Genomic DNA, 72,089 nt, shown 5'->3' with positions numbered 1-72,089 from the left:
ATTTACTTATGCATTTTATTTTCCTAAATCTAACTACAAACTCATGCACACACCCACATTTACACACACTCACACATGTTAGATATACACATAACTCTTGGCCTTCTATTTCATTTTATTTTTGAAGAGAAAATTAGGGTTCTTAGAACAAGAGTGCAGCCGCCCCTCCCTCTTCAGTTTTTGAGCATATTTTTGTTGAGTTTTTTTCAAGAAAATCGTTCCACGATCGTCCCGTATCAACCCTCACACCGTTCCCGCTTTGGTATTGTCGGTTTGGTAATTTTAAATATCAAAAAGCATGTATAATCTTTCATTCTTGCATCGATCTTGTCATATTATTTGTTTTGTCATTTATTATGCGTGAAAATTCATTTATGTTGTGCAAAGTTTGAGCAGAAATGTGTTGGATCGATTTTGAAATGTTTTTGGATCTCAAAACTCGAAATTTGCTGTCATTTTTATTACTGCGATTTTTCGGTCAATCTTCTGGAAATACTTTCAACATATAAAACGTATAATTTTTTATACCTTCGATTTGACAGTAAATTCGAAATATTTGGATAAGAACTGAGTGAGTTATTATCGTTTTCGTGGGACTGCCCAAACTACGTTTTTCTGAAAATGCGTTCTTGATGTGTTCTTGAAGTTTTTGAGTTGCAGGCTTCGTTGGGCACCGCCTAGCTTATGCTACAGCAGTTAGATATGTTATGGGATGTATTTAGGTGTTATTTGGTGGTTCGTTTGGGTCGGGATTGGCTTGGGATGTAATAGAAGTCGTAGGAAGCGGAATGATGTCGAATTACGGGTTATTGTTGTATTGAAGTTTCCTGTCGATGCTAGGGGACGTTTGGGGTGTTTGTACGGGTTTGAATCAATGTAATAGCATCCTAGGATGAGTCTAGAGGTGTTAATTCATGGTCCCCAGGCTTGGATTGGAAGAATGAATCAATAAGTTAGTGAATTTTCGCGAGTTTGCAAGTTCAGAGGCTACCCGGACCCCTTCTCGGACCCGGACACGGAGACCGTGCCCTTTTTCCTTCAAAATTCGAAATTCCAGCATCTACCCGGACCCTTACACAGGGTCCGTGTACCCTTTTTAAAAAAAATTAATTTTTTTTATGGATTGTTTTGGGGTTTTGATGTCATGATTTAGTACGATGATTAAACGAGGTCGGGTCCCGAGAGATTTAGAATGTCATAAGGAAATTTGTCATTTTTGGGTGTGATCATGACTATACGTCTAAGTTATGCAAGGTAGGTATTCGAACTCATGTTAGTATGTGCAGCAGTGGCCCCAAGCGAGATCCAACGAATCCCTCAACGCCAAGTAAGTATGTTCGATGTGCAAAAGAAAATATGTTTATGTTTTTGAGGTATGCTAAATGTCTTGTAACCAAATTATGAACGGGTTTGGAAGTCGGTGAACGTGGTCGAGGACCTCTCCACCCTGATAAAGCATGACTGGGTTTAGATCAGGATTGAGAAGCGGTAAAGCATGACCAGGGACCAATCCACCTGGTAAAGCATGACCGGGGATCTCATGTATGTGGTAGTGGAATTTCCCTGCCAGCCTAGTACTATGGTTTAGTCTGATCAGGCACATTTTTGTATGGGTCACTTTCTTTGAAACATATATCTACGCAAAATGATGTTATGTATGCTCAAGATTGTATGATGCAAGTATGTTTCAGAAAAATCTTATGATGATTGCATGTCTACATTTATACTACTACGTTCAAGTTTCAAGTATGTAAACTCTACTTTAAAGATGCATGTGTTTTTATTATGTAGTACTTATTATCTCCATTTTATACATGTTGAGTCTTTAGACTCACTAGACTTGATCGATGCAGGTGATGATGTTTTTGAGGAGACGAGTGGTGGGGATCAATGAGCCGGCTTGGACTGAGCAAGGGGCTAAACCCGATGACCGCCCATGTTTTTAAGAAATTATGCAATGTTTCAAATATTTTGATTTCATGTTATTGTTTACGATATTTAAACAAGTGTTTTTAGCAAACTTTATTTGTGACCTTTTCGTTGCAAATATTTTGAATGATCAGTTTATTGTTATCACAATTTGAAGGTTTCTATTTAATTCAGAAAATTTTTATTTTTCCACAAATTTTAAAGTACTTTAAAAGTACGGTACGTTACAATCTTGTTTTCTTTTGGTTATTGTTGTTGTTATCGTGTCTACTTGGACATAGTTGTTTGAAATATCTTTTTATTCTTATGTTACAGAGGTCGTTTTGTATTCACCCATTCTAATCAAACATTTATTCTTGTAAACATTGCAAGCACATTTGCTAAATAAACAAGAAATCCATCTTTATCAAGCATAAAAATGAAACCAATGTTTTTACTAAGTATGGAACAAACAAAATGATAGGATCGATTAACTGGTGAAAGAGTGTTTAGAAGGGGGAGGGGGGCTGAATAAACACTCACGATTTTCACAATCTTTTCGAATGTTGAGTCAATTTAGTGACAAACTGAAACTCGGAATCTTGTCAGTCGATATCAATCAGTTAAAAATAAAGTGCGGAAATAAACTGACTTATAGATAGAATAAATTCTGAAATAAGAACACACGAGATTTTATGGATGTTCGGAGATTTCAATCACTCCTACGTCACTCATTCTATCACAAGGATAGGATATCCACTAAAAGACTTTGATCGATAAAAAAATTGTACAGACCCACTTCAGTTTGGACTTAACAATGCCAAAACTAAAACTCTTAGTTTACAATATGTTTCACAGTACTCAACCGGACTTACACAACTGATCTCTTTTAAGATCGAATTTTAAACAAAATAATTTGTGCTATTAAGTTCGAAAAATAGCCTAAAATGCTACGAATATATCTGATAAGTGTGAGCTTCTAATTTTTTAAATATGAGTGAGAATTTCAGCAGAGTAACAGAAAGATTGATTGAATAGTGAATCGTTGTTTTTCAACCGCTTTTCTCTTCTATTTATAGGCTTCTCTTCAACGATAATAATCAATGTAATTTGAATCTTTATATCCGTTGTTTGCTACTTCAATATTTTTCTGACATTCGTACAGTGCAGCTTTTCTGAAAGGCGGCGTTTCCACTATTAGTTGCAGTCTACTTTGTACTGTTGTCGGTTGAAGGTCATTTTCGTTAACTGATGACGTGTACAGCTGAAGGATCGGCTGATAAGCTTACAACTGAATGTAGCAAATGACGAGTTTCCAACTGATCAGTCAGTTGTCTGCGTAAGTTCAGTTCAGCTGGTTCAATTGCCTTTTTTAATCTGCGCATTAATCTTCAGTTATAGGAAATTGTCAGTTTGAGTATTTGTTCAGTTACTTTCAAACTTCTTGATCAGTTATTCCAATTGATTTAAGCACTTAGTTTGTCAAACAACCGAAATTTAGTTTCCAACAATTTCCCCCTTTTTGGTGTTTGACAAAACTTGGAATATATGAACTAATCAACTGCAACTAAAAATAATAGTCTTTGAACTCTTTGTAAATAAAATAATTCTTCCAATGTACAGATTCTTACAAAGAATTAAAGAATGAAATAATCTTCATGAATATTCAAAAATCTGTCATAATCTTCAACCTCTAGCTGAAATCAGTTGATTACTTCTGTTGATCTTCATGTTTTCCTTTTTCCTTTATCTTCTCCTTTTTGATCTTTTTCTTCACCTTTTTCCCCTTTTTTATCAAATGCATTAACGTTTCTGGATAATATAAGAACATCCGAGGCGATGTCTGACACAACATTCATCACAATATCTTGTAGCAAATCTATCCTTTTAGTGACAGTCTTTTCCAGAAAATCAAAGCGTCTTCTGACTAAAGCTTGAGTTTGGAAGTGAGTTTCAGTTGACACTCTGTCCTTTTTAATTTCTTCCATCTGGAGAAATAGTGAAGTCACATTCTCTTGGATGTGTTGTAGTCTTCCCATAGTAAACTCATTTGAAAAGTTGAGCTTCCAGGTATACGCAAGCTAGGTTGAGTGGATGTTTGAAATGATATTCATCATACTGACGAGGTTGTTCTGAATAGATTGGATTTATACGAACAAGGATTCAATATCCATTGATATACCAGGAGACATGGCTCCAGAGGTTTCTTGTATATGCTCCCTTTCTTCTTGATTAAAGATTTCAAATATATTTTTGTTGTATTAGTTTCAAGCATCATCATTTCTGAAAAATCTTCATGTAAGACTTCATGTTGTAGTTGTGGAGGAGGAGAAGGATTCAGATCAACAGAGGTACTTGACGGCTCTTCAGTTTGTTGATCAGTTGAAACACTATATGGTTGTTCAGTTTGTTGCGAAACTGATTCACAAACTGGTTCTTCAGTTGGTTGAACGGCTGAAGCTTCGACTAGCTCTTCAGCTGGCACTTCTTCAGTTTCAACTGAGTGCAGTTGAGCCTTTTCAGTTTCTTCAAGAATTGCCTGTTCAGTCATGGTAACTGACTAAATTGGCTCTTCAGTTTCTTCAAAAAATGCATGTTCAGTCATGACAACTGACTGGATTGGCTCTTCAGTTTCTTCAAAAATAGCCTGTTTGGCTAGTTCTTCAGTCTGAAGGACTGGTTCTTATTTGCAAAAATTTCTTCAACTACTCTAGTTGTATCCAGCTGAATATCAGTGGTTACTGATTTGATAACCTCATCAAGATTTGCCAGTGATAGCTCATCATCAGAATAACGTTTAAGTTCAACAGTTGAGGATGGAGGTGTAGACGATAATGGTTGTGCATCAGTTGTAGAAGGAGCAGTTGCTTGCTGAGAAGATTCAACAACTGGGTCCTTGTTTGGCTCTTGAACTGATTGTTCAGCTTGCTCTTCTGATGCAGGATCTTGGGAATCTGCCGAAATAATCAGTTCTTGATCCAATTCCTAGTGTTTAATCTTTTTCTATAGCCCGATAAGACCATTTCCAGTTGGTTAAGGACATATTTGTCATTGTAGGCAGTTGGACTGGTAATTCAAGCGTAACTGAGCAACCATTTTTTATAACTGCTTGGCTCGTATTTGATAGAAGTAATACTTCTCATGCTGCAAAGTCTGTACAACCGAAGCTGCTTTGGCCACCCTCAGAACAGCTTTTTCCAGGTCAACAAATTTCTTCAGAACTGATTTCTTCTGAAGTTTCTTGGCAAAAACTTCAGTTCTGAATATGACCCATTCTTTGTAAACTTGATCTTGTCCGTGGAAAATTCATTGATCTCTTTCCAAATAAGATCAATGTGAGTTTGTACCTTCTTGCAACTTCCCCTTGCCTTTAGGATTAGTCAGGACATGAGGGAGACTCAGTCCTGATGTGGTTGCATCAATTCTTTTTACAATCACTACCCCTTTGGGTCTTGCAAAAAGTAGAGTGGCGAAGCCATAAATAGTAATTAATGGAGCCTTGACTCCAGTCGATTTCTACTTTTCACAGATTCGGTGATCATCTTATTCTTATTCGACTGATCATTAGAAAGAGTTAACTGAACCTCAGTTGATGGTTTAGTTGGTACAGCTCTCAGAGGTGTAGCCTGAATAGGCTGTTGAGCTCCTGACTGAAGCAACCTTTCAGTTGGGATGGTTCCAACTGCAACAGCTGGTTTGGTCTTTCAGATTCCTGGGTCTCTTGGTGATTTTGGGTGAAGGGGTCTTCTCAGAATCAGACTCGCTAACAATCAGTTTTTGCTTGATTGTCTTCTTTTGAATTGGCTTCTTGGTTTTCTGAGTAGATTTGGGGTCTCCTGCTTCCTAATTTCCTTCTTCAACTTCAAAAATTGCTCAGGAGACATGTACAGATTGAGCTTTGGCAGCTGGAAATTCTTGGCATTGAAGATTTTGAGATTGGATGTTCTTTTATAATCATCACCCACCAACCCTTGACTTTCAGCAAATTTCTGAGCTGCATTGCATATCCCTCTGATTGCTTGGACGACTGAAACATGCTCTTCAAAATGTTGAATATGATATTCTTCCAGTTCAGTCTCCTGTCAGCCATGATAGCAGTCATAGCTTGAAATTTCTCCAGCGTGAGAGCAGCAAAGGATCATGCCTTCGCTAATAGCCCCTTGGCTACAATATCAGCCAGCAACTGAACTTCTGGCTTTAATTCCTTCTTTGGATCAGAAACTTTGATTTTCCGTCCATCAGCAGAAAGTTCGGATTGCATCTCCTCAACATCAGCAGTTTTGATTTCAGAAATGTTAGCTAGCCCATCAGTGGGCAGCTGAAATAGATTGCTGAAGAAGTCCTCATCAATGATCAGCACCTGACCATTGACAGTAGTTGCGATAATGCCAGTAGTAGTGACGTAGCCATTTGCGTAAAGATCTTGAATCCCTTTAGGGTAGATTTCCTGGGAAGATAAAATGGTTTGAGTCCGGCTGTCCAGTTTGTTAAAGATGTTCTTCACACCTTCATCAGGAACAGACATAACTGAGGCAAAATTGATTGTCATATCATACAGAAAGTGAGCTGGGACTTGATTTGCCATTTGATGAAATGATTTTCTGCGAGAAAGAATGCTTTGAGTTTGGATTTGCTCTGTAAATCAAAATAAGCGTAAAGAAAAACTGAATAGGAGCGGGGTATAGTACATATGTATGTGACAATTCAAATTTTGGATACATGTCAGTCCAAGAGAATTTGAATAAAAGCGTGTGTACGTGTGATGAAAACATGTGTAGGACATAAATGAACACGTGGGTCCACGTTTCAAAATTCTATTCATTGAAAGACAACAATTAAATGCATAATCAATCAGTCACATTATTTAATATAGAATATTATTCGATTAATCAATTAACTTATTGAGAAGATCAGTTAAGTCAACAACTGATTGACCAGTTATGAGCTGAATCATTTCAGTTAAGGACCAACCGACTATTGTCTTCCAGTTAACCATTTATATTCGATATTCCCCCTCAAAAAATTCATAAAAATTAAAAGAAGTGTAAGAGAAACTTAGTCTAGATCAGTTAAGTCTATTTTGGTGACTGATGACTCTTCGTCTTCCTCCTGTCTCTTTAACAGCTGTCTATAAATAAGATCATTGTTATTTGATAATAACATCTAACCACTGATGATTGTACAAGCAGTTCCAACGTCCCTCATCCTTCATGGACACCTCTGTTAGAGTAGGTGCCCGTCGAGCCAAGTGTTGGCCGAGTGTTCACGATGAAACTCTATGTATAAACAATCTTTATTTTAATAATATTTGAATTTATTATATTGGCGCATCTTTATCTGTATACCCATGCTAGTTGCATAGATAAAGTCCTTGAATATACAAATAGTAGAAAGAATATGAGATGCTCATATGATGAGTATCATGAAACTCATATTTGGAATACTGTATATTCTAAACGGTTCCTAGTCGATTCAGCCGCCACTAAGAAGGATATAGGCCGCTCGAGTTAGAGACTAATATCTGCGATGTGAGTACCATGTTTCATTGGTAGGGGACATTGTGATGTCCGAACATGCAGATAGGTGCTCCTTGTAGAGTGCACTGAACAACCCTCCATAAAAGGACTTTCCAAGTGGTTCTCACTTATCGAGTGGAATAGTCCTAGTTTATGGTTGTACACCATTAGTCCTTATGACCCGGGACAACATTGAGACTCTATGTGCTAGAATTACACTTTGGCTTGTTTACCGACTCTCATGGGGTCATCAGGTGGCAAGGTTGGGTGTTCTGTCGAAACATATAGGAGTCGATGCATTGTAGTCGGGGATTCACCGCTTACCTTCGGGTATGGATATCCTATGTGTTCTCATGTGTATGTAGATTGAAATCTCTGATCAGAGTATGGTGGTAATTATGAAAGGGGTTTCATAGATTACACCATCGATGCAACTACAACATGACACATAGTATCGATTCATTGACAACTCTCGATAAACCAATGGTTGTCGAATCGGTCGGGATATATGAGTTGAAGGGACCGTACTGTACACTAACCATAATTGAATGGTTCTTGCAGGCACTATCATTTGATACCTAGGGAATCATGTAAGCGATGTTGCTAGGCGTTTAACATGATTCGTTGGGTGCTATCAGACTTGAGTTCTGACGTTCTTGTTATCAAAGAGTTGATAAGTAAGAATGGAGCAATTGGGGTATGCTCATATAAGGACATGTTTAGTCCGAATCACATGGAGATGTGAACCCACGGCTAGTTGTATCAATGAACCATTGAGGGCCACACAAGTGCTAGCTTTCTAGATCCCGTTGAGAAGTAAAATTAGTTCAATGTGTTGAACGACTTATAAATGAGTTTATAAGTGTGTGGAAAAATAGAAGTATGACTTCTATGAGAGAAATGTAAATTTTAATTTATGGAAGTGTTCCTAAATTAAAATTTGGCCAATTGAATAATGTATTTGAAAATTGTGATTTTCATAAACGTTATTATGGACTAAATTAAATTAATTCAAGTGTTGAATTAATTAAACACTAGTGGACCTAGTAGAGTCCAAATAATTAAATTAATTCAAGTGTTGAATTAATTAAATATATTGAGTCTTGTAGAGCTCAATTTAAATTAATTATTTAACTAGTGGGACTTGGGTAAATTCAAGTAATGTTTAATTAGTCTCAAATATGTTTGAGATAATTAAATTTAGTCCATGGTTTTTATTTTGATAATAAACCATATAATATGCATGCATGGGAGGTGAAGGGTTGGAGACAACTTTTGCAACTATCAAGGCTTGGCATGCTACTTTTGTCTCTACTTTTTGCAAGACCAAGACAAGTCTCCCTTCTCCCCATTGATACATACAATGGCCGAAATATTGATGCATAATTCTCTCAAGTTTTCTCTCAACTTTTCTCTTCAAGTGTTGAGGAAGAAAAATACTTCTCCTTGAAAAATCCTTTTATTTTTCTAGTGCAAAATAAAAGGGGTTCTAGTTTGCTAGTGGTGGGCCTAATTTTGAAGGAAAGATTCAAGAACAAGGTGAAGCTTGTAGATTGTCTTGCCATCAAGAGCTTAGTTGTATATCAACTAAGTTGGAGCCATCATCAATCTTTTAAGATTGATAGGTACATTTCTAAACACACTATGAATGTCATTTTTGTGTTTTATTGTATTTCCTACACAAATCTTGAGGTGGCCGAAATTTATATGCTAAAATCGAAAAATTTTGTGCTTCCGTTGCGTTTCCGGCCACCGTAACCGATCCCCTTTCAACCTCATCATTTTGAAAGACTGAAGAATGCTCTTGAGGAGTACGTCTTTTCAAAAGTTATGTCTGTTTGGACCACAACTAATGATCTCCAATCAATTCACAGTGGTGGATTTCCTGCTACTGATAAGCAGAGATCAACTGCAAGGTAGTATGAGAGACTTGCTGAAGTCATCATATTTCCGAGCTTTTTAAAGATGATGTGCTGATTCATCTGATGCTCAAGAAGGAGTGGTACTTGCTTGAATGTATTTCTACTACAGAAGCCTTCAAGAGTATCAACAGTCATGATTTGACTAACTGGTTGACTGTTTGGCAAGATGCCGCTGAAGAACAAATGGATCGTGTAACTTGGTTTCGATTTTATCAGCAATAAAATTGTTATCACGATTCATTGTTGTTGTTTCTTTTCTTATTTGCAAAACTAACTGGAATCAGTTGACAAACAGAGAGCTAACGGAATAAGGTAACTGATAAGGGATTAACTGGCATCATTTGACAAACAGGGAGCTAACTGAATAAGGTAACTGATAAATGACTAACTGAATGAAAAACAACTGACATATCAACAAAAAACTGATATAATTAAGACAAGTCAATTAAACCAAGAATATTGTGAAAGTAAGAAAACTTAGTCTCTGGTAAAGGTTTGGTGAAGATGTCAGCAGATTTTTGTTCAGTTGGCACGTATTCCAGTTTGATTGCTTTCTTCAGAACATGATCTCTGATGAAATGATGCCTGACATCAATGTGTTTGTCCTAGAGTGAAGAACTGGATTGTATGTGATCACAATTGTGCTTGTATTGTCACAAAATATTGGAGATTCTTTTGCATCGACTCCATAATCTTTCAGTTGTTGCTGAATCCAGAGCAGTTGGGCACACTAGCTTCCAGCAGCAAGATATTCTGCTTTAGTTGTGGAAGTAGCTATGGATGTTTGCTTCTTGTTGAACCATGAGATCAGTCTGTCTCCTAGAAACTGAAAAGATCCACTGGTACTTTTACGATCTAGCTTACATCCTACATAATCTGCATCTGAGTATCCAACTAAATTGAAAGAAGAGTTTTCAACATATCATAATCCCACATTTTGCGTGCCTTTAAGATATTTTAAAATATGTTTGGCAGCTGAAAAATTCGATTTCTTAGGATTTGCCTAAAATCTAGTACACATACAAACAACAAATACAATATCAAGACAACTAACAGTTAGGTACAATAATGAACCTATTAAACATCTGTAAAGTTTCGTCTCAACTGTTATTCCCCCTTGATCATTGTCTAGTTTGACTGATGACCTCATGGTATTCTTGTAGCTGAACATGTTTTCATGCCAAATTTCTTTAGCAATTCCTTTGTATATTTGGTCTGACTGATAAAAATACCAGTTTCCAGTTGCTTCACTTGCAGACCGAGGAAAAATGTCAGTTCACCCACCATACTCATCCCAAATAGTTACTAAATCAATCGCTATAATTACTAAGTTTCATATAACTCTAATACTCTATCTGATAGTCAGTATAATCAACTGAAATTGTATGTTATATATAGAGTATAGTTACTAAATGCCATACAACCCCAATTAGGTATAACAAATCAATCACATATATAGTTACTAAATGTCATATAAGTCTAATGATCTATGAGAGAGTCAGATGATTTATGAGTTTGAAATGACATTCTCATCGATTGCTCGTTACAAATCAATCATATATAGAGTATAGTTACTATATGTCATATTTTAGTCGGTTAATGAAACTTTAGTTGCTTAATGTGTTTAATAAGTCGGTCAAAGCATATGTTTCAGTCGGTTATTAAAAGATTTCAGTTGGTTCAATGTGGTTAATTAATCATTTAATGAATATATTTTAGTCGGTTAAAGAATATATTTGGACATTTGGATTCTTGAACTCATCTAATTGCTTGAACATACTTAATACTCCGTCTTCGATCACCATCAAAGCTGTACGATCGAGTATAGTTACTAAATCAATCACATATAGGGTATAGTTATTAAATATCAGATAACTCTAATGGTCTATCAGAGAGTCGGATGATTTATAATGTTGAAATGACATTCTCATCGATTGATCATAACAAATCAATCATATATAGAGTATAGTTACTAAATGTGTTTAATCAGTAGGTCAAAATATATGTTTCAGTCGGTTATTAAAAGATTTCAGTTGGTTCAATGTGTTTAATTAGTCAGTTAATGAATATATTTTAGTCGGTTAAAGAATATATTTGGACATTTGGATTCTTGAACTCATCTAATTGCTTGAACATACTTAATACTCCGTCTTCGATCACCATCAAAGCTGTACGATCGAGTATAGTTACTAAATCAATCACATATAGAGTATAGTTATTAAATATCAGATAACTCTAATGGTCTATCAGAGAGTCGGATGATTTATAAAGTTGAAATGACATTCTCATCAATGTGTTTAATTAGTCAGTTAATGAATATATTTTAGTCGGTTAAAGAATATATTTGGACATTTGGATTCTTGAACTCATCTAATTGCTTGAACATACTTAATACTCCTTCTTCGATCACCATCAATGTTGTACGATCGAGTATAGTTATTAAATCAATCACATATAGAGTACAGTTATTAAATATCAGATAACTCTAATGGTCTATCAGAGAGTCGGATGATTTATAAAGTTGAAATGACATTCTCATCGAGTATAATTACTAAATGTGTTTAATGAGTCGGTCAAAGCATATGTTTCAGTCGGTTATTAAAAGATTTCAGTTGGTTCAATGTGTTTTATCAGTCGGTTACTGAATATATTTCAGTTGAAATTTCGAGGACGAAATTTTTATAAGGAGGGGAGATTGTAACACCTCGAATATTGCTAATGGCTTGTATGTGTGTTATGTTAATGATGTTTAAAAGCATTATTATGGTTATGAGAACTTGTAGTGAAAGTTTGTTGAAGTATTTGTATGTTTGGTTGGTTCGAATTGTGGCAGTAGTTATGAGTTTTAGCATAAATATTTGGATATTGATTCAAATGATATGAGGTTTCTTCCATTAGATAGCTAAGATATAATACTACAACTTTCCTTAATCGGGGTCCGTGTATTTAATTTTGGCAGCCGTAATGGCACGGACCCTTACCTAGGGTCCGTGTATGTGCAATTTTCCCAAAAAAAAAAAAGACATTTCAGTAACTTCAATGGGTTTAATCGGTGGGTTTTTGCATATGTTTCAGTCGGTTATAAAAATATTTCAGTTTGTTCTGTAGGTTTTATCAGTCGGTTAATTCATATGTTTCAGTCGATTAAGAAAATTTCAGTTGGTTCCGTGGATTTTATCAGTCGGTTATGTAAAGGCCCGTATTTCGTATTCATAATTTTGCGGAATTATTAAAAATTTTCTAAATAAATATTTATCTTGTCTTATTTAATTAAAATAAACATGTAAATAAATTTAACTTAAAAATAACGGAATAAGCGAATAATGTTTTCAACCAACGATTTAAAAATAATCCAACGTAAACATTAACTTAAAATAATCCAACGTATTAAAACTGAGTTTGAATAATAAAAAGTGCGTAAATTAAATCGTAAGGTCCTCGGGTTTACTACTGCTGTCCCAAGATCGCTCACTGGTCTCCGCCCGTGGTCTCGACCTCGTCAATACCTACAACAATCAAGTCTAGTGAGTCTAAAGACTAACATGTATATATCGTGAATAACAAGTAATATATATCAAAAAATCGCTTGCAACGTAAAAATAAATTTCATAAAGCGTACGATGAAAATCATATCATGAATAATTATACCTACGTGCATAACTGAAAATCATACGTAAAAGATTTGCTCCATAGAGCTCTGTCATAACATATCATAATTTCCTGTAGAGATAATGTTTCTAAGCTGGTGGCCCATAACATAGCGTAAGCGCCTGATCAGACTAAACCACAGTATACTGGGCGGTAGAGATCAATCACAACCCTTGGACTGGATGTCCGTACCCATACATAATCATAAACCGGTCGTAAGTCACCGGGCGGAGAGGTCCTCGGTTGCGCCTACCGACTTCCAAACCCATAAGCATAAAGTTGGCCACAAGACATATAACATATATCTCAAAAATAAACATTTTATATTTTTATGCACGTAATATAATTATAACCTTATTTTACCGGATGAGTTGGATCGCTCCCAAGCTTGCTGCGACTTACTAATAATATGTGACACATGCAATAAATCTTAACTTGACAAAATTTTAACAATAGAACCAAAAACGAGACAAATAGAACCAATAACTTGATTTTTAACCATGGCTTCGTACCAACCCGACCCAACATTAAACCGACGTTTAACCATGATTAAAATACCACAAACATACTGAAAAATATGCATAATAACTGTAAAACACGAAAATAGGTGAAAGGAATCCAAAAACATAAAACACTCTTTCGAGAGTCATTTTGGCACCTTTCACCGTAAATTCTCGTACGACCTCTAAACTCGACCAAATCACGAACGGCCAAAAACATGACCTTCCTAACTCATTGAGGTACTGTCCAGTCCAAGTCCATGGGCTAAAAGCCAACCAAGAACTCAAACCACACCAAAAACCGAAGATGAAAGTTGCTGTCAAAAAAATCCAGCAGTGGCAACTTGTGTGTTTGTGGTGTAAACTCTGAAATTTATTGACCAATGGCTTGAACCATCACCCAAAGACTCTTACCAACATGCTAAGGTATGGCTTGGACCATGGCTAAGGGCTAGAAGCCAACCACAATCCAACCAACCCACCAAAACCGAAACTACACTCACACAAAATCAGATTTTGAAAAACCGAGGAGCACTTGCTATGTTTCTGTAAAAATCTGAGGGACCTATGAATCAAGCTCTGAAAAGATGATTTGGGCACGTCCTAGACATGATAAGGAAGGGTTTTAACCATGGCTACAACCCCTAGGACAGCCAGGATTTCGAACACCCCTTAAACAACTTAATGACAGAAAAATCGAACCAAATCTGTAGCTTGTGAAAATAGTTGATGTCATGCTGTTGTTTGAAATGTTTGGACTCAAACCAATGAACCAATAACACCCTAACATACTATAAATCATTCCTAGAAGTAGCCATGAATGCCTGGAAAACGAGCCAACCTCCTGAACCACAAAGAAAGCCAACCAAAACCGTGAGACACAAAGTGGAAACATAAAAATTCTGTACAGAAATTCTTGGGTAGTTGCTGCTATATTTCGTTTTTCCTCCCAAACCTTGATCACATATTGATTTAAAATATCTATTATAACTTGATTGAAGAGCAAAGAACTAATATATACATGCCTGGAATTTGTTTTGACAAAAACAAATCAAAACGACAATACGACGCGACGGAACGGAGTTGAATTCTATCCTCTTGTTTCTGCTGTTCTTACACGATTCTAAGCTGCTGTATTTCTGCTATATTTTGAATGTGAGAGTGTGGTTTTGCTAGAAAATGGAGAGGAGTGTTTTAGGAGGTGTTAAATGGGTATTGAAGTTCATTTAGTTGAGAGTTACAATTGAAAGAGTTGAAGGAATTTGAAATGCTTTCTAACTTCCCTTGCTGCCGATTTCAGTAGCTTAATCCTTCTGGTATTTTCGAGCAATTTGTTGTAGGATATGTAGGTAAGTAAGATGAATGTTATAAGTGGTGTTAAAGGTGCCATAATATACATTAAAATAGGAGTTACAAGTGAAGGATTTTAGATGCCTTTTCAAATGTTTTTTTTTCCATTCTTTGCTAGCCGATTCTTGTTCCCTTTTCAAATGCACGATCAGCTCATTATCTAGGCTCATAGGTCGAGGAGAAATGAAGTGTATTATTGCATTTGAATTTACTGCTACTTAGATAATTAAAAATGAGAAATGAATACACCATGAAATGAAATTAAAGATGGTTTGAATGGAGAGGTATCAAACTTTTGAAATATTTTAAATGTTGGACCCAAAATTATTATTACTAATTTGCATGGTATTTTATTGTTTAAATCTTGTATTTTAATTGCTTAAAGTTTAGCACCCTCATTATATATTTTAGTGAATTTACACATTAAATTTAGGATAGATTATTGCATGGCACTCATGACCTCAAATTTAAATATTCAAATGCCATGATTAATTCCTTGAATATATTATACCTAGATTAATTCATCCCCACTTATTTACATATTATAATTTAAGCTTTAATTAAATATTGAACCTAATAGGATTTATTTACTAACTTGACTCCAATTAATTTAATAAATCCTAAAACATTATTTTTCTTTAAATTAAATTATTCCTTGACTTAGATTAAATTTAGGAATATTTTTCTTATTATTAATCTTATTTCTAATTTCCAAACTCCGGTCCGACCTCGCGTATTTATCCTGAAAATATAAAACTAAACATCTATTTTTTTTTTAAAATAAATAATCATGACTCAATAAATTTAAAAGAATGAATTTAAACTCTCATGCATAAAAATCATTTTAATTTAAATAACAGTAATTATGCATGGCTTATACGTAGTCTGATTTTCGGGTCGTTACAGGTTAATTCATATGTTTCAGTCAATTAATGAATATGTTTCGTCGGTTAATGAATGTGTTTCGTCGGTTAATGAATGTGTTTCGTCGGTTAATGAATGTGTTTCGTCGGTTAATAAATTATTTCAGTTGGTGCAACATGCATTCAGTCGGTCCAACACACCCACAAAATCATTCATTAAAAAACATCATTCAACCATACATCACTTCGACAAACCCATTTAAAATCTATTACATTTGAGAGACCATTACATCAACATAAATCCGAGAGACACATCATACAAAATCATTGCAACTTCATAGAATCCATTCACCATACCATACAGATGCTGCTAAATATTTTCTATGTGAATTCACAATCTGATCATTCAATGAATATGGAGACTGCTGAGACAACTCCACCTCAAATGTTTTGATCATCCATGCACCGCAATCAGAACTGTAAAATAAATTATTTTAAACTCATAAAATTATATCGAGATCAAATTATATAGTAGATCGTGTATTTTTTTTAAAAAAATACAAAAATTCAAAAACATACCTGCTGGCATTTTGCGGAAAATCTTTGGTCCGTGCTACTGTCCAAATGTCTGGAATCTTGACCTTGCAATAATGTAGAAGTTTTTGAACTACATCTTCTATCGGCTCAATATAAACATTCATTTCAGCATCTGTGTAGCAACTATGATTGCAATCATACATAGTAATGATTCCATCTTTCACGTTCACAACAACTGCTACCCAATGTATAGGCAAATTTAATGGAATCAATATGAAAGATGCATTTGCCCATGGTACTTAACTCCAACGACGACAATATCCATCAACATAGCGAAATAAATTCTCCCACTTGCTATTTTCAAAATCATTAAGAGCATTACGATATGCGAAGACTATATCTTGAGAAAAATATGGATCCATTATGGCAACATCCTGTTTTACCAAATGTGGGTATGTCTTCTGCAATACATATAAACCGTACATGCTCTCTTGTATGTGCTGCACATGTTGGAAGCATGTTATATATATAATATTATGATTAGAACATAAATAGAACACAAAATCTGAAACGTCTGCTTATTCGTTTCCTTAAAACGTGCTAGAATTTTTTTTTAAAACACTCAATTTTCGGCCATACACATACACCTCATGAAAATATTTTTATAAAATATTTTACCCTTTAAAATAAAACATCATCCAACTAGCATTTTACAAATCAAGTGAAATAGTCATAAAAATGAAATCGTCACATGTTTTACCAAACCTAAAAAGCAATAAATGTTGAAAAGTGTAGCCCATACTAAACCTCTCAAAATCTCTCAAAAATAGAGGTGGGCGTCGGTCGGTTCGGTCCGGTTTTTCTCTACAATGGTTCGGTTTTTCGGTTTTCGGTTTTGAATATATCTAGTCCAAAACCAAACCATTTTATTATGGTTTGGTTCGGTTTTTTTGTAATACGGTTCGGTTTATACAGTCGGTTATATACGGTTAGCAAAAATTTTGTTATGCAATAAAATTCTACGTCAATTTATGCCTCTAAAATTTAAATCATATATAGTACTTTTCAAACATTTAATTTGTGTTGTGTATAAACATGTCATGCGAATATAATAACAACATATAACAAATTAAGATACGTAATCCGACCACGATAACTGGGGCCAAATCGAGAGAAAACTAATGTCCGAAAGCATTGACAATTGACATGCTAAAAAACCATAATCTAGGGAAACAAGAGGGAAGATACAGTTAAAAAACGACTACGCCTACATCCAAAGAGGTAGAAGTTCGTTCAAATCTATCGGCAACCCAAGCCTAACAATCCCAAAACACTTTGCAAGTCCATCTCCTTCAAAATATTTGAACTTCCAATTCTCAAACTCCAAAATCCTGTTTAGCAAAAAAAAAAGACATCAAATTCATTACAATTATAAAGCGATTACGAATCACAATTTTGAAGTAATAACTTAAACTTATTGAAACTAATTGCAAAGATCTTTAACAAAGTCAAATAAAAAATCCTATTTTTATGGAAAAATAACAAATTCATTACAACTAGTAACAATAAGTGAAAATGCTTAAACTTAACTAGTGAACTTACAATATTTCATTGAAATGATTATATATTGGTTATGCAAGAATCTCTTCCAATAGAAGAATCCCTTCCAATATTGATCAAATCAAAAAAAATAAGAAAATTATTACCAACATTAAATAACAAAATAATTCTAAAATAAAACAGAAAAAAAAACACAAATTTCTTACCAGATTCAATTTCTTCAAGGCGATCCAAGTCTTCTTCTACTTTAATAGGAGAAGATTCTTTTCGGAACCAATCTTGAAGTCAAATGAGTGCTTGCACTAATCGAGGTGTTAATGAACTTCTAAATGAATCTAGAACACGTCCCCCGGTGCTAAAAGCACTTTCCGATGCCACAGCAGAAATAGGAATCACTAACACGTCACGAGTCATCTCAGCCAGAGTAGGAAATTTTGAAGAGTTAACTTTCCACCAAAGCAAAATATCAAAATGTTCATTTGCAACCTCAACATCTTCATCGAGATACCTATCTAACTCAGTCTTAGCATCAATATTTCCACTTTCAGCCTTATATCTCAAGTATTCTTGTTGTATTACTGTTCTTTTATGAATATTTCCTGTGTTTATACCTGATAGCTCAACTTTACTAGTAGATGATCCTTGAGACATTTTTGAAGTGACATTCCTATATTCTTCAAACAAAGAAGTCATATACAACTTTATTTCAACTCTTAATTGCTCCCCTTTCTCTTGCCCATACATCTTCAAAAGCACAAAAGCCACATAATCAAATTTGAAACGAGGATCAAGCACACATGCAATAAAAATCATCTTATTCATTTTTTCTGGAGCACCCCAATATTTGTCAAATTTAGATTTCATCCTTTTTGCCATCATAGCCAAAACAATGTCATCACTCTCTGCTAACAACTTTAAAACACAAGAAAGCTCGGCAATTTCATGAAAGTGGATATTTGAAGTGACATATAATGTACCTGAAACTCTCAAGGTAAGATTATAAAAAACTTCAAGAAACTTCTCCATTTTTCTCACATTTTCCCAGTCACCACTTGTCAATGCACGTACATCCTTTCCATCTTCACAAACATGGGTAAGAAGATGCTCCAACAACCCAGGATCATGAATACCATAACTTACAAAAGCATTTTCAAATTCCAAAGCAGTTTTCAACATCAAATAAGTAGAATTCCACCTAGTAACAACATCCAAACACAAGGACTTCTTACTTGTTATCTTTTCAATTTCACAACAATCTTTGAATTTTTTAATCCTTGCAGGAGATTGTCTAATATATCTTATAGCTTGTCTAACTCGTCTCACAGAATCTCCAACTTCTTTCAAGCCATCTTGAATAATGAGATTGATTATATGAGCCACACACCTCACATGAAGGTGTTCACCATTCATCAAATTACTTCCCCATTTACTGAATTGGTTTGACATCTCTTTCACTGTAGTATCATTCGAACTAGCATTATCGACTGTGACAGTGAAGACCTTATCCAAACCCCAATCAAGCAAACATTTAGTGATGACGATTGCCATATCAGCACCTTTATGACTAGATATTGGAGAAAAATTTAATATTCTTTTTTGCAAATTCCAGTTTTTGTCAATAAAATGAGCAGTAAGACACATATAATTAATTCTCTGTATTGAAGTCCATGTGTCTGTTGTGAGGCAAACTCTTAGATGTGTATCCTTGAAAAAAAGCTTAAGTTTTTTCCTTTCTTCCAAAAAAAGTTCAAAGCAATCCCTTGTAATAGTCCTACGAGATGGAATTCTGAATAATGGTTGTATCACATTTATAAAGTGCCTAAATCCTTCCATTTCCACAAAACTAAAAGGTAATTCATCGACAAGTATCATTTTGGCCAAAGCTTTCCTACAATCTGCTTGATCAAATCTCCAAGCATTGATTGTTATTTGATCTTTTGAAATGTTTTGAAAGGCTATTTTTGCTTGCTTAGTTTCCACATTACCAGGATATTTTTTACACTTTTTCAAATGAGCACCCAAAGATGAAGTACCATTTAAAATTGAATCGGCAGCATAACTTGAACCACAATAATTACATTTTGCTCTAGGTGCCCCATTAGAATCCTCATATTTCTCAAAATGTTCCCAAACAAGAGATCTAGGTCTTACAGATTTCCGCTTTTTCCCAACATCAACCGAATCTGCAGATGACGAATTAGGTGCGTTATTATTTGAACTCTTGCTTTCATCGATCACACCCTCCTTTTCTGACATCTATAAAAAAATGAAACAAATTAACCTGTCAAGAAACAATAATGATAAATATAAAACAAGCCACATGCTATGGAAGAATTTATTTCATACAAACAGGCAACAACTCTAATCCAACACTATGTGAAAAATGACATTTTACTTCGCCAGGCATTACTTCGGCAAAAATAAATTACGAAGTAATATATTACCAATAACTTCATTAATAACACAAGCGAAGTAAAATAATATATTTTACTTCGGATGTTTAAAAACACGGGCTTCACTGTATTTTTTTTATATATTTTACTTCGGCATATCAATTTTGATGAAGTAAAAAATAATAAAAATACGGCTTAATGAAGTAAAAAGATTAAAACATGCGACGGGTATTTTAAACCGTCGCCAAATTTTAAATCGGCGACGGTTTAATTTAACCCGTCGCTGCTTTTAGCGACGGTCAAATAAAAACCGTCGCATATTTAAAACTCGCGACTGTTTTTTAGAAACTGTCGCTATATTTAGCGACGGTTGTTATTTGACCGTCGCTAAAAGTAGCGACAGGTAAAAGTCAACCGTCGCCGATTTAAAATTTGGCGACGGTTAAAAGAACACCGTCGCCATTTTCAAAAAAATTCCACCCCGCATATATTTCCCTCCATTTTAACCGTCGCCGATTTAAAATGTTGCGACGGATTTTACTAAAACCGTTGCTAGGTTCAAAAAATTCAATCCCGCCTATTTTTCCCTCTATTTTCTTCCACCACTCTCTATAAATACATACAAATTCTCTCCAATTTCTTCCACTTCACTTCACAACAATTAAATTTTTTTCTCTTTACACAATTTTACAACTTCACAACACTTAAAATTTTTATCACTTACACGATTTTACAATTTCACAACACTTAAAATTTTTATTTCTTACACGATTTTACCACTTTACAATACTAAAAATTTTTATCTCTTACACGATTGTACCAATTCATAACACAGATTTATTAAATTTTTTATATTTTACCGCACCAATTCATAACACAGATTTATTAAATTTTTTTTTATTTTACCTAACATATTAGCGACGGAACTCATTTGAGCCCCGTCGCTAAGTAGCAACGGTTTTTGATATAAATTCCGTCGCACACTAGCGACGGTATTTAACATGACTTCCGTCGCAATATAGCGACGGTGTTTAACATGAATTCCGTCGCCAAATAGCGACGGTTTTTAACATGAATTCCGTCGCTAAATAATAATTAAGAGGAAGTTATATAATATACTACTTCATTATTCATTATAATCGATGAAGTAAAACACATTTATTACTTCGACACCGGTCCAATTCTGGACCGGTTTTCCTCCCAAAACCGGCCAAAAGACTTCGGTATTTTCAATACTACAACTTCGGGTATTATGTGAAGTAAAAGGTACATCTATTACTTCACGTCCATATACTTCGGCACTTAAGTACCCTATTACTTCAGATATTATCTGAAGTAAAAAGTGATTTTTGGCATAGTGCAACCCCACGACCACACTAATATTTAATTTCTCTCTACAAATTTCTATATCTCTTATTTAACACAAATAAAAATTTAAATGATGATGGAATGTAAATTGTTGTTCAATATGTCATGAACCATAGAAACACAGTAACAACTACAACCAAATGATGATGGAATGTAAATCAGCGGCATGGTCTTACAGCCATATGAAAATATAGAGAACTACAACCAAAAAATCATTGCCAACATGCCCAACAACTATCCTTGCCCAACAAGCAACAACTATCCTTCAAGAAATACAACAAAATATGGCAACAAAATACAACTATCCTTCAAGAAATCACATCACAGTGTCCCAATAACAGAGCAAAGAACCACTGGTTAGAAAAACATGACACGAAGTAGCAAGTTCATCAACCACACGACCACCCGACAAGTATTTACATGAAATTGACCTTTAAATTTTCTTACCCAAGGCCTCTTTCTAGTCACACCAAGAAAATAAAAAAATTTAAGTATTGCACTGTAACAGAGAATAGAGATATTGATAATGTGTAATCAAATAATAATAGAAGAATAGAATGGTGTTGTGTTGCCGTCTGCTGCGGTCTGCATACCTGTGGACTATGGTGAACGCCGCGCCGAGTGGTGACTGTCGAGTCGCCGACTGATGAGTACTGTCATAGGGAGAACTGAGAAAGAAAAAAACAGCTACTAATGAATGATATTCAATACCTAAAATCCCATTATACATAAAAAGTCTACTTAACAATACTATGGGCTATGGCCCATTATACATTGAAATCTTATATTTAGCAAATAATACGGCCGGTTCGGTTTTTTCGGTTATTCGGGGGATTAAAACTTAAAACTGAACCGAAAAACCGAATTGCATAAATTGTAAAACCGTAACCGACAGAAAAACCGATAAAACCGAACCATTAAAACCGAATTATTCGGTTCGGTCGGTTTTTTCGGTTTTAGGGTTTTATGCCCACCCCTACTCAAAAAGCATAAAATAAAATGTCGTAGAAATCTTTAACTTGAAATCGTAAACTTAAATGCGGAAATAGAAGCGCTGGTCCTCGGGTTATGTGCACCGACAGTCCAACAAGTCACTCGTCAAGACCTCCAATATCATAGTTATTTATATCACCTGCATCATACACACCTAGTGAGTCTAAAGACTCAACACGTCATATTCTTGATAACGAGTAATACGTAATACAGTTAACATATAACAGTGAAAAATACTTATATTTAAAATATCATTTTCATGAAGATGCATAAACATTGAACAATAACATTTTCGTAAACATTTTCGTGATGCATAAACTATAAATAAAAACATTTTCATAATGATGCATGAACTTTAAACATAAACATTTTCATAAACTTAATCATATCATCCTCAACATATTCATATTCATATTATCATCAACATATACGTGTTCCTTTTTCCTTTCGTTGAATTCAGATCGTTAATTGTGACTTTCGTGTTCATCTACGTCTACGTCGACGTGTTGGGCGATGGATCCATCTACATGTAACAACAGTACTGGACGGCGGGGATACCAGCGACACTCTCACCGGTCAACTGGGCCTTGGCCTTACGTATTAACATATCATCGTATAGATCTACATGTCCGTATCCAAGGAAACACGATGGTCGGGCTCCCACTGGGACCATAACCCTCACGAAATTTCCAACATATCATCGTATTATTCACAATTACTTCACTTCCTTCAACGTTTCATATTCTCATCACTTTATAAAATTTAAACATGCATATAACGTTTTTCTTTTAAACCAAGCATGCAACATGTCTTTTAAATGTTCACGTTAAATCATATAAAAACCATATACATTTTAAAAATAACATTTTAACATATAAATACCCATGAACATTTAAAATAATCATATTAACATCATAAATGTTTAAAATAAACATTTAAACTAAACATTTTAACATAAAAATCCATAAACATTTAAAATAATCCTTTTAACATATAAAATTCCATAAACATCCATAACCATTAAAAATAGTCATATTAGCACATAAATCAGCATTTAGGACACTGCCATGACATTTACTAATTTTAGGTGTAAAAAGACCGTTTTACCCCTGGACGTAAAATTTCACGTTTTTGACTTATTATTAATTTCATTGACTCTTACATTTACTAAATAATTATTTAAGCCTACATGAATTTTTCCATATTTTTATTTAGCTTAAATCAAGGACTTTTAATTTATTCTTTAAATGTGACGTATTAATGCGTTTTAAACCCGAATTAAAGCAAACCTTAATATAAAATTCGAAAACTTAAAACTTAGACTTTTAATAATTATTTGAGCTTAAACCTAATTTTCCATAATTTTATAAAGCTTAAAACTAGGCGTTTCAATTAACTCGTTAGTTAGCGTTTCATGTGGCGATTAAATCTCGAATAAATCCAAAACTCGTTATTTTGATCCAAAATTTTTAACATAGCCTTTTTATTATTTATTCTACCCTTCCATGTCATGAGCCACCCCCGTGGACAGATGGAATCAATTTTGGTTTAATTAATCTCGTTTTTGACCCTTCGACGAACACACCGAGCCATCTCCTAATTTACCCGAGCCACCTTGAACCAAAACCTAGCCAACCCATCTAGGAACCCTACTGTGCAATCCCAGCCCGAAAAACCACCCATAGCCCGCTCGAAACTTGCTGGAACTTGACCCCAAAATCTGTGTTTGTGTATGGGTGAGCCTTTCCTTGGACAATAGGACTCCTTCTCCCTCTAGGAAACTACCAGCTGCTAACCACTCGACCTATCCCGACCCTAACCACCCTGTACCACGCCCAGACCAACCCCAAGCTCCCATAACCAAAGCTCCACCAGCAGCAGGATGAATGGCCGAGAAACCCACCTAGCATGGACTCCATGTTTCTGTTGATAGGACCTAGCCAACCGACCCAGGCCCTGACCCAACCCCTCTAGCACCCTTCTAGGACCCTAAGGACCTAACCTAGCCTAGCCCAAGCCCCCTGGCCGAGCCCCTCCTCCCTGCCCAAACTTCTGAAACCTGCGCATGATTTCCTTCAAGCTCTCGGGTAGTGTCCTGAATGGCAAGGACTCCTCCCAGCCCCTGGTTTTCGAGTCCTAGCATGGCTAGGACTCTTCCCTTGACCCCTCACGGACCATAGCTAAGCCCTGGGCCCAAACGAACCAAAGCCCAGCCCCCACGCCCACATAACCGATCCCCTCAAGCACCATGACAGTAACTTGTACCAGCTTATATCTTTTATCATGTGCAGTGTTTTGGTGGAGTTTTAAGACTCTAAACTCATGTAAAACATGTCCCTTATCATCCTAATACATGGCAGCCCCTTATATACTGGTAAATCATGATTTTTGGAACAAAACCAAGCTTTAAAAATCCACTTTTGATGATGTACGAAAATTTATTAAGGTGTTCTTATTTTTCATGCAATTCGTAAATAAATACATAATATGGTGTGATGATGATTAAAAGGAGAATATAGCGTGCCTTTGCGTTATATACGCACAAAAAAATCTTTGACGACGAAGAACGGATCGAAACCTTGGCTTGTTCTTGCTTGAACCCTTCGAATTGCTCTTCAAAATTTTGTGTGAAGTGTCGTGTGTGTGGTGTGTCAAGGTGGAGAGAGTTTTCAGAATTTACAATTGTGTGGCCGTGAGGTTGTGTGCAAAGTATAGGGTTTTAGGTTTTTATTATATTAAATACACTAATTAAATAGCTAATTAGGCTTTAGTCATATCAAGCCAATCAAATTAAGCCCATTAGTCTCAATTAGGATTTAATAAAATATTATCAAAGTTTTTGTTTAAATAAATTTGTGAATTTATTAGCCGGGTTGCCAAAAAGCTCGCATTTTTTTAATGAAAAACCAACACTGATAAAAATTTACGTCCCGACGTATAAAATCAACTCAAAACCCCTTATTTTCAAAATATGAAAAACTTCCACCCTTATTTTAAATAATTAAACAAAAATAACCAATAAAAACATTTTTTATTTTTCAGCTCTCGGTCTCCGTTCCTCGATCGTCACTTAAATATTCCTTAAAAAATATATTTTTTTATGCATGATGCTAATACAATCATATTTAACATATAATCATGAATGACACATAATTCATTTAGCAATTAAATCAATTAATTACTAATTTTTCATATTTCCTAGATTTGCATGCAGTTGGATTACGTCGTCTTAATTTTGGACCTTACAATTCCTCCCCCTCTTAAATAAAATTTCGTCCTCGAAATTCGACTATCCTTAATAATCCAAAAAAAAATCCACGCTTCTGCTGCGCTAGTCTGATAAAGCTTAAGTCCTATAATGTCCCTACGACTCCTTGAATCTAAATAAATTCTACCAACCAATTTAACATTTTATGTGATTAGAAGCAATATAAAAATGTTAAATGACTAGGTTACCCGTAATTAGTGTAGTGTCTGCCTCCTTAGCATTCATAACATATGCTCTTCCTGCAGTAGGTGCATTCTTCTTCGGGCCATCAGCAGCCTTATGCCCTTCCTCCTTGCATATGAAGCATCGAAAAGATCCCCACATGCACTTGACAAAATGGAAGCGATTGCACTCCTGGCATGGTTTCATCTCAACAGGTTTCGGGGCTCCAGGTTGTTGTGGCTTTGGTGGTCCTGGCTGCTGGACTTGACCTTGGGGATTTTGGGGTCCTTGAGGTCTAGGAGGACCTGTATATGGCTTCTTGTTTGGCTGATTACTATTCTGATGTTGCTGCCTCTTACGCTGTAACTCAAAGTCAATGTCCCTCAAGGATTGCTCAGCCGGATATGCATAGGTAACTGCTGTAGCATAATCCTCAGGACGCATCATCATGACCTTATCCCGAATGGTAGGTCGTAGGCCATCCGTGAAATGTCTAAGTTTTTCTTCAGCATCCATGGCAATAAGGGGCACAAAATGACAACCCCTATCAAACTTATTCACAAACTCAGCAACAGTCGAGTCTCCCTGACGGAGGCTCATAAACTCTATCTTCAGCCGTCCTCTAACATCAGCAGTAAAGTACTTCTCGTAGAATATCGTCTTGAATTGAGCCCAAGTAAGAGTAGCAAGGTCAACACCGTGCTCGGCTCCTTCCCACCATAAGGAAGCGTCATCTCTAAGTAGATAAGTGGTACACCTCACACGGTCAGCATCTCCCATGCCCAGATAGCGAAAGTGTACTTCGAGTGACCGAATCCAACCTTCAGCAATGAAAGGATCGGTAGTGCCAGAAAATTCCTTCGGTCCTAGCCTCCGAAACCGATCATATATGTCATGCTGTGACCTAGGTGCCTGCTGCATCTGTTGCAACTGCTGCTGCAACTGTTGCTGCTGTAACTGCTGTTGCTGTATCTGTTGCTCGAAGAGACGAGCCATTCCTTCTAGTGCTCGAGTAGCAGCATCCCCCGGAGAAGGTGGTGGGGGTGCATTCCCTTGATGGTTCACACTGGTCTCTACTCGGTTCTCAATACTACGTATATGAGGCATTTTATCTGAACGTTTTCCAAATTCCAACGTAACCAACATGCATTTAAATCTAGGTTTTCCTTAATCATATGACATATCCTTATTCATTTTAGCAATTTAAGCATGCAAAGCATATATACTCAAAAATCTAGTAAACATATAACATAAACATATTATTCATGTCATCATACAGGTAACATCATATCAATTCATATAAAGCATGTAAAACTTACAACTTGAGGTTTGACGATTGATCTTTCCGGCGCTGATGGTGGCACAACCCTTTACAGAACCATTGCTCTGATACCAACTAAAATGTCTGCTTATTCGTTTCCTTAAAACGTGCTAGAAATTTTTTTTTTAAACACTCAATATTCGGCCATACACATTCACCTCATGAAAATATTTTTATAAAATATTTTACCCTTTAAAATAAAACATCATCCAACTAGCATTTTACAAATCAAGTGAAATAGTCATAAAAATGAAATCGTCACATGTTTTACCAAACCTAAAAATCAATAAATGTTGAAAAGTGTAGCCCATACTAAACCTCTCAAAATCTCTCAAAAAGCATAAAATAAAATGTCGTAGAAATCTTTAACTTGAAATCGTAAACTTAAATGCGGAAATAGAAGCGCTGGTCCTCGGGTTATGTGCACCGACAGTCCAGCAAGTCACTCGTCAAGACCTCCAATATCATAGTTATTTATATCACCTGCATCATACACACCTAGTGAGTCTAAAGACTCAACACGTCATATTCTTGATAACGAGTAATACGTAATACAGTTAACATATAATAGTGAAAAATACTTATATTTAAAATATCATTTTCATGAAGATGCATAAACATTGAACAATAACATTTTCGTAAACATTTTCGTGATGCATAAACTATAAATAAAAACATTTTCATAATGATGCATGAACTTTAAACATAAACATTTTCATAAACTTAATCATATCATCCTCAACATATTCATATTCATATTATCATCAACATATACGTGTTCTTTTTTCCTTTCGTTGAATTCAGATCGTTAATTGTGACTTTCGTGTTCATCTACGTCTACGTCTACGTGTTGGGCGATAGATCCATCTACATGTAACAACAGTACTGGGCGGCGGGGACACCAGCGACACTCTCACCGGTCAACTGGGCCTTGGCCTTACGTATTAACATATCATCGTATACATCTACATATCCGTATCCAAGGAAACACGATCGTCGGGCTCCCACTGGGACCATAACCCTCACGAAATTTCCAATATATCATCGTATTAGTCACAATTACTTCACTTCCTTCAACGTTTCATATTCTCATCACTTTATAAAATTTAAACATGCATATAACGTTTTTCTTTTAAACCAAGCATGCAACATGTCTTTTAAATGTTCACATTAAATCATAAAATCCATATACATTTTAAAAATAACATTTTAACATATAAATACCCATGAACATTTAAAATAATCATATTAACATCATAAATGTTTAAAATAAACATTTAAACTAAACATTTTAACATAAAAATCCATAAACATTTAAAATAATCCTTTTAACATATAAAATTCCATAAACATCCATAACCATTAAAAATAGTCATATTATCACATAAATCAGCATTTAGGACACTGCCATGACGTTTACTAATTTTAGGTGTAAAATGACCGTTTTACCCCTGGACGTAAAATTACACGTTTTTGACTTATTATTAATTTCATTGACTCTAACATTTCCCAAATAATTATCTAAGCCTACATGAATTTTACCATATTTTTATTTAGCTTAATCAAGGACTTTTAATTTATTCTTTAAATGTGACGTATTAATGCGTTTTAATCCCGAATTAAAGCAAACCTTAATATAAAATTCCCAAACTTAAAACTTATACTTTTAATAATTATTTGAGCTTAAACCGAATTTTTCATAATTTTATAATGCATAAACTAGGCGTTTCAATTAACTCGTTAGTTAGCGTTTCATGTGGCGATTAAATCCCGAATAAATCCAAAACTCGTTATTTTGATCCCAAATGTTTAACATAGCCTTTTTATTATTTATTCTACCCTTCCATGTCATGAGCCACCCCCGTGGACAAATGGAATCAATTTTGGTTTAATTAATCTCGTTTTTTACCCTTCGACGAACACACCGAGCCATCTCCTAATTTACCCGAGCCACGCCCGAGCCACCTTCAACCAAAACCTAGCCAACCCATCTAAGCACCCTACTATGCAATCCCAGCCCGAAAAAACCACCCATGGACTGCTCGAAACTTGCTGGAACTTGACCCCAAAATCTGTGCTTGTGTATGGGTGAGCCTTCCCTTGGACAATAGGACTCCTTCTCCCTCTAGGAAACTACCAGCTGCTAACCACTCGACCCATCCCGACCCTAACCACCCTGTACCACGACCAGACCAACACCAAGCTCCCACAACCGAAGCTCCACCAGCAGTAGCATGAATGGCCGAGAAACCCACCTAGCATGGAACTCCATGTTTCTGTTGAAAGGACCTAGCCAACCGACCCAGGCCCTGACCCAACCCCTCTAGCACCCTTCTAGGACCCTAAGGACCTAACCTAGCCCAGCCCAAGCCCCCTGGCCGAGCCCCTCCTCCCTGCCCAAACTTCTGAAACCTGCGCATGATTTCCTTCAAGCTCTCGGGTAGTGTCCTGAATGGCAAGGACTCCTCCCAGCCCCTGGTTTTCGAGTCCTAGTGTCACACCCTTACTCTATACTTAGCATGATTACCATAATCAAAATAAGGTTTGAATGATATAACTATAGTATGAAGCAAATCAAACAAGAGGCATCACTTTGATGGTTTATAAAAATTTTGGCATGATGTCCCTATATTTTGTATACACCAAAACTCAAGCAATACTATTCATATATACATAAAAACATATTTCATATACAAACGTACATTGTACCATCACATATATCATAGAACTTGTTTCAAACCCTGACATTAGTTTCATTATAATACATATGCGGAAGCTATACAATAAGAAGCCCGGTTCTTGTCGAGGTGAGACACGTCACAACCATCCCTTGGTGAACCGGCATCCTATGCATCTTCACTACCTGATCCTGTAATACATGAGCTACGTGAGTTTATAAAACTCAATAAGTTGGCACTTATATGTATCAATATGCATCGAAGGAACATATATATCAAGTCGTGACAACAATGAAACTTTAAACCATGTCATATCATAGCATATATTCATGTTCATGTTTGTACTTGAGCCTCATTAGTTGACCTGTACTACCGTGCTTGCTTTATTATATAGCTACTACTGTGTTGGACGTCAGGGAGCAACCTTTGGCAACCCCACGCCCCATGAACATATATTGGCCAATAGCTTTGGTGGACTTAAAACCACCCATGATGTCAACAAGCTCTATATCATGTAAAATCAATCATTTTTCCTTTCAATGTTCTTGTTCTTGGTCATGACATAGCACCCAACATCAATATTCATGAGTTCCTTACATATTTAATACATAACAATGGCATATGGTGCTATGTTTCATCAATAAACATACTAACAATGTACATATATCAATAAACAATGCAAAGCATTTGAAATCCATAATATTACTCATGTATTACTTCAAGAACATGCCAACTTACAGTCCAAGTGTACGAATACTGGTTTGAGACGATGTTCTCGCTCCTATACTGTCAAATACATCAATAATTTAATTACTATGTCTATACTAGTGAAAGTTACACCTCTACACAAAGAACAACTAAAAGTGAAGAAAACTTACAACCTTAGGAAGTTCTTGTGATGGAGAACTTAATTCTAACTTCAAAATGATGAAAGGAATGAAGAAGAGAGCTTTTGGGAGAAAGTTTTCTAGGTTTGCTTCGTGTTTTTGCTGAGGAAGAAGATAGGAATGGTAAAAGTGCTTAGAAAAGTCAAAACTTATCCTTTTATACAGCAGGTTCGCTAGGGCGGACGCTTTTTACCGCTAGGGCGAGTAAATCTCGGTCCTACACATTTTATTTCTGCACAGGTTCGCTAGGGCGGACTTTTTTGACCGCTAGGGCGAGCCAGTTTCGGCTCTGCACACTGATTCATCAGAAATCGCTCCAGAAACGGCTCTTCCCTTCATAATCTGGAAAAGTTGTAAACTACAAAGTTGTAGCCCTATGTCTTGGCTTTAAGCTCTCCAAATTTCAGGTCATTTGGAGGTCCGAGTAAAAAGTTATGCCCATTCTCCTAACATGTGTCAGTGAAGGAATGACGGTATACACGACACACTTCGGGGCGCTTTTGGCTTGTCTTCCACAATGATTTGGACAAAACCCAAAACGTGAAAGTTGTAGCATTATATCTTAGCTTTCTAATGGTTAAGGCCTCACACAATTTGGATCAATATTCAAATCATTATGCTAAAACCCGTACGAACTACCATCTTTACATCTCATTTCCCACAACTTCCATTACACTATTTCTATGTACACATCTTACTATCACTATTTTGACATATATTCATTCTCAATACACCATGAACAATATAAGAGTCATGTTCAATCTCAATATTGATACTTCATTCATCACGTGAAATCTAATGAGGTAATTAACTACAAAATAAACGAGATAAACACGTTATAATCATTTGTACGAGTAACCGGACATTACAATTCTCCCCTCCTTCAAAGAATTTCGTCCTCGAAATTTGACGTACCATATAGTTCGAGATATCTCTGTTGAATCTCGTCTTCTCGTTCCCAAGTTGCTTCTTCTATTGCATGATTTCGCCATAACAGTTTCACCAAGGGTATTTCCTTGCCTCGTAATACTTTTGATTTCCTATCGAGGATTTGGACTGGTCGTTCTTCATACGAGAGATTCGATGCAAGCTCCAATGGTTCGTAATGAAGAACGTGAGAAGGATTGGCCAAATACTTTCGTAGCAAGGAAACGTGAAACACATTGTGAACATTTGACAAGTTCGGAGGTAAAGCAACTCGGTAGGCTCTGTCTCCTATTCTTTCCAAGATTTCAAATGGACCGATATATCTTGGACTCAATTTTCCCTTCTTACCAAAACGCAAAATTCCCTTCAATGGTGATATCTTTACAAATACATGGTCACCAACCTGAAATTCCAATCGACGACGTCGCACATCAGCATAGCTTTTCTGTCGACTCTGTGCAGTGTGCATTCTTTCTCTGATCTTGGTTACCAATTCAGCTGTCTGTTGTACCAATTCAGGGCCTAATAATTTCCTTTCTCCTATTTCATCCCAATGTACTGGAGATCGACATTTTCTACCATATAATGCAGTATATGGTGCCATTCCAATGCTTGACTGATAGCTATTATTATATGTAAACTCAGCCAACGGTAGTTTACTGTCCCAACTGCCTGGGAAGTCAATAGTACAGGCCCTCAACATATCTTCTAAGATCTGATTCACTCGTTCTGATTGTCCATCAGTTTGAGGGTGGAATGTTGTGCTGAATGACAATCGAGTTCCCATAGCATGATGCAAACTCTTCCAAAATGCTGATGTAAATTTTGGATCTCTATCAGATACAATGGACACTGGTATGCCATGAAGCCTCACTATCTCCTTGATGTATTCTTCAGCATATTGATTCATCGTGTATGTGGTCTTCACCGGAAGAAATTGAGCTGATTTTGTAAGTCGATCCACAATAACCCATATAGCATTGAATCCTCTTTGTGTTCTTGGCAAACCAAGAATGAAATCCATCGTGATGTGTTCCCATTTCCACTCAGGAATGGGTAGCGGTTTCAGGAGCCCTGCTGGTCTTTGATGTTCAATCTTGACCTGTTGACAAGTTAGACATTGTGCAACAAATTGAGCAATGTCCTTTTTCATACCTGGCCACCAAAATAATGGTTTCAAATCCTTGTACATTTTCGTGCTTCCTGGATGGATCGAATATGGAGTAGCATGAGCATCAATAAGAATATCAGTTCTGATTGTTCCTTGATTTGGCACACACAATCTATTACGATATGTCCAAATTCCTTTCTCATTCAATTCAAAGTTCGAATGTCCTTTTGCTTCATCTCGCTGCCTCAATTGTTGTAATTCACTGTCTATACTTTGTTCGGCCTTGATTCTATCTGCAAGTGTTGGTCGAACCTTGAGAGATGTTAACTGAATTGCAGCTCCCTTTGGAATAACATCAAGCTTCAAGTTCTGCAAATCCCAAAAAATCTGCTCTTGTACTTGCATTGCAGCAATAGAACTGGACTTTCGACTTAACGCATCTGCAACAACATTGGCTTTACCTGGATGATAATTAATAACACAATCGTAATCCTTCACCAATTCCAACCAACGTCGTTGTCTCATATTCAATTCTTTTTGCGTGAATAAATATTTCAAACTCTTGTGGTCTGTATATATTTCACACCGTTCACCATACAGATAATGGCGCCATATTTTCAATGCAAATACCACTGCTGCCAGTTCTAAATCATGTGTGGGATAGTTCTTTTCATATTCTTTCAATTGCCTAGAGGCATAAGCAATCACCTTCCCGTGCTGCATCAAGACTGCTCCTAAACCTTGTTTCGAAGCATCACTGTACACTACAAAATCTCCTGATCCTTCTGGAATAGCAAGGACCGGTGCTGATGTCAATTTTGCCTTTAACTCTTGAAAACTGCGATCACATGCTTCGTCCCACACAAATTTCACATTCTTTCGAGTTAAAGCAGTCAAAGGCAATGCTATCTTAGAAAATCCCGCTATAAACCGACGGTAATAACCAGCTAGCCCAAGAAAACTACGTACCTCGGTAACAGTGGTAGGTCGTAGCCAGTTATTAACAGCTTCAATCTTACTTGGATCCACTGATATGCCTTCTTTTGAAATGATATGACCCAAGAATGATACTTGTTCAAGCCAAAATTCACATTTCTTCCATTTGGCATATAAATGTTTATCTTTCAAAGTTTGCAAAACTAATTGCAAATGTTCCCGATGCTCCTCTATAGTTCGTGAGTAGATGAGAATATCAAGTGTTTACAAAATAACAACATGATCATTCCAATGACATAACAAAATACAAAATATCATTAGTGTGATCATGTTACAAAGTGGTACAAAATAATCATCCTTCCAATCTTCGTATGCATATGACCCCCATCCACAGTCAACGTCCCGGTCCGTCGCTCTTATCTGCATCACATGAAAATAACTGAAATGAGAATAAATCTCAGCAAGTGGAACTCTTACATAGCAATGATACATAGTATACACTGTAAAACATGGCTTTTAAATCATAAATACCATCGACTCTGAAACATGAATAACGTAGCAATAACTATAGCAATAGCAATGGCAATAGATAGCAAAACGATGGTATTTCTCTTTTCTATGGTTGGATTGATATCAATAGTATCTGTAACTGTGGTTGCCAATATCCCATCGATATAAATCGATAACTGTGAGGGGATAAAAGCCTATGGTCGATGATCATCTAATTGCATGCAATGCTCTGACTATGATTAATCAATCCAATAAAACATTTGAACTCTGAATATCATTTAAAGCCGTCGTTTCGCAATCTCATATTATCACTTGTATTCCCTTTATAACAATGGTGAGACATACAATGCCTCCAATAGATAATCAATGAAATGAATACATAGCAATGGATCAATGGAAGGGAATAACACTTTGAAACCTTTAAAACACAATACATATAATATCATGTGAGCAAAAAGGATGAAATTCCACTTACAAACCAATAGAACACCTCAAATAAGCTCTTGGTACACCACCTACAACAATAATCCATAAATAACACCAATATCAACTCTAGATCCACAAGTACAAGCCAAATAATCCATTAAACAACTCAAACATCAAATCCAAAATAACCCTTAACTCAAAACCTCGTTAGAATCGCACCAAAAACTTACCTAAGCTTCCTTATACCACGGAGAACGATGATCTCAAGTCGGAAATCCAAACAAAGCCAAGAATCAAAGGTAGGAAGCAAAAGAAATGGATGAAAACCCTTGCCAATGGAGAGAAAATAGGTGAAGAAGAGAAGGAATAGGATAAGGTATGGCCAACAACTCCCAAAAAGTGACTTAAAAACTCGCCCATACTTACACCGCGGGTGCGGTCACACAAGCATCGCGGGTGCGCCATGCTCTCGGCATACCAAAATAATTCTCATGCACGATCACCGCGGGTGCGGTGCTACAATTACCGCGGGTGCGGTCTCACCGCGGGTGCGGTCCTTGCACTGCCGCGGGTGCGGTGATGCCACGGCCCTCCAAAACCAAAATCATGAATAGTACACCGCGGGGGCACTCATCTAAGAGCGCGGGTGCACTCTACTCACGGAACTCTTACATAGCAATGATACATAGTATACACTGTAAAACATGGCTTTTAAATCATAAATACCATCGACTCTGAAACATGAATAACGTAGCAATAACTATAGCAATAGCAATGGCAATAGATAGCAAAACGATGGTATTTCTCTTTTCTATGGTTGGATTGATATCAATAGTATCTGTAACTGTGGTTGCCAATATCCCATCGATATAAATCGATAACTGTGAGGGGATAAAAGCCTATGGTCGATGATCATCTAATTGCATGCAATGCTCTGACTATGATTAATCAATCCAATAAAACATTTGAACTCTGAATATCATTTAAAGCCGTCGTTTCGCAATCTCATATTATCACTTGTATTCCCTTTATAACAATGGTGAGACATACAATGCCTCCAATAGATAATCAATGAAATGAATACATAGCAATGGATCAATGGAAGGGAATAACACTTTGAAACCTTTAAAACACAATACATATAATATCATGTGAGCAAAAAGGATGAAATTCCACTTACAAACCAATAGAACACCTCAAATAAGCTCTTGGTACACCACCTACAACAATAATCCATAAATAACACCAATATCAACTCTAGATCCACAAGTACAAGCCAAATAATCCATTAAACAACTCAAACATCAAATCCAAAATAACCCTTAACTCAAAACCTCGTTAGAATCGCACCAAAAACTTACCTAAGCTTCCTTATACCACGGAGAACGATGATCTCAAGTCGGAAATCCAAACAAAGCCAAGAATCAAAGGTAGGAAGCAAAAGAAATGGATGAAAACCCTTGCCAATGGAGAGAAAATCGGTGAAGAAGAGAAGGAATAGGATAAGGTATGGCCAACAACTCCCAAAAAGTGACTTAAAAAATCGCCCATACTTACACCGCGGGTGCGGTCACACAAGCATCGCGGGTGCGCCATGCTCTCGGCATACCAAAATAATTCTCATGCACGATCACCGCGGGTGCGGTGCTACAATTACCGCGGGTGCGGTCTCACCGCGGGTGCGGTCCTTGCACTGCCGCGGGTGCGGTGATGCCACGGCCCTCCAAAACCAAAATCATGATATTTGTTTTTAATCGTCACTTTGTTCAACTCCCGATAATCAATACACAAACGAAGAGTACCGTCTTTCTTTTTCACAAATAAAACAGGTGCACCCCACGGTGAAAAGCTCGGTCTAATAAACCCTTTATCAAGCAACTCTTGTAACTGTTCTTTCAATTCTTTCATTTCTGTAGGAGCTAATCGATAAGGAGCTTTTGAGATTGGATGAGTTCCTGCCACAACATCGATTACAAATTCGATCTCTCTATCTGGAGGTAAGCCTGTTACATCATCAGGAAACACTTCTGGAAACTCACACACAACATCTGTATATTCTAGTTCACGAAATGGTGGATCAATAACTAAAACAGATGCTAAATATCCTTGACACCCCTTCTGTAATAATTTACAAGCCTTCATGCAAGAGATTATCCGTAGAGGTAAGGATATACCTGCACTTGCAACTGTGAATGGTTCAGCTCCTACTGGCGCAAACTTGATCATCTTTAAGCCACAGTCAATAGTAACTCTATACTTCGTGAGCCAATCCATTCACAATATCACATCAAAATCGGTCATTTTCAAAACAATCAATTCAGCATACATCTGATGACCCTTGACATATATTGGACATCCTCGTACAATCTGATCTGTCTGTAATTCTTTCCCGGAAGGTAAGGCTATGGCGAGTTGTGTCTCTATTGTACTTGCTGTAATGCCCAGTCTCTTTACAAATGATTCCGAAATAAAGGAATGCGTGGCTCCTGAATCTAGTAAAACAATAGCAGTGATACCAGAAATCAAGAACATACCAGTAATCATCGATGTATCTGCATCCACTTCCTCTTTGGTCATCGAGCAAAGGCGTCCCTGTACTTTATCAGAACTCCCTGGACAATTCTTGGCGAGATGCCCTGGCTTTTTGCAACGATAACAGACATTAGAACCCTGCATACACTCCCCGCCATGGAGTTTTCCACATTTAGGACAAGGTGGTATGTCCTGTTCTTTACGTGGAGGGGGACCCTTACCACGGGATTCTTCGGGTTTGGTACCTTTACTATCGGTCTTCTTGCCTTGTCCTGTTGCTTGGCTCCTTTGGAAGTATTGCTGCCTTCGTTGTTGCCTGTCTATGTCAATGTCATGTTCATCCTGCTCCGCCATAAGTGCTCTTTCCACTATCTCTCCATACGTAGCAACTTTGGACATTCGTACATCTCTTTTAATTTCAGAGCGAAGTCCTCGCATGAAGTGTTCGCCCTTACTTGTGTCATCCTGTGCAATATATGGTACATATTGGACTCCGGCCTCAAATTGTTGTATGTATTCTGTCATTGCCATAGTTCCTTGCTTCAGGTTAAGGAAGTCGCTGGCTTTCTTAGCTCGTACGTCTTTACTGAAATACTTGTTGTAAAACACGGTTTTGAAAGTTCCCCATGTCAGTGGTCCAACCGGTAATGCCACTTTTGCACTTTCCCACCATATTCTTGCATGTTTTGTTAAGAGAAATATGGCACAAGTGACTTTATCAGCATCTTCCATACGAAGATAGGAGAAGATGGACTCCAATGACTTAATCCACTCTTCTGCTACTGCTGGATCGGTGCTTCCCATGAATTCCGGAGGATTCAAACGTCTAAAACGATCATATACGTCTGTTTGAACAGGCACATGTCTGTGTACTATGGCTTGAGCTTGTGCCTGTTCATGAGTAGTCCGTTGCATCTCCAGTAGCTGCTGAATTTGTTCACCATGGACTTTTGCTTGTTGTTGGAGTAATTGAGCGAAATCATCTATCGGTCGTGGCGCACTGCCCTCACCTTCGACTGCTGGGGCCTTGCCCTTAGATGACTCTCCTTCATGTACTTTACGTTTCGGTGGCATCGTTGCTTATCTTAACCTACATGTAGGATACATAGACACATAACTTAGCATAACTATGAGATACAAAGATACTTACTTGCCGAGTTCTCCATGTAGATGAAGTGCAGTGTCTTCCCTGTCGGAGAACCGTGGGCTCTGATACCATTTAAATTGTCACACCCTTACTCTATACTTAGCATGATTACCATAATCAAAATAAGGTTTGAATGATATAACTATAGTATGAAGCAAATCAAACAAGAGGCATCACTTTGATGGTTTATAAAAATTTTGGCATGATGTCCCTATATTTTGTATACACCAAAACTCAAGCAATACTATTCATATATACATAAAAACATATTTCATATACAAACGTACATTGTACCATCACATATATCATAGAACTTGTTTCAAACCCTGACATTAGTTTCATTATAATACATATGCGGAAGCTATACAATAAGAAGCCCGGTTCTTGTCGAGGTGAGACACGTCACAACCATCCCTTGGTGAACCGGCATCCTATGCATCTTCACTACCTGATCCTGTAATACATGAGCTACGTGAGTTTATAAAACTCAATAAGTTGGCACTTATATGTATCAATATGCATCGAAGGAACATATATATCAAGTCGTGACAACAATGAAACTTTAAACCATGTCATATCATAGCATATATTCATGTTCATGTTTGTACTTGAGCCTCATTAGTTGACCTGTACTACCGTGCTTGCTTTATTATATAGCTACTACTGTGTTGGACGTCAGGGAGCAACCTTTGGCAACCCCACGCCCCATGAACATATATTGGCCAATAGCTTTGGTGGACTTAAAACCACCCATGATGTCAACAAGCTCTATATCATGTAAAATCAATCATTTTTCCTTTCAATGTTCTTGTTCTTGGTCATGACATAGCACCCAACATCAATATTCATGAGTTCCTTACATATTTAATACATAACAATGGCATATGGTGCTATGTTTCATCAATAAACATACTAACAATGTACATATATCAATAAACAATGCAAAGCATTTGAAATCCATAATATTACTCATGTATTACTTCAAGAACATGCCAACTTACAGTCCAAGTGTACGAATACTGGTTTGAGACGATGTTCTCGCTCCTATACTGTCAAATACATCAATAATTTAATTACTATGTCTATACTAGTGAAAGTTACACCTCTACACAAAGAACAACTAAAAGTGAAGAAAACTTACAACCTTAGGAAGTTCTTGTGATGGAGAACTTAATTCTAACTTCAAAATGATGAAAGGAATGAAGAAGAGAGCTTTTGGGAGAAAGTTTTCTAGGTTTGCTTCGTGTTTTTGCTGAGGAAGAAGATAGGAATGGTAAAAGTGCTTAGAAAAGTCAAAACTTATCCTTTTATACAGCAGGTTCGCTAGGGCGGACGCTTTTTACCGCTAGGGCGAGTAAATCTCGGTCCTACACATTTTATTTCTGCACAGGTTCGCTAGGGCGGACTTTTTTGACCGCTAGGGCGAGCCAGTTTCGGCTCTGCACACTGATTCATCAGAAATCGCTCCAGAAACGGCTCTTCCCTTCATAATCTGGAAAAGTTGTAAACTACAAAGTTGTAGCCCTATGTCTTGGCTTTAAGCTCTCCAAATTTCAGGTCATTTAGAGGTCCGAGTAAAAAGTTATGCCCATTCTCCTAACATGTGTCAGTGAAGGAATGACGGTATACACGACACACTTCGGGGCGCTTTTGGCTTGTCTTCCACAATGATTTGGACAAAACCCAAAACGTGAAAGTTGTAGCATTATATCTTAGCTTTCTAATGGTTAAGGCCTCACACAATTTGGATCAATATTCAAATCATTATGCTAAAACCCGTACGAACTACCATCTTTACATCTCATTTCCCACAACTTCCATTACACTATTTCTATGTACACATCTTACTATCACTATTTTGACATATATTCATTCTCAATACACCATGAACAATATAAGAGTCATGTTCAATCTCAATATTGATACTTCATTCATCACGTGAAATCTAATGAGGTAATTAACTACAAAATAAACGAGATAAACACGTTATAATCATTTGTACGAGTAACCGGACATTACACCTAGCATGGCTAGGACTCTTCCCTTGACCCCTCACGAACCATAGCTAACCCCTGGCCCCAACCGAACCAAAGCCCAGCCCCCACGCTCACATAACCGATCCCCTCAAGCACCATGACAGTAACTTGTACCAGCTTATATCTTTTATCATGTGCAGTGTTTTGGTGAAGTTTTAAGACTCTAAACTCATGTAAAACATGTCCCTTATCATCCTAATACATGGCAGCCCCTTATATACTTGTAAATCATGATTTTTGGAACAAAACCAAGCTTTAAAAATCCACTTTTGATGATGTACGAAAATATATTAAGGTGTTCTTATTTTTCATGCAATTCATAAATAAATACATAATATGGTGTCATGATGAGTAAAAGGAGAATATGACGTGCCTTTGCGTTATATACGCACAAAAAAAACCGTTGACGACGAAGAACGGATCGAAACCTTGGCTTGTTCTTGCTTGAACCCTTCGAATTGCTCTTCAAAATTTTGTGTGAAGTGTCGTGTGTGTGGTTTTTCAAGGTGGAGAGAGTTTTCAGAATTTACAATTGTGTGGCCGTGAGGTTGTGTGCAAAGTATAGGGTTTTAGGTTTTTATTATATTAAATACACTAATTAAATAGCTAATTAGGCTTTAGTCATATCAAGCCAATCAAATTAAGCCCATTAGTCTCAATTAGGATTTAATAAAATATTATCAAAGTTTTTGTTTAAATAAATTTGTGAATTTATTAGCCGGGTTGCCAAAAAGCTCGCATTTTTTTAATGAAAAACCAACACTGATAAAAATTTACGTCCCGGCGTATAAAATCAACTCAAAACCCCTTATTTTCAAAAATATGAAAAACTTCCACCCTTATTTTAAATAATTAAACAAAAATAACCAATAAAAACATTTTCTATTTTTCAGCTCTCGGTCTCCGTTCCTCGATCGTCACTTAAATATTCCTTAAAAAATATATTTTTTTATGCATGATGCTAATACAATCATATTTAACATATAATCATGAATGACACATAATTAATTTAGCAATTAAATCAATTAATTACTCATTTTTCATATTTCCTAGATTTGCATGCAGTTGGATTACGTCGTCTTAATTTTGGACCTTACAATTCCTCCCCCTCTTAAATAAAATTTCGTCCTCGAAATTCGCCTATCCTTAATAATCCAAAAAAAAATCCACGCTTCTGCTGCGCTAGTCTGATAAAGCTTAAGTCCTATAATGTCCCTACGACTCCTTGAATCTAAATAAATTCTACCAACCAATTTAACATTTTATGTGATTAGAAGCAATATAAAAATGTTAAATGACTAGGTTACCCGTAATTAGTGTAGTGTCTGCCTCCTTAGCATTCATAACATATGCTCTTCGTGCAGTAGGTGCATTCTTCTTCGGGCAATCAGCAGCCTTATGCCCTTCCTCCTTGCATATGAAGCATCGAAAAGATCCCCACATGCACTTGACAAAATGGAAGCGATTGCACTCCTGGCATGGTTTCCTCTCAACAGGTTTCGGCGCTCCAGGTTGTTGTGGCTTTGGTGGTCCTGGCTGCTGGACTTGACCTTGGGGATTTTGGGGTCCTTGAGGTCTAGGAGGACCTGTATATGGCTTCTTGTTTGGCTGATTACTATTCTGATTTGCTGCCTCTTACGCTGTAACTCAAAGTCAATGTCCCTCAAGGATTGCTCAGCCGGATATCCATAGGTAACTGCTGTAGCATAATCCTCAGGACGCATCATCATGACCTTATCCCGAATGGTAGGTCGTAGGCCATCCGTGAAATGTCTAAGTTTTTCTTCAGCATCCCTGGCAATAAGGGGCACAAAATGACAACCCCTATCAAACTTATTCACAAACTCAGCAACAGTCGAGTCTCCCTGACGGAGGCTCATAAACTCTATCTTCAGCCGTCCTCTAACATCAGCAGTAAAGTACTTCTCGTAGAATATCGTCTTGAATTGAGCCCAAGTAAGAGTAGCAAGGTCAACACCGTGCTCGGCTCCTTCCCACCATAAGGAAGCGTCATCTCTAAGTAGATAAGTGGTACACCTCACACGGTCAGCATCTCCCATGCCCAGATAGCGAAAGTGTACTTCGAGTGACCGAATCCAACCTTCAGCAATGAAAGGATCGGTAGTGCCAGAAAATTCCTTCGGTCCTAGCCTCCGGAACCGATCATATATGTCATGCTGTGACCTAGGTGCCTGCTGCATCTGTTGCAACTACTGCTGCAACTGTTGCTGCTGTAACTGCTGCTGCTGTATCTGTTGCTCGAAGAGACGAGCCATTCCTTCTAGTGCTCGAGTAGCAGCATCCCCCGGAGAAGGTGGTGGGGGTGCATTCCCTTGATGGTTCACACTGTTCTCTACTCGGTTCTCATTACTACGTATATGAGGCATTTTATCTGAACGTTTTCCAAATTCCAACGTAACCAACATGCATTTAAATCTAGGTTTTCCTTAATCATATGACATATCCTTATTCATTTTAGCAATTTAAGCATGCAAAGCATATATACTCAAAAAGCTAGTAAACATATAACATAAACATATTATTCATGTCATCATACAGGTAACATCATATCAATTCATATAAAGCATGTAAAACTTACAACTTGAGGTTTGACGATTGATCTTGCCGGCACTGATGGTGGCACAACCCTTTACAGAACCATTGCTCTGATACCAACTGAAATGTCTGCTTATTCGTTTCCTTAAAACGTGCTAGAATTTTTTTTTTTAAACACTCAATATTCGGCCATACACATTCACCTATTGAAAATATTTTTATAAAATATTTTACCCTTTAAAATAAAACATCATCCAACTAGCATTTTACAAATCAAGTGAAATAGTCATAAAAATGAAATCGTCACATGTTTTACCAAACCTAAAAAGCAATAAATGTTGAAAAGTGTATCCCATACTAAACCTCTCAAAATATCTCAAAAAGCATAAAATAAAATGTCGTAGAAATCTTTAACTTGAAATCGTAAACTTAAATGCGGAAATATAAGCGCTGGTCCTCGGGTTATGTGCACCGACAGTCCAGCAAGTCACTCGTCAAGACCTCCAATATCATAGTTATATATATCACCTGCATCATACACATCTAGTGAGTCTAAAGACTCAACACATCATGTTCTTGATAACGAGTAATACGTAATACAGTTAACATATAACAGTGAAAAATACTTATATTTAAAATATCATTTTCATGAAGATGCATAAACATTAAACAATAACATTTTCGTAAACATTTTTCGTGATGCATAAACTATAAATAAAAACATTTTCATAATGATGCATGAACTTTAAACATAAATATTTTCATAAACTTAATCATATCATCCTCAACATATTCATATTCATATTATCATCAACATATACGTGTTCCTTTTTCCTTTCGTTGAATTCATATCGTTAATTGTGACTTTCGTTTTCATCTACGTCTACGTCTACGTGTTGGGCGATGGATCCATCTACATGTAACAACAGTACTGGGCGGCGGGGACACCAGCGACACTCTCACCGGTCAACTGGGTCTTGGCCTTACGTATTAACATATCATCGTATACATCTACATGTCCGTATCCAAGGAAACACGATCGTCGGGCTCCCACTGGGACCATAACCCTCACGAAATTTCCAACATATCATCGTATTAGTCACAATTACTTCACTTCCTTCAACGTTTCATATTCTCATCACTTTATAAAATTTAAACATGCATATAACGTTTTTCTTTTAAACCAAGCATGCAACAAGTCTTTTAAATGTTCACGTTAAATCATAAAATCCATATACATTTTAAAAATAACATTTTCACATATAAATACCCATGAACATTTAAAATAATCATATTAACATCATAAATGTTTAAAATAAACATTTAAACTAAACATTAACATAAAAATCCAAAAACATAAAAACCATAAACATTTAAAATAATCCTTTTAACATATAAAATTCCATAAACATCCATAACCATTAAAAATAGTCATATTAGCACATAAATCAGCATTTAGGACACTGCCATGACGTTTACTAATTTTAGGTGTAAAAAGACCGTTTTACCCCTGGACGTAAAATTTCACGTTTTTGACTTATTATTAATTTCATTGACTCTAACATTTCCAAAATAATTATTTAAGCCTACATGAATTTTTCCATATTTTTATTTAGCTTAAATCAAGGACTTTTAATTTATTCTTTAAATGTTACGTATTAATGCGTTTTAATCCCGAATTAAAGCAAACCTTAATATAAAATTTCCAAACTTAAAACTTAGGCTTTTAATAATTATTTGAGCTTAAACCTAATTTTCCATAATTTTATAAAGCTTAAAACTAGGCGTTTCAATTAATTCGTTAGTTAGCGTTTCATGTGGCGATTAAATCCCGAATAAATCCAAAACTCGTTATTTTGATTCCAAATTTTTAACATAGACTTTTTATGATTTATTCTATCCTTCCATGTCATGAGCCACTCCCGTGGACAAATGGAATCAATTTTGGTTTAATTAATCTCGTTTTTGACCTTTCGACAAACACACCGAGCCATCTCCTAATTTACCCGAGCCACGCCCGAGCCACCTTGAACCAAAACCTAGCCAACCCATCTAGGCGCCCTACTGTGCAATCCCAACCCGAAAAACCACCCATGGCCCGCTCGAAACTTGCTGGAACTTGACCCCAAAATCTGTGCTTGTGTATGGGTGAGCCTTCCCTTGGACAATAGGACTCCTTCTCCCTCTAGGAAACTACCAGCTGCTAACCACTCAACCCATCCCGACCCTAACCACCCTGGACCACGCCCAGACCAACCCCAAGCTCCCATAACCGAAGCTCCACCAGCAGCAGCATGAATGGCCGAGAAACCCACCTAGCATGGACTCCATGTTTCTGTTGATAGGACCTAGCCAACCGACCCAGAACCTGACCCAACCCCTCTAGCACCCTTCTAGGACCCTAAGGACCTAACCTAGCCCAGCCCAAGCCCCCTGACCGAGCCCCTCCTCCCTGCCCAAACTTCTAAAACCTGCGCATGATTTCCTTCAAGCTCTCGGGTAGTGTCCTGAATGGCAAGGACTCCTCCCAGCCCCTGGTTTTCGAGTCCTAGCATGTCTAGGACTCTTCCCTTGACCCATCACGGACCATAGCTAAGCCCTGGCCCCAACCAAACCAAAGCCCAGCCCCCAGGCCCACATAACTGATCCCCTCAAACACCATGACAGTAACTTGTACCAGATTATATCTTTTATCATGTGCAGTGTTTTGGTGGAGTTTTAAGACTCTAAACTCATGTAAAACATTTCCCTTATCATCCTAATACATGGCAGCCCTTTATATATTTGTAAATCATGATTTTTGGAACAAAACCAAGCTTTAAAAATCAACTTTTGATGATGTACGAAAATATATTAAGGTGTTCTTATTTTTCATGCAATTCATAAATAAATACATAATATGGTGTGATGATGAGTAAAAGGAGAATATAGCATGCCTTTGCGTTATATACGCACAAAAAACCGTTGACGACGAAGAACGGATCGAAACCTTGGCTTGTTCTTGCTTGAACCTTTCGAATTGCTCTTCAAAATTTTGTGTGAAGTGTCGTGTGTGTGGTGTGTCAAGGTGGAGAGAGTTTTCAGAATTTACAATTGTGTGGCCATGAGGTTGTGTGCAAAGTATAGGGTTTTAGGTTTTTATTATATTAAATACACTAATTAAATAACTAATTAGGCTTTAGGCATATCAAGCCAATCAAATTAAGCCCATTAGTCTCAATTAGGATTTAATAAAATATTATCAAAGTTTTTGTTTAAATAAATTTGTGAATTTATTAACCGGTTTGCGAAAAAGCTCGCATTTTTTTAATGAAAAACCAATACTGATAAAAATTTACGTCCCGGCGTATAAAATCACCTCAAAACCCGTTATTTTCAAAAATATGAAAAACTTCTACCCTTATTTTAAATAATTAAACACAAATAACCAATAAAAACATTTTCTATTTTTCAGCTCTCGGTCTCCGTTCCTCGATCGTCACTGAAATATTCCTTAAAAAAAATATATTTTTTTATGCATGAAGATAATACAATCATATTTAACATATAATCATGAATGACACATAATTAATTTAGCAATTAAATCAATTAATTACTCATTTTTCATATTTCCTAGATTTGCATGCAGTTGGATTACGTCGTCTTAATTTTGGACCTTACAAAATCATACTCACGCTTTGATCGAGCCAGTGCCTCGGATTGAGCAGGTCCGTAAACCACGACTTGTAATATGATCCAAACACACCTGCTTTAAATAGATCATTCAATCTACTTATTTCTTTAATAACAGTTGGCAATACTTTCTTAATGGAAACACATTGCACCGGTTCAAATGAACCATTGTAAGGACCGGTATAACCAAGTGCTGCCAAAGCAGGTGTCTCGGGTAGCTGTACATATGGAGAGCGACAAAATTGAGATTTCGTACTCTTCCGAGCATCTACATATGTAATGCATGTGTTTTAGATACTAGTACATATCGTCAAATCATAATTCCAAAAAACAAGAATAAAGTACAACACATACCCTTGTGAACTACGAGAGATGGTGTGATTTCCTGTGGTAATGGATTATCGTTAACAAACATAGTTGCTACATCACCAGCACCAACTAGGCTAGCATGTGCAGCTTCTTTATCACCACATTCAACTATAGAGGTCTTTTGTGCCTCACCTACAACTACAATAAAGTATTAAAAAAAAGCATACTACAATTTGGATTTAAAAGAAAATATACCAAGATGTGTAAGAGGAGATGTGAATGGTTCAACAATCGCCTCTTGCCCAAGAGTCACTCCTTGATTGGAAACAGTTGTCCATGGCTCACCTACAATTAAAAAAAACATATTATTATAATTAGATAAATAATTATCTCTAACATTTTAAGACTCACAGAGCTTACATTTTCCATGGGTCTTCTTTTTCTTAGATTGTGCAAAGACAATGGTTGGTTTATCCAAGCGTCTTTTGGATGAACTTGAAATGTTCAAAACTTCCATTATACGTTCAAGTTTGCTATCCAAATTAGAAATCATATCTTTCAATTGCACAAAGTTTCTGTCCACGTGCTCTTGTAAAGCTTTAACTTGTCCACTAGTATCTGATTGGCCGAGGATATCATCTCGTTCGACTTGATGGGATTGTTTTTCTAGTATTTTTTTGGCTGGACAAAGTTTAGAAGACCTCTTTGACTTATTTTTGGGACAAAGTTTCTTTTCATGGACTTCTTCTTTGGATTGAATGGTCTCTTTAGATTCACAAAAAGTGAGATTCTTAGTGCAGTACACAGATTTTCCCTCCAACAACAATGAATTAATATAGGACAAATGGGAATCTGTACAAGAATCTTCAATGAAAATATTTCTAATATAAGGAGCAATAGATTCTTGATCTGTAGGTGACAAAATACTCCTAACAATATGTAAATTTAACATATTTTAAATTAGAAATACATAAATAGAAAATATATTAATAAAACTAAATTATATGCTAAATACACTAACCTTTTTACCACTCTTTGATGCATCTAAAATGTCACTATATCTAGGAGATCCTTTTTTTGACCAGTTGTTGGAAATCCATTGGCACATGCATGGAAGAGATGTATTGTCTCCTTCTCTTTGTTTCGCAAAACGCTCTCCAATAGCACGAACGTATTCATATGCAAGAATCTAAATTCAAAAATTATAAAAACACATATAATCAACCATATTCGAATCATATGGAAAAATGCAAAAAAAATTTATTTACCTGTAGCGGATTGATGAATCCAACCATATCATGGGTTCCATTGTTCGAAGACTTACCATTTTCTGCTTTTTGCTCAACGCAACTTCTTTTTTCTTCAAATCAAGCTTCAAATCACAAACAACTCTTTTGAAAGCTATTGTACCCCAAGGGTACTTATTAAAAACATCAAAATCATCAATCAGGCAAAAAATCTCTTTATCAACTTGAGGATTCTTAACTGGAGCTATAGGCCATAGTACACCACAGACGAAGTACAAACAAGCCATCTTCACTCTCTCTATACTCAACAACTCATCCACACTTTTCAAATCCTTCAACTTCATTTCAACTTCCTTCACAGATACTTTATCACTACCTTGAAAATATCTATCACAAAAGTTTGAAACTTCTACTATTTCTTCAGGAAAATTATCAGAACAATCCAATCCTATTATCAATGCATACTCCATTCTAGAAAACCTGACTGGTCTATCATTTACAACAAACCACATTTCATCATCTTCTGTTGCATACACTTGTCTCATCACCATAAACCATAAAATCTGACTAGATAAATTATAATCCACAGCATACTTAATCAGATTGCCAAATTGTGTGTTTTCAACCATGAAGTCTATGTCCTGCTCATTCAAGCAATCTAATATAAATTCATTGACTTTTTGATATTTGGAATGTACATTTAACTTGCAACTAAAATACTTCTCCTCTGATAGTTGAGATTGAAGATCAACAAGAAAAAAATTAATCAAGTCAACTAGTAGTATCAATAAATTAAATACTCAATTATGTCAAATTCATGAAATTTATATGAAATTTAAAGAGCAATACAAAAATAAATATTTTTCAAAACAAATAATAACATACCCAAATCTTTTGTGCAACCATCTCCGAAATTATTGGTTCTACCAACAAGAAGTTTCAAAGAGAAGAGATCTTGACTGAAAAAAAATAAACAACTTCAAAATTCATAGATTACACGAATTCTTTGATATTAAAAGATTGAGACAAAGTCAATCAATAATATCAACAACTCAATAATTTCAATCTACAGACATGCTTATTGGTTAATTCATTAACAAACTGAATATGTTAAAATTCATGAAATTACTAAAGCAATAATGAACATACCTAAATCTTGTGTGCAACCATCTCCGATTTTTTTCTCCTTTAGGAATTTCAGTTGGTTGATGCCTTTAGTTGGATATAGACATGGATAGTATACTTAATCCATCCAAAAACTGACAGGGATTTCAAGTTGATACAGTGGAATAGAGGGAAATCCAAATGTGAGATCACGGATTGAGGCAAAATATCCAGCTTTATTGTTCAAGAAACATCTAACAGCCTGTGATAAAATTATAGTGAATTAGTTGATAAAATATCCCAGGTGAAAAGTGTCAAGTAATTAATCAAAAAATGCTATTGTCATAGTAAGCTGCAACAGCTATTTTTTGGTGTGCACCGGGTAAATCTCCTCAGCAATTTTTTTTGCAAATATAGAGGAGGGAACGTACCATCATGGACTTTAATTTTTTTTATTTGGAGACTATTATTTTCAAATGGCCAGTGACATTCTCCCTTGAATCCCCACAATAATCTTAAGAATTTCTATGATAGATGACACAAGCTAATCAATCCAATACATTTTCTGGCAAGGTTTATTCACGGAATATTTCATCCTGCCCCTGCAGGCACTGCCTGCAGGGGCAGATCCAAGGGCCAGAATTTTTCTGGCCCTTATATATATATATTTTTTAAAAATTCCCCCCCCCCCCCCCCCCCCCCCCCATGAAAGAATCTTGGTCGTTGATTGGGTGTGGGGGCAGGATCGACCAAACCGTTTATTCACATACATTCTTGCTAAAATAGAATGGAATATGAAGTAAACAAATCTTATGTAATAAGATAAAGAAAGAGAATAACCTAGCCCATTCGAGTATGAAGTTGTTATGATGTAACCCCCACATATTCTTTTGCTTTGAGTGCTTGAGCAATAGAAAAAGCCTTCATCCTGCATCTAGTTTAACAAAACATTGATACTAAGAACCCTAAATTACACGCACATATACATGAATGCAGAAAAGGCAAAACTCAGACAAGATATTACTGTGAAAAGAAAAAGAATGCAGTTTTTGATTTTTTTGTTGATATGAGGGAAGAAGGAAGCAGACCGAGTTGAAGAAGAAAATGAAATGAAATGGGCAAGAATGAATGGAAAGAGAAGAGGGGATGGGGAGTAGATTAGGGATTAAGTGATATATTAGGTTTTTTATTATTTAAAATAATAATTTAAAGAGGGGCAGGAATGACATTTGTAGTGAGAGGACTATTTTCTTAAATGAATTTTTGATGGAGTCTATTTTCCTAAATTTTCCTTATATTTACTTGATTGTCGGAGCCACGCTGGAAACTCTTCCGGTGCCCATTCACTGGTTATCAGTTGTGCAGGAAACCAGCTCAGGTCCTGAGTCACAGGGAAGGAAGATCCGACTGCAAAAGGTTTCCACGTTTACCTAAATATTTTTCAGTTATATCAATTGGCGTCATATGTGGGAACCAGATCTAAGGCGTAGATATTGTGTTCACGCGAATAACTAATCCAGAAAACAACATGGATGATGATGTATTGACGCAACAGCCAGGCCTCTAAAGGGTAAACAACGAGTAGGAAATCTAACTATAGAACAATTTGTCCATATGATTGTGGCAGCAGTCCACCAGGTAGTAAAGGAAGCCTTACCTTGAGTCGAGGAGCGGTTCAAGGATAAGGAAAAGGAAGCAACGAATCACAGGGACGAAGAGGAGGAGCCCGTCCCAAACACGAAGAAGATGGGACCAAAGAACGGAGAGGAAGAGGAGGGTGATTATCATATGATGGACCGGGGCCTCACAAGTCAGGTGGAAGAGTTGAGAGAGGAGATGCAGCAGAAGAAGAGTGAGAATGGCTGACCTTGCCAACTAATTTCAGGTCAACTCGATTGAGAGATTATGATGGGAAAACGCATCCAAAAGAGCACCTGGGACGATTGAGAACGAAGCCATGTTGCAATGCTACTCCAACTGAATCATGTGCAAGGTCTTCCTTAACACTTTGGTGAAGGCAGCCCATCAGTGTTTCAATCAGCTCGAGCTTGGTATCATTACCTCCTTCCAGGACATCAGTGATATTTTATTGCACAAATTCACCAACAACAGGAAGTGTTGGTCTTTTTGCCTACCGCAAGTATACGACTTTAAACTTTAGTATATGAGTAAGTAATAATATCATTCCCACAGGGAGTACATATTTAAATATATATATATATATATATATATATATATATATATATATATATATTAAGTATTGTAATTAAAATAATCTAACTTTATTTATAAGATTCTATCACGTTCTCAATAGCCGCGAGTTAAATAAATAAATAAATCACAGCTCAACCATACATGCAAATGAGTTCACAGAGAGAATGAATCTAGATGTGCGATTTCACTTGGTCTCCCCTTTATTTAATTGTTATTGATAATTGAGCCATTAAATCCAATTCGTTCATTATCTGATAGCACTAAATTACTTTCCCCTTTCCAAGTGATGAATATAATTGTAATGTATAATAATGATCTTAATATTTCTAATCTAAATCTAGTGATAGACAATATATGTAAACGATGTCCTTAACGCGATTCCAATGGAGTTATACGCCTTCTGAACAATATAAAAACACCCGCCGATGCGTTTCTTACGATTCTAATTTCAATCCCCCTTCCTCATGATATATATATATATATATCAATTATGTGATCAATAAAATTATATTCAGTAATTAAAAAGCGTTAAGAACAAGAAAACACCAATAAACAAAGGGATATGAATTCATAAAGTTTAATAATTCAAAAATATTGTTTTGACCAAGATACGTCGATATCTAGATAATAGAATTAGTTCATAACGAAATGCAGTTAAAAAAATGTTTTTCATCAATAAGATTATAAAAATAAAGAACTGAATGAAGAAAGCAGGGAAGAAGAAAGTTGAGGCGCGTCTCCGTTTCCGGAATGTACGTTCTTCGATCTTCGTTCTACGTCTCGCTGATCTTTTTCTAATTTCTCATGCTAATTCTTGTTATTCTCGAGTATACTCCCCTTCTATTTATGGTCTAGGGTTGTGCTCTTTTACATTTGCGAAAAATCCACATAAGTTATTTTTTGCATGTTTCGTTGCACGAGGGTGCACATTAGTTTTGCTTGGGTGCATGTTGTCTTCTGTCTCGTAAGGTCATGTGTGTACGGTTGCACGTTTTCGTTGCACTGATCTCATTTTTTTCTTCATCAACTTTGTTTCTACTCGGCGCCCATATAGTCACATTATGCGTTTATTACCACCGGTCTTCCATGACACAAAAAAAAAAAACAAAGAAAAACTTATAATTCTGTCCAACACTAGCATAATTCATATCAATTTCTCGGCTAATTTAAGTGCAAAATTTTCACTTATCAAATATCCCCAAACTTGAACTTTGGTTGGTCCCGAGAAAAACAGTCACAAAATGGACTAAAAACAACGTAGACAACAATGAAATAAATGTGTAAGTTATGGAATATAGGAATCATCACTAGCCTTGGAGATAATTTCTTTATTGTAGTTGAGACAAACTCATGCCACATCACTCAAAGTTCACTTGTGTGTGATTTTCCAATCCCATCTACCCACACCAATAATAAGATAAGTCCATGCAATTCATTTCCTTTCGTACAATTATGGACCCCTCGACTTTCATTCAAAATTATCATCATCGAACGACACGTCCACCGCACAGATCGAAAGGATTTATTGGTTCTCGTAGGTATCAACATGTATTTAAGGAAAGTATGCCAAATTATAATCCACTGGTTTGAGATGTGCAAGCGTACATGATCATACTCCATATTTGTCGACCATGTTTTTTTTTAGTGTCCATACTGGCAACTCTTCTCCACTAGTATATTGGATATGTGTGACTTGGTTAATAGGTATTTTAAGCTTATGACGTTAGGCTACGCCTCATGGCTACAATAAAGGATGTGAATTCAAAAATGAGTGAAAGTAGACAATCCTTCATTCAATGCAATTAATATTTCAATCCAAATATTCTACTGTATTTCATCATCTTTCACCCCAGTTCTCTATTTTTATCAACAATAAAACACCTTAAATTATACACCCTCTTTTTTTTTTCTTTTGCACGTAGGAGTTCATAAAATAGCATACATAGGACTTGTTTCTCTCTGGTTCAGGCATGATTTAGTGTATATAAAATAATTTTGGTAGTTGATGTGTGATTTAAAAATAATACAAATGGGGGCTCTCATATGCCTTGGAACACTCCATTCGATTTTCATTAATGATTCAATTTAATGTCGCATATATTCTCATCATCGGGCGAATTTACCTGATTTCCACAACTTGACACTAGACATTATATTTATTTTTTATTTTTATTTTTTTGGTTAGCTTTGATTCCCCCAAACTAGTAGTATGTGTTTTCATCAATGTACAAACTAATAGGGACACAACAACACATACCTCACACAACAAGCATCAGAACTTGTTGCTCAAATAATCGTCATATGCATCCTCGGCATCCTATTCCATGGGCCGGGGCGGTGGCGCGGCCTGTGGTGGGTACTAGGGCGACCAAACTGGAGGTGGAGGAAAATCTGCATCCTTAGGCCCGATCGGGGGAAATCACTAGTAAACACCGACGTAAAGTCCATCACGTAGGACATTAAGGTATTCGTTTTATTTCAGTTCCTTGTTCGCTCTTGGCGCTAAGTTCTCATATCCTGCTCAATTCTAGTAATCCTCTCTCCCATAGTCATCATGTATGTCAGTGGCAGTGGTGGTCCTCAACATTCTCTAGCTCGTTGATTATGCACCAACTTTTCATCACTCATCTTTTCTTTTGCTGCCCCATGCCCGTGGTTTCAAAGAAAAATGATTGATGCCTTTGCCTTAAGAACTTTCTCGTCCAGTCCCATGTCACACCTGCATAATGACGCAATTTAGTAATGGTGTATGGACATGGAAGAGCGACCATCGCGAGCTCATATCCAACAAGCATAACGAATCCATGAATGGTCTTTCCCAAATCGACTATCTTCCCTATCATGATTGCAAAAACTAGGACTAATTTATCCTTAGTAGTAATATCAATTTGGTGCGCCGATGGCATAATCCTTGCCATCACAAACATGAACAATGCTAAGGATCATGCAACATCTCCGTTTTCATTAACGTGATAGGGGCATTTTGAGTCATCCTACATTCTGCTCCTTTGATACATAATTCCTGAATAATCTCCATATTTTTCACTGCCTTTTCGATGTAACTCACGTATTCATCCCAACGAAAACATGACATATTATAAACTGTGTTTAAAGGCCACAAGTTTTACCCTCACCAGTAAATTGTAGTCATCGTGTCAGATTCTCGGAATAGCATAGAATTTCGACACCACTGGAATAGTAGCGTCTGGTGGTGGTTGGGAAAAATCAATCCAACGCTGGTTCAAAATCTCCAGACATAACACATAATCAATCGTTGACATGTTGATTTCTCGTTCTTTAATCATCAGCCTAGTCAAAGTGCTCTCATAAATAGTTGGTGATTTCTCGTTCGGGCATCAAAAGTATTGGAGTAAGAGGCACCTCTCTTCATTTTTTTTGGAGGCATAGTTAACACAACAATAATTCCGAGCAGCACAACTGAAACTTGGTTTCATATTCTCACTAATTTTACTAATATGGTATGGAAAATGTTGCAAAAACTGCAAGCACTGAGTTTATCCCAAAACTTCGACAATTACACAAACGCACATTTCTATACTCCGCGATTATCAACAATCAAGCACTATGATTATTTAATATAAAAACCTACAATGGCAAACATAGGATTGAAAACCACAGATCAAAAGGAGGATGTGTTCACAGGAGATGAACGGTACGCCAGAGAGAGTAAGATTCGCCATAGAGAAATGTAGTTCACCAAGAAAGAAGGATACACTAGAGACTATCGGTGGTGGAGAAAGGTCGCGGTCGCTAGGACGGTCTGTTGTTGTCGATGGGATCACGAGGCAAAGGTGAGGTGGGGAGGCCGGTAAGAGAGATAAGAGATGAAAGGTAGGGTATCGAATGCTCAAAAAACGTGGATCTATAATGATTTTTATAGAGTCTCACGCGCAGGTGTGCACAAGTATTGCGCAGGCGCGAGCTTCTATCTGTAATTTTGGTTATGCCATAACACGCGGTTGCGTGCTAAGATCGCGCATGTGAATGCCTATTCTCTGCTAATTTGGTACAAGGTTTATATGCATATGCGCGCATACATCGTGCAGCTACGCACCTGCTTCTTATTTTAGTTCATTTTTTATTTTTTCCTTTCTTTTGCAGAATTAAGAAAATTTTATGGGTTGCTTCCTACACCACGCTTATTTTATAGTCATTAGCTTGACTTTTCTTCTTTCCTCAATCTACTTCAGCAAGTGGGACATTTTCCACTTTTCTAACTTCATTCCCAAAGTAATGCTTCTCACTGGCCATTAACTTTGAATGTTCGTCCATCACTACATTTGAGATCAGTCGCTCAATATGGCTGCACTGTCTCTACTGTGAAAGACCCTGACCATTTCGACTTCAACTTACCAAGGAACCGTCTGAGGCAAGAATTAAATATCAGTACATGTTGTCTAGGCTTGAAGTCTCTTATCAGAATATTCTTGTCATGCCATTTTATTGTTTTCTCCTTATAAATCTTTTCGTTTTTGTACGCATCATTCCTAAGCTCCTCCATCTCACTTAGTTGTAGCAAACATTGTTCATGAACAACCTTGATATCAAAATTTAATTTCTTGATAGTCCAAAAGTCTCGGTACTTCAACTCTAATGGTAGGTGACACGCTTTATCAAATACTAACTGATAGGGGGGACACATCCCGATAGGTGTCTTGTATGGTGTCATATGCTCCCATAGCACATCATCTAGCTTGATTGCTCAATCCTTCTAGTTTGTCTTCACTATCTTTTCCAGTATTCGTTTGATCTCCCAGTTGGATATCTCGGCTCGACCATTTGCTTGTGGATGGTATGAAGTGTTACCTTATGCTTCACGTTACATTTAACCACAAGTGTGTTAAAAATATTATACAGAAATGCGTACCTTCATTACTCGGTATGGCTTTTGGCGTTCCAAATCTAAGATATTTTTGTGCATAAACTTACAAACAACTCTAGCATCATAGTGTTGGTGGCAATTGGTTCCACACATTTCAAAACATAGTCCACAGTAATCAAAATATAAGAATGGCCAAAGGAAGTTGGAAATGGTACCAAGAAATCAATTCCCCCAACATCAAAGAGTTCCATCTTCAACATATTTGTCAAAGCTAACTCATGACGCCTAGAAATATTGCAAACCCTTTGGCACCTTTCATATGGCTTCAATAAGGTAAAACTGTCCTTAAATAAATTGCACCAATAAAAGCTGGATTGTAAGACCTTTGCTACTGTTCTTGATGCTCCAAAGTGGCCACCGTAAAGTGTAGAATGACACTGTTCGAGGATGTCACGTGATTCTTCCTCAACTAAAATCTTCTGATTACTTGATCTGCACAGCTCTTGTAGATGAATGGTTCGTCCCATAGATAGAATTTAGCATCATGGAGAAATTCATTTCTTTGATGGTGATTTGGATTTGGAGGCAAAACACAAAAAAGAGGAAATTAGCAACATTGGAAAGCCAATGGAATTTAGAGGTTACCTCAAAAATTTGTTTATCTAGGAATGTCTCGTTCATGGCCCCACTTTTCATATGGTTTTCCAACTCTAAACGTGACAAATTTCTACTACCAATTTTTCACTATCCTTTTTATCTTTTACCTCAAAATCGAATTCTTACAGCAGTAGTATCCATCTTATCAACCTTGGTTTCACGTCTTCTTTTGCAAACATGTAACGGACCGCTGCATGGTCAGTATAAACAGCTACCTTGGTGCCAATCAGATATGTTCCTAACTTGTTGAATGCAAATACCACTGCTTGCATCTCTTTTTCGGTGGTGGTGTAGTTCTGCTGAGCTGCATTCATCGTATGACTTACATAGTAAATGGCCCTAAATGTTTTATCTCTCCTTTGCCTTAGAACCGCTCCAACAACAAAATCAATGCAATTACAGATCAACTCAAAGAGTTCCTTCCAATCGGGCACAATCATTATAGGTGCATAAATGAGTACTTCTTTGATCTTTTTAAATATATTCAAACAGTCAGCATAAAAAATTAAGGTGGAGTCATTTTCTAACAAATTACATAAGGATGTTGTAATTTTCGAAAAATCCTTGATAAATCTACGATAAAACCTAGCATGCTCTAGGATACTCCTTATTCCCTTGACGCTCTTGGGTGGCGGGAGGTTCTCAATTTCCACTACCTTTGCTCTGTACACTTACTATTCCCTTAGCTTACACTTTGTGTCCAAGCACAATATCTTCTTGAGCCATAAAATGACACTTTTCCCAGTTAAGAACTAGGTTCTTTTCTTGACATCTCTGTAAAAAAAAAAAAAAATTTATACGAACAATGTTCAAACGATGAGCCAAATACCGAGATGTCTTCCATGAAAACTTCCATCTTCTCCCATAAAACACCTCTGAAATGTAGCAGGTGCATTTCAAAGTCCAAATGACACACTTCTGAAGACAAATGTACCCTAGTGGCAAGTGAAGGTGGACTTCTCTTGATCCTCTGGTGCTATCACGATTCAATTGTAAACTGAATAACCATATAGAAAAGAATAATGATGATAACCATCTAATATATGAAGCATTTGATCAATAAATAGAAGTGGAAAATGATATTTTGCGTTGTGTTATTCAATCAACGATAGTCAATGCGTACACGCCAGTCAGTCACTGTACGAAATGATATAAACTCATTCTTCTCATTTCTTACCGCAGTTGTACCCCCTTCTTTGGTACTACTTGGACAAGTGAGACCAAGGACTATCAGATATAGAGTAAATGACACCAAAATTCAGTAGTTTTAATAATCCAACTCTTACGACCTCTTTCATGGCGGGGTTTAATCTTCTTTAATGCTTGACATAAGGTGTGTAAAGTTCATGCATTAAGGTTTTTAACATGGAAACATGTTCGTACTTGTAAAGAACTTAAACGTGACAACGTGGGGATAACCACAATCGAGAATGAATAATTGCTCTCTAAAGTCACAATCATCATCTATACAAGATGCCGCACTCACCAAAGATTTTTCTTAGGAATCTTCCACTAACGTCCCTACACAAACATGATATAAACACGAATCAATGCTATAAATACTAGTAAATATATTTACTTTTTTAATCCCTCTGATAGCGTTGTAGATCTTGAACACCAATTCTTCACCACCAACTCTCAATATAAGCTCTCCTTTGTGCACGTCGATCAAGGATTTTCTAGTGGCCAATAATGATCTCCCAAAAATCAAGGGGCGTTATGATCTTCCTCCATTTCTAATATGACAAAATCAGTTGGGAAGATAAATTTGTCCACCTTTACTAGCACATCTTCCACTATCCAATGTGGATATGTCAGCGATCTATCTATAGTTGCAAAGTGATAGTGCTAGGTTTCACTTTTTCTAGCTCCAAAGTCCTGTAGATAGAGAAAGACATTAAATTTATACTTGCACCTAAATCGCATAAAGCTCTATTTACATGAGATCAACCAATAACACAAGGAATAGTAAAAATCACTTGATCTTTAAGTTTCTATCTAGTTTCTTTTTGAGGATTTCACTGCACTCTTATTTCAGTTTCACTGTCTCGAATTCTGTCAGTTTCCTCTTCTTTGACATTACATCTTTGATAAATTTAGCATAGTTGGGCATATTCTTGAATGCATCAAATGTGATGTTAATTTGGATTTTCTTGAAAATTTTGCGTAACTTCGCAAATTGATAATCCAAAACCATCTTTTTGAACCTTTGCGGGTACGATAAATTGGTCTTTGATAGAGTTTTTTTTTTTCAAGTCCAATCTTTTTTTTATCATCATTATTTGGTTTTTCATTTTTTGATTATCATCCAATACTTCATCTACTTTCTTCTCATCTACATCTTATGTCTCCAACATAACCAAAACTCCAATTTCTCTGCCGCTTCTTAATGTGATATCTTTACATTGCTCCCTAGGGTTAACTTATGTATTACTTGGAAACTCCCTATTTGGTCTTTCAAAGCATTTTCAATTTGTCATATCTGCGTCTCTAGGGACTTCATTGTGGCACCCATGTTACCTATATGCGTATCAATGTTGTCGAAACGAGATTCGGTTTTCCCCGTCCTTTTGCTCAATTCTGCACCAATGTACCAACCAAGTCTTCCAAGGAAAGTTCCCATTCACTTTTTTGAATGTTGAATCCAGATAATGATTCAACACATTCTTGTTGTTCAAATAAGAAAAATTTTCATGGTTACACAAAGTATGATGATATTGATTATGGATAGGGTTACCTTGATAGCCTGCATACCTTTTGTTGTTGTTGTTGTTAATGTATTGTGCTTGTTCCGTGCTAGGCTCTTCTTCAATGGCAACTATTGCTACTTTAGACGTAGACTGGCCTCCCTTATTAATTGATGCAATATGTGTGGTTAGAGCAGATACATGGGCAGGGAGCAATGTGATAGGATCCAAAGCGCATAATCCATCCGTCTTCTTTGCTCTAGATCTCTCACTAGACTAGTGATAGCTGATGATGGCCATTTGATTAAGCAAGTAATAGACTTGGTCAGGAGATTTAGCAAAAATCATATCACCAGTGGCTGTATCAATAGTTGTTCTTGTTTGACCATTCAAACAATTATAAAATAACTCAATTTGCACGGGTTTTTTTATAAATAAATTAATTTTTAAAATTTAATTCAAAAATAATTTTAAATAAAATGTTTGCAAAAATACGTGGAGCAGCGTCCGTGCTTACGAAGCACGAACGTTGCTCCACGTAGAGCGTCCGCGCTTACTCCTATGTGGACAGTAAGCGCGGACTTTGTCCACGTGTACCAGCGTCCGCGCCTACTGGTCATATTATATTAATTTTTTTATTATTCTTATTATTTCAATTTTTATTATCCTTTCATTTTTCGCTTCGTTTTATCCATTCATTTCCCAAACATTTCACGTGAAATCTGAACATCTGACTCAACTTTGTCGTATGAACTTCAATAATTGAAATGTGAATAGTCTTCACATTCTTAGTCTATATAATTGCTGAAAAATTCGACGAATGAGTTATCAATTTCCTCTTAAATTTTCTCTCAAATTTCATTGGCAAAATGTCTACCATCGACGTACTCTTATATTTTGGTGGTCATGTAGTTAGCGATAATGGATCGGTTGAATATATCATTCCATTTTTTAGACCGATACGGGTGTTACGATCTATTAATTTGATGGAGTTAGTTGAAGTTGTGCATAAAATGTTAGCAATCGATCCAGCGAATTTTTCTCTGAAAATGTCAACAAAGTATTCATTCATGGAGGGAGCATCTTGGCATGAAATTCAAGTCAATCTCGTTGATGACGATGCTTTACAGTTTATAATGCAATGTGACAATATGCATGTTTTGCATCTATACGTGGAAGCAAATTCAATTGAACATCGTGTTGGATTTGATGATCCTGAATCCTACGTTCCACATGCATCCGATTCAGATTTCTATAACCAACCCGGTACTTCAACATATGGTGGTTTCCATGAGCAAGAAGGTTATGTTCCACAGGTTATTAAAGGATTTCGTAATATAAATTTCAATGATGTAAACGGGTCTTGGGATCAATATATCAATGTCTCGTCGGAACAAAATCATGCTCCATATTGGCCGAATCAAACATTAGATACGAGTGTTCTTTGTCCGGATCTGGCCACTAATGATGATATTCGGAGGACTGATTCTGAACCCGATATGTCATACAATGACTCTGAAGAAGAAGAAGTGGATGATGATGATGAAGTGAATACTTTTACAAATCCTGATGAGGGGACATCATCTCGACAACCACCACGTGACACATTACAGAGGCAGACGGTTCCATTTCTTTCAAACACTTCTGAAATGCCATCATTTTTCAATAAATTTTTTGGGGACGAGCCTCCCGATTCTGTCGATGTACCTTCTGGAGTGAAAGCAAGCTATTACAATCCTGATAGAGGTGAATTAGGCGATAATATATTATTTAAAGATAAGAATTATCTTATTTCATCCGTGAAGGATTATTCAGTTAGAGTGGTCAGGCGTGAGTACCGTGTCATAGACAACACACACAGTTTGTGGAAGTTACGTTGCAAAAATAATTCTTCTACGGTCGTTTGTCGATGGAGACTTCGCGCTTCTTTGAAGACCAAGACTGGTTATTGGAAAATAACAAAATATGAAGGGCCTCACACATATATATCTACCTCTGTTGGTATAGACCATAAGAATTTGAACAGTGATATGTTGGCACATACGTTATTGAGAATTGTTCGTTGTGATCCTTTGTACGAGATTAAGTATATCATCGAAAATGTGAAAGATAAATATGGATATCAAATCTCGTACACGAAGGCATGGCAAAGTTTGAAACGTGCTATGGAAATTGCTTATGGTACATGGGAGAGCTCCGTTCAGTTACTTCCAAAATATGTGTGCTTTGTCCAAATATAATCCGGGAACAGCTGTGGAGTGGAAGCATCTCAGAGTGACGTGAATCTTGATACGAATAAATAGCAAACACGATTAAAAATAAATCGCACCCTCTATTCAATTACGATATTAAGATCCGTGTGTTTTCCCGATCTTTTGATTCAAGTATTGTGTGATATTCACCTCTAAACTAGCAAGAGTTTAGTAACAAATAAACACGAGGATAAACAATCGAAAACTATACGAACCTTCGAAGAACTTTGCCTACGACAATCCGCACAAGCAACGATCGACAAACGCCACAAAGTTAAAAACTTTTATAAGTTTGATTTGATTTGACAAAGCTAAAAGCTTTGAAAAGTTGAGAGAAAATTCTCACAAGTTTGATAAACTCAAAATAATATGTGTATTTTTTTCTAAAAATGCGTTCAACATAGTCTATATATCAAAAGATATCATAAAATCTAGTTTCCTAACAAAATAAAACTCTAAAAAAGGTAATTTTGTCGCGCAGAAACACTAGGCACGGACCCCGTACAGACCTCCGTGTCTGGGTCCGTGTACATACTGTAAAACTCTTCAATCGGGATCAAGGGACACGGGCCCCATGCTCACCTCCGTGTACGGGTCCGTGTAGGCACTGTCTTCGCCAAATACATAGGGCACGGACCCCGTGCCTGGGTCCGTCTTCAGGTCCGTGCAGGCACTGGAAAAGCTCATCTCAGGTTGTAAAGGACACGGACCCCGTATGCAGGTCCGTGTGCGGGTCCGTCCAGACTCGGCCTTTTCCTCACATGCTTGAATGATATTCTTTTGGCTTCCAAGCACATTCCCATGCATCACGAGCCCTCCACCACTTTGCTCTTCGCACGTGAATCCATCTTCTTTGCTCACACGCCCGTGCACGGCTACCACGATCGCATCACAGAGCCAACACTGAAATTTGTAAGACACTGAACTGTGTTTTTTGGGCATTCATTATATGTGTGTTGATGGGTTTCGCCATTGACAAAAAATAATTAGTGTCGATGGTACACAGTTGTATACCAAATACAAGCACAAAATGTTGATTGGTGTCACTCTGGATGTGAACAATCGGGTTTTACCGCTAGCATTTGCTATTGTGGATGAAGAAACAACGAATTTTTGGAAATGATTCTTGGAAAACCTAAGAAGACATGTTGTTCGTGGTGACAATGGTGTGTGTCTTATTTCTGATAGGCATAAGAGAATTGTGCGAGCAACTGAAGATCTATCATATTTTCAACCTCCTTACGGTGTGCATCGTTTTTGTTTGAGACATGTTTGTTCAAACTGTAACGCTAAATTCAAAGACGTGCATTTGAAAGATTTATGCTTCGCGACAGGCACACAAAATCAAATCTGTAAGTTTGAAGCAATAATGGATGCAATCAAGCAAAAAAAAAACATTTTGGCGCACCGATATTTGGCTGGAATTGCTAAAGAAATATGGAGTTTGGCTCATGATGGTGGTTGGCATCGTGGGGTGATGACAACCAATATTTCGGAGTGTTTGATTAGTGTGTTGAAGGGTGCTCGTAGACTTCCTATATCTGCCATAGTACACTTGACATTCTGAGGTGCGTACAATATTTCATTGAACGTGTGACAAGAGGTGGTCGTACGTTTCAGGAAAATCAGATTTGATCAGATTATGCATGTTGGAAGTATGAGAATGGGCGAGAAAATCTACTGAACATCGTGTTTCCAAATACGATGTACGTGAACAAACTGCTTCTGTTGCAATGGTAGGAAGGCCAAGTCGTGGCCAACATATGCAAGTCGTCAAGTTATCAACTAGTGATTGTTCATGTGGTAAATGGACGATTTTTGACATCCCATGTTCTCATGCTTGCACAGCTAAGTATCACTCCTTGGATCCCACGACACTTGTGCAGCCATGGTATAACATATCTGAGTACTAGCAACGTACGAGGGCAGATTTCAACCTCTTGCAGATGAGCGATACTAGGTTCCTCCAACTTTCGAGTTGCGCCACAACCCGGTTAGACGTGAAAGAAGAAGAGTTGGTAGAGACAGAACAACTCGAATTAGAAATGAGATGGACACACCGGGTTTAAGAGAGAGACAACAACGATGAAGCCTTTTTAATTTGTATTAACGTCTGATATTTAAGCAACTTATTTGTTAAAAAAATTAGAGTTGAAAAAACTTTCCCCTTATTCAGCACGTAGTCGTACAATTTTCTTTCTTTTTTTAAAAAATATAATAGCACCGCAGCACTAAAATCCTAGCGTCTCGGCGCCAGATTTGCGTAAATCTAGCGCCTCGGCGCTTGTATCCCAAAGAGATAGTGTCGCGGCGCTACATACACAGCGCCGTGGCGCTATCTAACATGTATAAAAAAAACTCCTCTACCCACACTCATTCATCCTTCTTAACATCACCAAATCCTCCCACTTTCTCCTCCCACTAAAAAGAAATCAACTTCCACAAGTCTCCACCGATCGAAGTGCAATACAATTTCGCTTCTAACAAAAGGTAACATTATTCATGTTATGAATCATCCGTCAATTTCATGTCAAATTTGAATTGATAATGTTATAGAGTTTGTGCATATAACGTGTTCGATATAATGCTTCAATGAAGTAGTAGTTATTAATAGGCAATTTATGTGTTTGCTACGTTTTCGTTGTTGACAAGTTGTAGGTTATTAGCGCGATTTCAAACATGCCGCCGAGGAAGAAAAGAAAGCAAGTTCATTATGGGGATGGTCAGTCGTCTCATGCTGGTTTTGATAGACAATAATTTTAGGATGCAGTTGCAGCTGAAAATTATACTAAATTACAAGAGAAAAACATGCAGCAAGAAAGAGGGATGGATCAGAGCATCCAGTGTTGTGACACATTAAAACTGGCTCAGCATTTGCATTGGGCTGAGTTTTTGAAGCCAACACCAGATGTTGTGATGTCAGTTGTCCGGGAATTCTACGCTAACTTGATGGTTAGGCATGAGGACTATCACGTGAGAGAAAGGGGGCAGATGGTTGCCTTTGCAGCAGGACTATTAACTCGTTGTACTTCATGCCTGACTACGAAAACGACGATTACACGAGATTTATGAGACAGCCCTATCCCTACGAGACGATAATCAACACACTTTGTGACCCAGGCACGGTTTGGAAGCTAAATAATCAGAGATCTCCGGTCACATTTCCTGTGACATGCATGAGTAGGGAGGCATATAACTGGTACCATTTTGTCGCAGCGCGGTTGATGCCATCTGGGCATGTTTCTGATGTTACAAAAACAAAAGCAGCATTGGTGTATTGCATCATCACCGGGAAGAAAGTGGATGCAGGTCGGGTAATTATGAATTCGATTCTGCAGGCGGCACAGGCCACATCCACAGTTAGCATGCCCCATTCTTCGACCATCGCGGATCTCTACCGCCTAGCTGGGGTTATATGGGATGATAGTGAGCCAGTCTTGCACAAGAAAGGCGATATTTAATTTATAGAAAGATCCCGAGAGATAAAAACGGAGGCATATTGAGAGTGGTCCGAGCGAGGGTTCAGGGAGTGGAGCACAGCCATAGCCCGCCAGACAGGCACGACATGCAGGACAGGAACATGCAGAGAGGGGACAAACCGTACACCAGCGTCTTGATGACCTAGAGCGCATGATGAGGAGACTGTGGCAGATACACGCAAGCAGTGGCAGATAACATTCGAGCCGTTTGATTACGTGCATGATTATAATCGTGTGCTTGCGCAGCGCTTCCTTGCAACTAGCTCCTCCGAAGAGCCATTCACCCCCCCTAACGTTTTCACATCGACCCGTCGAGGATGATTTTGAGTATGATGAGGATGAGGAGGTGGAGCTGTCAGGCGAGGACAGCGAGTCCTGATGCCTTTTCTGATTTGGCTTCTTATCCTTTTGTTTCTGTAATTTATTGTTTTGCAATGTCAAAATCATTTTATGACACGGTGATTTGAGGTGTATGTTTTTATTATTGAATTTCGTTATGGTTTAACTATGTTTCTTTGTTGTGCTATATCTCAATTGATGGAAACAACTGGTATAGATAATACAATGTAGACTATGCAAAAATGCAAAGTGTACAACAATAGAAATTATATAGTTACAATTAAGCAGAAGAATCATTGTCATAATTAAAATTATACAAATGGCTCCTTGTTCCACAATTAGGTGGATTGCGTCTTTTCGTCCCTCTACGCAATCCTACATTTTCAGGATTTTCCTCATTTGACTAACCTGGATAAGTGATAGGTGAAATAACATTCCTCTGTGGTCGAGTGTCATGCACAAATGCTGAGGTCCAACATTAAGAAAATTCGTAAAACTTTGTGTGTTCGACCAATAAGGAGTCTGAAAATCCGGCTGACCAAACTAACGAAAGTCAGGAAACCCTGAATCACTTAAAAAACCAGGTTGAGTAGTAGAGGTTCCTGCAATATTCAATTTAGCTGACGTAATAATAGTAGAGGCTCCTGAAAACCCCGTTGGTTGCCTAACCATGTCACTTCTCCACCCAATTGACGACTGATGTGAAAAAGGAGAAGGCGTACTGAAATTTTGTTGAACATTAAATTGTCCAACTAAAGTATTGTACGGATGTGGTTGAAAACCAATGATAGTAACTGCAGGTGATATGGTGCGCACAGTTATTCGATTATACCATTGGAAATAGTCTTCGTCAGTTTGCATCGATCGCCTGTGTCGCACCTCTTTAGAAATATATCTCAGCCTATTATTCCACAACTCAATTGAATTTCTATGATAATCTCTCCAATCGGTGTTTCGATGTCCTATTCTCGTGATATTATGCATATCGTCAGTTTCGACGGTAGAACCTGGAATTGATTGACGTCTTCGAAATTGTCGCATGACCCGATTAAGACGATGCATCTCCATGATGTCAAAGCATATAAGGGGACAAACACATCACCATATTTTGTTGTCGTATGAATCAATAATCGTCTTCGCATCCATGTCATTCTTCTGGTAAACGATCTAATTAAACGGTAAAAAGAAATATGTTCAAATAAAATATTCAATTAATCAAAACAAAATAGTCTTCATTTAATCACTATTAAATATTAATATTCTATAATACCTCATTATTATTCATACGATCTAGAGAATCTCTTATAATTCTTACAGCATGTGTTGGCGAATGTGTGTAACTAAATCCAAATTTCCACCTACAATTATAAAAAAAATTACATGTCAAGAAAATATACAAGATATATGTGATATTACCACAATAATTTTTAAATATTACTATGCACCATATGGAGAAACTGGAATAAAAGCATCCGTATCAACGGGAGGTACAACTAATGTTAATCCATCTCGATCGGGGTTAACACATTTAATCCTCCTCCATGCCCATATCTGCTTATAATAATAAAAATTGTTCAACAAATTTAACAAAAATCATATTAATGATACCTGCAGGATATATAAAGGTCCAGCCATTGTAGTCTTCTCTATACGTGACGCGTTACACAACTCACGGTATAGAAATGCTAAAACTGCACTACCCCAACTATAAGACTTCACGTTATCAACATCTCGTAGCAGTTGCAAAAATATTAGTCTAGCAAACCCTCCTTGATAATCAGTGAGCATTATTCCTCCAATAATCATTAACGCAACACAACGGGTAAATTTCACAACATCTATTTCTGAAGTATCATTATTAACAAGGTTAGACATGCAATGATCGTGTAGTGCAGTCATAGACAGATGACCACCTTTCAAATGTTTTGATGCTGGCAAAAATCCCAACATATCCAAACATATGTGTTGCCATTCCTCAACTTTATGTGACACATCTACTCGAGTTAATGCTTCACCATCAAATGTTAGACCCCAAATTATTGAAACATCTTGTAACATGACTGTTGCTTCACCACATGTAAAATGAAACGTGTGTGTCTCGCGTCGCCAACGTTCAACAAGCGTAGTAATCAAATGATTATCATAAACTTGTGAGCCACATTCTAAAACTCCATAAAAACTCATATGATTTAAATATGTCAATACACGACTGTGTAAGTAATTATCAGTATATAACTTCCAAATCAAATTGTCTAACCTCTTCACTTTGACAATATCATCAACGGTTAAGGAAGAAACTTTTGATTACATATGTGTCGCTTGTAAAGAGAGGACACTGGGATCTTCTGGATTTGGATTATCTGTCATTCTGAACTATGTTGTAGATATTCTAAACTTCGTCTCAAAAAAATTTCGGTGAGGAAAGGAGAAACTAAGAAATGCGAAAATGAGACGGCAAAGAAAAGAGGAGGAAAGAAGAAGCGGAGGAAAGAAGAAGGAATCGAGTCGGTCGAATGGAATAGTGCCACGTGAGCGGACGCTCATGTGGAGCACCGTCCGCGCTTACGAAGCACGGATGCTGGTCCATTTGAGCAACGTCTGCGCTTCGTAAGCGCGGACGGTGCTCCACGTGAGCTTTGTCCGCTCTTACGAAGCGCGGATTGCAGTATTATTGCAATTTTTTTTTAAAAAAAAATTATTTTTGAATTAATTTTTAAAAAATAATATTATTTAAAAAAAACCCAATTTGCACCCAATTTTCAAAGCTATTATTTGGGCATCTTCTAAGTAGCTCTTTATAACACACCCAAAGATTCATAAAGTTGTTCAAATTCATAATGCCAGAAACTGCTAATCTCAATCTTCAATTGAGCGAACATGGCAGATAAAAATTATTTTCCAATAAATTTTGTTTCCAAGTATTGCAAAGTAGTGATTTTTCTCAGAGTTTGGAGATTGAAGACAACCTCTTGTGTGATCCTTGAGAGAAAATAGAAACAAACATAGTCTAATAATATGATCAGAATCATTATTAATTTTTATTGTGTCCATAGTGTCCAAGAACATCCGCAAATGAAGATACGAATCTGCAGTTCCTGATCCCTCGAACTGGTTCTGCTGAACCATGTTGATCATTGATGGCTTTAGCTCAAATTTTTGTCATTGATAGTTACATGAATTATGCCAGAATAATTTCTGCTGATCAGTGATCTAAAGCGATATCTGATAGGCACCACAAAAGGGGGTGGATTCGCGTTCTCATTGTACTCAGCCATCTCCTTCAACCTCTCATTTTCTTATTTTTCTCAAGGCTTTAGCAGTCTTTTCAATCTTGGGATAAAAAACAATGACTCGTGACTTTGTGTTTTGCGCATAATCAGCAAAACAAAGGAAACACAACAAATCGGTGAATAGATAAAAACAAGTTTAAATTAAAGTGAAGAGTACTTGTTAACAATATTGATATAAAAATTAAATAAAACACTATCCGGCATCGGATCCAAACACTTGCTGGTCTTTTTTCCTACCAAAAGAATACGATGTCAAATTTTTATATATGAATAAGTATCAATATCGTTCACACGGGAGTATATATTTAAATATATTTCAAGTATTGTAATTAAAATAGTCAAACTTTATTTAGAAGATTCAATCACATTCTCAATCGATGACAGTTAAATAAATAAATAAATAAATCATAGTTGGACCATATAGGTAAATGAGTTCACTGAGGAAATGAATCTAGAGATACGATTTTACTTGGTCTCCACTTTATTTAGTTATTATCGGCAATTGAGCCATTAAACCCGGTTTCTTCATTATTCACGAACACTTAGTTACATATCCCTTTTCCCAAGTGATGAATAGAATTTTACTCTCTAATATTGATTTTAATATTCCTATTCAAAACTAGCAGTAGATAAAATATGCTACCAATGTTCTTAGCACGATTATAATGGAGTTATACGTGTTCCGAACACGAAGATTTTATGGATATTTTGGAGGCTTCAAATGCTCCTACGTCGCCCTCCTATCACAAGTATTTGTCTTCCACTAAAAGACTTTGATTAATTACAAAAGACGTAATAACCCACTTTAGTTTGGACTTAGACACTGCCAAACTGAAATTCTTAGTTCCCTTTACATTTTATCAGTACTCAACTGATTTTCTTTTCTTACCTTTGACTGATCTTACAAGATCGAATACAACAATGTAATGTGCTTGAAACGTCCATCGCTTTTAACTTTAAAATTATACTACACATTTTTTTTCTTTTTTTATAAATTATGAACTCTAAAATTACTAAATTAAAATAACCTAATATTTCCATAAATCATAATAATGAACAACTCGAATCTCAAGTGCATAAAATTCCTAAAATCATCACTTACAAAAATTTTAATTCTACACTTAACATGATCAAAATGAACTTCAGAATAAAGCATAAAATCTCTAATAAAATTCTTAACAAAATCATTTAAACTTTGCTTATCAATATAGTGCGGAAAATAAATTCCCTCGGGAGTGTACTTCTGTACGATCTACTCAAGCGACAGCGCCTCCCTCAATGTCATCATCACCTGTAGCATTCAAACCTAGTGAGTCTAATGACTCATCATGTTCTAAACATGAGTAACAAATAATACATATACAAGCACATTCATTAAAATCATACTTTTATTTAAAATAACTTTCAAGCATAAATAAATCATAAATCAAACTATCATAAAATCGTAAAGCTTTCAATCCTTCATCATTTTGGGTGAAGTTTGATCCTTGAAAATGACTAGACTTTTATCCTCTGTTCGACTTATCAGTCTTTAGCTCCACATACCCATGGGTACGGGCACTAGGCATCGTAATGGAAATACGATCGTCGGGCTTCCTCTGGGGCCTTTTCCCTCACGAAATTTCCATAAAATTGTAAGTTCATCGTTCTTTCTTAAAACGGATCCCCCACATGTCCTCTATCATTTTTCATAGTCAATTCACATCCCTCAAAATATTTTTAATTTTCTTTTTAAAGAATAAAATATTATTTCTTTCTAAAAATAGCATTTTAATAGTAGAAATTGCACATCTTTATCATAAATTATAAAATTTTATATTTCATAAAAATCATTATAAAATATTATTTAACATACATTATGACCCTTTGGGACGCTTCCAATCTTTTTCGTATTACCCAGGTGTAAAATAATCGTTTTGCACCTAGACGTAATATTTCTCGATTTTGACTTTTAATAACATTGGCTTATCCCAAATAAGTATTTAAGCTAAATACTAATTTTTAATAATTTTATTTAGATTAAATTTGAGGCTTTTAATTTAATTCCTTGATTAAATATTCGTTGAGCGTTTTAATCCCGATTTATTTCAAACTTTAATATTTTCTTCCTAAATTTTAAAAACAGAGTTTTTATTACCTAACCTACCCTTGTGAGACATGAACCACACCCGTATGGAATCTTCTCCCACTGCTGACAATGAGTCCTAGCCTTGCTAGGACTCTTCCAGAACCCAACCATGACCAGCACGACCCCCTATCCCAACCCCTACTGAGCCATGCATCGCACCACCCCTTGAATCATGTGTGAACCCTTCCAAACCCTCGAATTCTTCTACCAACTCACGTGCAGCCCTTAGCCCATGTTCCAGCCATTGATCATCTTAAATTGTTCATGTTCTAACCATATTTCACCCTACGTTGGCAGCATACTTGATGGGAATCATAATACATTCAAATATACGTAAAAATCTTCAAAACTTTGAAAATATTTGACAAAACGTTTTAGCGATTTAAACTCCAATATTTTTCGTGCAAGAGTACATAAAACATGCGTATAATAGTTTGAATGATGTGTCAAATGGTTTATAAAACAAGTCTTTGCGTTTAAAACACTCGAATATTCAATCGTTGGCGAGGGTGAAAAGATGAACGACCGGACTGCGAAGAACCTAGCTTTTCCTCCTTGAAGAGTTCGTATTTTGTGTTATATGCATGTGAAAGATTTCGGCTGAATAGGTGTCCAAAAACACCTAGGTTTGCATTTTTATACATTTAATTTACATGATAATGTGCTTGGGTTTTGGGCTATGTTGTTTAAGAGCAATTGGGCCTAGTCAATTTAGTTAAATTGGGCCCAATAACCCTTATTTAATTGTAAAATAAAAGTTTATAAAAATTAGTTTTCAAAAATAATATTTTTGATCTTTTAAAAACTCCTCAT

General features: G+C 36.6%; 2 protein-coding genes across 3 annotated transcripts; both read right to left on the bottom strand.

The window, feature by feature from the left end:
• Positions 1-15,914: 15,914 nt before the first annotated feature.
• Positions 15,915-47,249, bottom strand: LOC140830871 (uncharacterized). The gene is made up of 4 exons (XM_073194404.1): positions 47,082-47,249; positions 46,730-46,995; positions 16,287-16,744; positions 15,915-16,184 (listed from the first exon to the last, which is right to left on the bottom strand). Exons 1-3 carry the CDS (start codon positions 47,140-47,142, stop codon positions 16,544-16,546), a joined length of 528 nt encoding a protein of 175 aa, XP_073050505.1. The 5' UTR covers positions 47,143-47,249; the 3' UTR covers positions 15,915-16,184; positions 16,287-16,543.
• Positions 47,250-47,264: 15 nt separating this feature from the next.
• Positions 47,265-49,645, bottom strand: LOC140830870 (uncharacterized). Of its 2 annotated transcripts, none has more exons than XR_012117696.1 (4): positions 49,433-49,645; positions 48,305-49,237; positions 47,457-48,225; positions 47,265-47,381 (listed from the first exon to the last, which is right to left on the bottom strand). XR_012117696.1 is itself a non-coding variant. In XM_073194403.1 (4 exons), the coding sequence occupies exons 2-3, from the start codon at positions 48,910-48,912 to the stop codon at positions 48,081-48,083; spliced, it is 753 nt and encodes a 250-aa protein (XP_073050504.1). In that variant the 5' UTR covers positions 48,913-49,237; positions 49,433-49,645; the 3' UTR covers positions 47,267-47,381; positions 48,058-48,080. The 2 variants fall into 2 exon arrangements, 1 of the variants encoding a protein (XP_073050504.1); XM_073194403.1 differs by having other exon boundaries at positions 47,267-47,381; positions 48,058-48,225.
• Between the last annotated feature and the right edge of the window lie 22,444 nt (positions 49,646-72,089).

Source organism: Primulina eburnea, chromosome 4 (assembly GCF_022965805.1).
Source record: "Primulina eburnea isolate SZY01 chromosome 4, ASM2296580v1, whole genome shotgun sequence".
In the NCBI taxonomy this organism is placed as follows: domain Eukaryota; kingdom Viridiplantae; phylum Streptophyta; class Magnoliopsida; order Lamiales; family Gesneriaceae; genus Primulina; species Primulina eburnea.
Note: the sequence above shows the minus strand (reverse complement) of the source record. Positions and strands in the feature narration are given on the sequence as shown.

What these genes read in the sequence shown, in the direction of transcription:
- LOC140830871 (XM_073194404.1), bottom strand. Translation starts at nt 47,142, where the DNA reads ATGTTTGTTAACGATAATCCATTACCACAGGAAATCACACCATCTCTC. An exon ending in ATCTCTCGTAGTTCACAAGG is followed by an intron (nt 46,996 to 47,081) that starts GTATGTGTTGTA and finishes TTACATATGTAG; the next exon opens with ATGCTCGGAAGAGTACGAAA. An exon ending in GGCACTGGCTCGATCAAAGC is followed by an intron (nt 16,745 to 46,729) that starts GTGAGTATGATT and finishes CAACATGTGCAG; the next exon opens with CACATACAAGAGAGCATGTA.
- LOC140830870 (XM_073194403.1), bottom strand. Translation starts at nt 48,912, where the DNA reads ATGGTTGAAAACACACAATTTGGCAATCTGATTAAGTATGCTGTGGAT. An exon ending in GATTCATCAATCCGCTACAG is followed by an intron (nt 48,226 to 48,304) that starts GTAAATAAATTT and finishes TTTTGAATTTAG; the next exon opens with ATTCTTGCATATGAATACGT.